At 39.4% G+C, this 72,089-nt stretch overlaps 1 protein-coding gene, 2 non-coding genes and 1 pseudogene across 3 annotated transcripts; 2 read left to right on the top strand and 2 right to left on the bottom strand.

Moving 5' to 3' along the window:
- Window positions 1–16,712: 16,712 nt before the first annotated feature.
- Window positions 16,713–16,820, bottom strand: LOC148570956 (small nucleolar RNA R71). The gene has a single exon (XR_015907936.1). It is a non-coding gene; the product is annotated as a small nucleolar RNA R71 (small nucleolar RNA).
- A 10,961-nt stretch (window positions 16,821–27,781) lies between these two features.
- LOC148570955 (uncharacterized) lies at window positions 27,782–48,453 on the top strand (annotated as a pseudogene).
- A 2,706-nt stretch (window positions 48,454–51,159) lies between these two features.
- On the bottom strand, window positions 51,160–51,669 carry LOC107633210 (uncharacterized). Its single transcript, XM_016336851.1, has one exon. It carries the CDS (start codon window positions 51,667–51,669, stop codon window positions 51,160–51,162), a length of 510 nt encoding a protein of 169 aa, XP_016192337.1.
- Window positions 51,670–52,883: 1,214 nt separating this feature from the next.
- On the top strand, window positions 52,884–52,990 carry LOC148570954 (small nucleolar RNA R71). The gene has a single exon (XR_015908290.1). It is a non-coding gene; the product is annotated as a small nucleolar RNA R71 (small nucleolar RNA).
- The last annotated feature ends 19,099 nt before the right edge of the window (window positions 52,991–72,089 follow it).

The following is a 72,089-nucleotide window of genomic DNA, read 5'->3' as shown; positions in this document are numbered from 1 at the left end:
TAAGACAAGATCAGGCTTCTCCTTGATGTTTTCCTTCACTAATTCTTTATCCACTCCTTCGACTTCAAGGGTTTCTACTACCTTCATCTGTAGGGCTTCCTCTAGCTTCTTATGAAGTATGGATTCGCAAAGATGATTCCTTCTTTCTTGTTTCATATCAATAGCATAATTGGGATCATCTTGCTTTTAGGTTGACGGATGTGGGTGCTCTTCCATGGAGGGTGGTGATGGGATGGAAAGATCATTATGTGGTTGAAAAGGAAGTGTACTAGAGCTTGAGGGTTGAATATTGGAGGTAGAGGGCTGATTCATGCGGGATATAAGATTTTGGAGTGTAGAGGTGAGACCAATGATGTTAGAGATGAGTGTGTTGTTATCCAATGGAGGTTGGGCTGGATAGGAGGGTTCATTTGTTGGGAGAGAGGGCTCATAATACAGAGGTAGTTTTGGGTGTGGTTCATATGGTGGTTGGTGTGGTGGATAAGGGGCTTGTTGGTATGGTGGTTCAAAGGTATGTTGGGGAGGTGGTTCATAAGCATATGGTGGGGCTTGTTGGTAACTGCAATTTATCATCTTGGTACGCTCCCTGGAATGGCTCTTGACCATAGTAATTTGGTGGAGGTTGATTGTCATGAAGAGGTCCACCATAACTATTGTCTTGGTATGCATCACAGAATGGTTGTTGGTTATAGCGCATTGGAGGGGTTGTTGCCAAGAGGGTTGATCAAATCCTTGTGGCTCCTCCCATCTTTGATTCTTCCAACCTTGATGCCTATTTTCATTATAGTTTCAATTCCTTACAACAACATTGGAACCAAACTTAAAACCAGAGGGGTGAGAATTCATAGTAGCTAATAAAAACTAAAAACAAAAACAAATAAACAAGCAAAGGAAAATAAAATAAAATAAAATAAATAAGAGAAAATGTTTAAAAAAGATTTGATTTTCAAATTAGAAAAGATAAGATAAGTTAGGTAAGAGAAGATCAGTTTTTAAATTAAAAGGTTTTGAAATTTAAATTTTTGAATTTGAAAATTAAAATTTTGAATTTTAAATTTTGAAATTGGAATTTTGAAATTTGAATTTTTGAAATTTAAAATTTGAATTTTAAATTTTTGAAATTTGAATTTTGAAAAAGTCAACAATATAAGATAAAGATTTGAAAAAGATTTAAATTTTGAAAAGGTTTGATTTTTAAAAATTTAAATCAAAATTTTGAAATATGAACTATGAATTTTGGAATTTAAATATTGAAATTTGAAATTTGATTTTGAAATAAGATAAGATAAGATTTTGAAAAAGATATGATTTTTGAAAAAAAGATTTGAATTTTGAAATTTAAAACTGAGATAAGATAAGATAAAAAATTTTAAAATAAAAATCTGAAATTTTTTTTCGAAAAAAAATAATTTAAAAGTAAATATTAACAATAACCAATAATAAGGCACACGTTTGCAATTCCTCGGCAACGGCGCCATCTTGATGATTAGATTTCTGCTAATTTAGAAAGTTTATAAAAATATAATCGCGTTGGTAGTATAGTTTCTAAACCACCAGAGAATCCTTTCGTACAAAAGATTGGTTGTCACAAGTAACAAAACCCAAATAAATTTATAACCGATGTATTTAAACCTCGGGTCGTCTTCTCAAAGAATTGCAGGGAGGTATGATTTATTATTGGTTATGTAAAATAGTATATTTTTGGGTTTTTGAAATAAATTAAAAGTAATCTAAATGACAAGAAAAATAAATTAATAATTATAAAATCTCTTGGCAAGGTATAAGAAATTGAGGTCCTATCCTAGTTATCCTTATCAGGTGTGATGAGAATTGGATTCTGCTCCCACTTAAATTAACCCTTGCTAAACAAAGGAGAGTCAAGTGGACTAATTAATTTGATCCTCAAATCCTAGTCAACTCTTATGGAAAGACTATAGTTATTGGAGTACAAATTAACCAGCAGAGAATTCCAATTTCAATCAACAGCTGAGTTTGATAACTCAAGTGTTGCTAATTACTTAACCAAAGCCAAAAGGGGAAAATAAATCTAAATTGAATTGAAACCATCATAATTAAAACAATCATTAATCTAAAATACCTCAAATAATATTAAATAGAATATTCAAATCTATCATGAAAAAGTTCATAAGCCAATTCGGAAAGATAAATAATAATTAAAGTGATGAAATAAATAAAAGTAGAAAATAAGTTAAAGGAACATTGAACCTGTGATTGAAGAGATCATAGCTTAAAGATAATAGAAATCCTAGATCCTAGTCCTAAGAGAGAGGAGAGAACCTCTCTCTCTAAAACTACATCTAATCCTAAAATTGTGTATATTAAAGCTTGATTCATGAATGAATAGATTTCCCTGCTTTGCAGCCTCTAATCTGTGTTTTCTGGGCCGAAAATTGGGCCAGAAATAGCCCAGAAATCGCTGGGGGCGAAATCTGCCATGCTGATTTTCGTCACTGCGATGCGTCCGCGTGGAGCACGTGTTTGCGTCGCCTAGCTGTATGCTTACTATGAGAAATTATATATCAAATCGAAGCCCCAGACGTTAGCTTTCCAACGCAACTGAAACCGCATCATTTGAATCTCTGTAGCTCAAGTTATGATTAATTTAGGGTGAGAGGGTTAGGCTGACAGCTTTGCAGTTCCTTCAACTTCTTGCATTCCTTCCACTTTTGCATGCTTCTTTTCCATCCTCTAAGCCATTCCTACCCTATAAACTCTGAAATCACTTAACACACATATCAAGGAATCTAATGGTAATAAGGGAGGATTAATATTAGCAAATATAAGGCCAAAGAAGCATGTTTTCAATCATAGCACAAAGTCAGGAAGGAAAATGTAAAACCATGCAATTAGTATGAATAAGTGGGTAAAGAGTTGATAAAAACTACTCAATTGAGCACAAGATAAACGATGAAATAGTGGTTTATCAATTACCCGAAGCAGTATTAAGATGGCACACATGGGAGCAACCTTATTCCGAACTGCCCAGGATTTTCCGGTTCATGCGACAAAGGCTTTTATAGAGGAAGCCAAGTCGGAATTCGACAGGATCAAGGGGTTGAAGGAGGAACTTGAGGTGAATGTGGCAAAGATGGAAAAGGAGTTGGAAGGTGAGAAGACTCGGGCTACTGCCACGGTGGCTTCTGCAAATCTGGCTGAGGAGATGGCGTAGCAGCATAAAGATAGCTATGTCCGTACTTATGGTGAGATGATAGAGCTCAGGGAGAGGTTGGAATCTGCTCAAGCTGATTATGCCGAGCTCCAAGGCCATCTCGTGGGCAGTGTGACTTCTGCCTATGAGAGTTTGAAGGATCAGGTCCGAGTTCTTGCTCCTGATCTCGACCTGTCTCTCTTCAGTTTGGACAATATTGTGGAAAATGGGAAGATCGTCCCTGCCCCAGATGAAGATGATGATGATGTAGATCCACCTCCTGTGCCATCCACTAAAGCTTCTGTTGCGCCGACTTCCCCAACTCCTGCACCGAGGTCGGCCGTCCCGAGTCTGATCCTGATGTTCAGATTTTGACTCGACCGGATGGAACAGTTGATGCTGTCCCTCTTGAGACTCGTCCTCCTTCACCCCGAGATGCCGCCACTAGGGAGTCTTTGAATCTTTTGTAGTTTCTGTTTTTGCTTTTGTATCTCATGGCCAGACTTTGTGGGTCTTTGAAATTCTGGATTTTTTGTAATTAGTAGTTCTTTTGACTTTGACGTTTTAGTTGCTTTTGTTAGCAACTTTCTTTAGAAAAACAAATGCTTTTGAACTCTTGAGGTCGACTCTCGAGTGGCCTTCTGAGTCTTTATTATAGTAGCTTTGTTTCTTGTTGACGTGTTTGTTTGTAATCTTTTAGAACTTCCAGGAATCTTTAAGAGTGTTGGTGCTTTTGCTGTCCGACCTCTTTTTTGATTGCCTTTGTGTTTGTTTATTTCATGCTTTGGTCGAAGTGACCTTTTGAGGCTAGCCTTGTTCGACTATTCTTTTTAGTATTCTCATAGAACACTTGTGAATTGATTTGGGTGAGGTCGTGGCTTTCTTTGGGTTGAGCTGTGTCCCTTCCAGCGCACGCCTTCTGCTGGTCAACTTCTTTCGTTGAATCTTACGAGTTGTTTCTAGTAATCCAGTTTTAGTTGGACCTCTCCGGGTCTCTTTTTATGGATTTCCTTTTTATTAACTCTGTCGCTTTTGATAAGCTTGGGCCGACTTCTTCATGTCGGTCCTTTCTTAGTTATTTCTAGTAATCCACTTTTGATAAGGGCTGATCAGGCCTCTTTTCGTGGATTACTTTTTATAACTTTGTCGCTTTGATCAGTCGGGTCCGACTTCTTCATGTCGGTTCGTTCCAAGTTATTTCTAGCAATCCATTTTTTCTCAGACCTTGTCAGGCCTCTTTCTATGGATCACTTTTTTATTACTTTTTGTCGCTTTAGTCGATTGGTCCGACTTCTTCATGTCGGTCGGTCTCAAGTTATTTCTAGTAATCAATTTTTTAGTCAAGGCTCGCCAGGCCTCAGCTTATGGATTACTTTTTCTAACTTTGTCAATTTTGTCGTGATCGGGCGGTAAATTTGATCTTCACCTTGCCGACCTGTAGCTTCGTCTTTGATCGAGCAGTGAATTTGGTTTTTACTTTTTGCTGATCTTTGTCGAAATTCAGACGATGAATTCGATTTTCATCGTGGTCGGGCAGTGAATTTGTTTTCACCTTGCCGACCTGTAGAGAGTCTTTGTAGAAGAAATCTGAAAAGTTTTATTCAAATAGAAAGTGGACATACAGGAGAAATATATACATGTGGGATTTTACCCCCTTAAGTTAGGCAATTTTGCAGATCTTGGCTTGGTGCCTTGTCAAAAAACCTTTTCAGGAAAAAGAGTGAACCTTTGGCCAAAGATCCTTTATTAGTTCCTAACTATAATACCTTCTTAGGTTGCAGGCATGCCATGACCTTGGTAGCTCTCGCCTTTCGAGTTCGGACACCCTGTAGTAGCCTTTTCCCAATACCTCTGTGACTCGGTAGGGTCCTTTCCAGTTAGCCACCAGTTTTGCCTCTCCAGGTCGACTTGTTCTGATATCATTTTGGATTAGGATGAGGTTGATGTTGGTGAAACTTTGCTGTACTTCCTTTTGATTATACCTTGAGGCCATTCGACGTTTTAACGCCTCCTCCCTGATCCGAGCTCTTTCCCGTATTTCTGGAAGTAAGTCGAGTTCTTCCTGTTGAAGTTTGGGGTTGGCCTCTTCACTGTAGAAGATCATTCTGGGGGACCCTTCTTCGACTTCCAGTGGGATCATTGTCTCCATTCCGTAAGCTAGTCGGAAGGGTGATTCCCTCGTCGTGGAGTGTGGAGTTGTCTGATATGCCCATAAAACTTGTGGGAGTTCTTCAGCCCAGGCTCCCTTTGCATCCTGTAATCTCCATTTTAGCCCGGCTAATATGATTTTATTGGCGGCTTCTGCCTGTCCATTAGCCTGGGGGTGTTCTACGGAAGTGAATTGGTGCTTTATTTTCAAGTCGGCCACCAATTTTCTAAAGCCTGCGTCTGTGAATTGAGTGCCATTGTCTGTGGTAATAGAGTAAGGAACCCCAAACCTTGTGACAATGTTTCTATATAAGAATTTTTGACTTCTTTGAGCAGTGGCATTAGCTAAGGGCTCTGCCTCAATCCACTTTGTGAAATAGTCTACCCCTACGATGAGGAACTTGACTTGTCCTGATCCTTGAGGGAAGGGCCCAAGGAGGTCGAGTCTCCATTTTGCAATTGGCCAGGGTGAGGTTATGCTGATGAGTTCCTCTAATGGGGCGATGTGGAAGTTAGCATGTTTCTAACATGGTGGACATGTCTTTACGACTCTGTTGCTTCGTTTTGCAAAGTTGGCCAATAGAATCTGGCTTGCTCGGAGTACATTTTGGCGAGAGCTCGTGCTCCGAGATGGTTGCCACAGATGCCACTGTGTACTTCTTCTAAAACTTCCTTTGTGTTGGAAGTCGGCACACATTTTAATAGTGGTGTTGAAATCCCTCTCTTGTATAGAGTATTACTTATGATAGTGTAGTATTGTGCCTCCCATTTTAACCTCTTCGCCTCCTTCTTATCTGTAGAGAGTGTTTCTATTTTGAGGTAGTTAATTATGGGAGTCATCCATCCTTGATCCAGACCTGTTATGGCTAGGACCTTTTCTATTTCCTGGATGAAGCTTCTATTGTTGCCCCCTGGTTTGGTGCTGGCTAGTTTTGACAGTGCATCAGCCTGAGCATTCTGTTCCCGAGATATGTGGTGGTCCTCATATTCCCCGAGTTGTCCGAGCTGTTCCCTGGTTTTGTCCAAGTACTTTTTCATGGTGGGATCCTTGGCTTGGTAGCTCCCTGCTATTTGTGAGGTTACTACTTGTGAGTCGCTGAAGATGATAAACTTTTGAGCTCCAACCTCCTTAGCCAGCTTCAAACCAGCTAATAGTGCCTTATATTCGGCCTGATTGTTTGAAGCAGGGAACCCGAATTTGAGGGAAAGTTCGATTTGGGTTCCCTGATCGCTTTCTATTATCACGCCTACGCCACTTCCGGTTTTGTTTGAAGAGCCGTCTACGTATAGATTTCATTCTGTGGGAGTTCTTGGAGTGTCAGTGTACTCAGCAATGAAGTCGGCCAAATATTGGGACTTGATGGCCGTTCGAGTTTCGTATTGAAGATTGAACTCAGATAGCTCGACTGCCCATTGTAGAATTCTTCCCGCTAAGTCTGTCTTCTGGAGAATGCCTTTCATGGGCTGATTAGTCTGAACCTTGATGGTATGAGCTTGAAAGTAGGGGCGAAGTCATCGAAAAGTTAGTATGAGGGCATAGGCGAATTTCTCTATCTTTTGATAGTTCAGTTCTTCCCCTTGTAGAGCTTTGCTGACGAAGTAGATGGGTTGTTGCCCATTCCCGTCATCTCTGACTAGTTTTGAGGCTATTGCCCGATTTCCAACTGCGAGGTATAATAAAAGTGGTTCTCCTTCCCGTGGTCGAGTTAGAATAGGTGGTTCTCCCAGGAACCGTTTGAAATCCTGGAAAGCCTGCTCGCGCTCCGTTGTCCATTCAAACCTCTTTCCCTTCTTTAAAATGGCGTAGAAGGGGAGAGATCTTATGGCCGATCCGGCTAGAAATCTGGACAAGGCTGCCAGTCTTCCGTTGAGTTGTTGTACTTCTTTGACCCAGTTCGGACTTTTCATGTCGAGTATTGCCTGACATTTATCTGGGTTTGCCTCAATTCCTCTTTGTGTGAGCATGAAGCCCAATAACTTGCCAGCTTCTACTGCAAAGGTGTATTTTGCTGGATTGAGTCGCATATCGTGCTTTCTTATGGTGTCGAACACTTCGGTGATGTCGGATAGTAGCGACTCTTCACTCTGTGTTTTTACCAACATGTCATCTACGTATACCTCCATGAGTTTCCTGATATGGTCTGCGAAGACTTTGTTCATTAATCTTTGGTAAGTAGCTCCTGCATTTTTGAGTCCGAATGGCATGACAACATAACAATAATTTACTTTTGGAGTTAGGAATGAGGTTTTTTCTTATCTGGTGGATACATTGGGATTTGATTATATCCTGAATAAGCATCCATGAATGAGAGGTACTTGTATCCAGAGGAAGCATCCACTAGAGTGTCGATATTTGGGAGTGGATAGGGATCTTTTGGGCAAGCTTTATTGAGATCGGTGTAATCAGTGGACATCCGCCATTTCTCATTTGACTTTTTCACCAAGACAACATTGGCTACCCATAGGGGGGTACTTGACTTCTCTTATGAATCCTGCCTCCAGTAGAGCTTGTACATGTTCTTCCATAACTTGGGATCTTTCCGGTCCGAGCTTCCTACGCTTCTGCTGTACTGGCCGATATCCTGGGTATATTGCCAGTTTATGGCACATTAGCTTGGGGACTATGTCTGGCATGTCTGCAGCCTTCCATGCGAAGAGGTCGACATTATCCCTTAGGAACTGTATCAAGGGCTCCTTTACCTCTTTCTTTAGGGTTGCCCCAATATTTGTTGTTTTGTCCGGGGTGTCTCTGATCTAGACTTCTTCAATTTTGCCCTCAGGTTGTGAGCGAAGTTCTTCCCGACCTCGAACTCTGTCGAGTTCGATAGTGTGGATTTATTCCCCTTTGCCTCTGAGGTTCAGACTTTCATTGTAACAGCGTCGCGCCATTTTCTAATCTCCTTTTATCGTAGCAATCCCTTCTGGAGTTGGGAATTTCATGCATAGATGTGGAGTTAAAACTACTGCTGCGAGCTGATTCAATGTTGCCCGACCTATCAGGGCGTTGTAGGCCGAGCTTACGTTGACTACAATGTAGTCTATGTTGAGTGTCCTTGATCGGGTTCCTTTTCCGAAGGTTGTGTGTAGTGAGATGTATCCAAGTGGTTGGATTGGAGTGTCTCCTAGTCCAAACAAGCTATTCGGATATGCTCTAAGTTCTTTCTCCTGCAGGCCGAGTTTATCGACGGCAGGTTTAAACAAGATATCCGCCGAGCTTCCTTGGTCCACCAGTGTGCGGTGGAGGTTTGCATTGGACAATATGATAGTGATGATCATAGGATTGTCATGTCCCGGGATGATGCCTACCGCGTCTTCTTGGGTGAAAGTAATAGTAGGGAGGTCGGGTGATCCTTCTCCTTCCTTGACATGATATATTTCTTTGAGGTGCCTTTTGCGAGATGATTTTGAGATTCCCCCTCCTGCGAATCCTCCGTTTATCATGTGAACGTGTCTCTCTCGGGTGTGAGGTGGTCGTTCTCTTCGTCTGGCCTCTTCGTCCCTTCTTCTTTTTCGAGGCTCATCCGATTTGTTGGCTAAATACCGATCTAGTCATCCTTCTCTTACCAATTTCTCAATAACATTTTTCAAGTCGAAGCACTCATTGGTAGGATGTCCGTAGATTCGGTGATATTCACAGTATTCTGTCCGATTTTCTCTTCCTTTCTTGCTTTTGAGTGGACGAAGTGGTGGTATCTTTTCAGCATGGCATACTTCTCGATAAACATCCACAAGAGACACCCAGAGAGGGGTATAGTTAGGATTTTTTAGGCTTCTCGCCGTATTGATCTTCTTTTTTCTTAGATTCTTTATCCTTATCCCAGAAATAGTAGGAGAATCTGGATTTTGAGGTCTCTCCTAGCCGAGAGTTTTCCTCCATGTTGATGTACTTCACAGTTCGTTCCTGCACTTCATTCAGAGATGTTAGATGTTTCTTTGATATGGAGTGACTAAAAGGTCCTTCCCACAGGCCATTGATGAGACCCATAATGGCTGCTTCCGTTGGTAGGCTTTGTATGTCAAGGCATGGTTTGTTGAATCTTTCCATGTAGCTGCGAAGACTCTCCCGATCTCCTTGCTTGATTCCTAATAGGCTTGGAGTGTGTTTGGCTTTGTCCTTCTGGATGGTAAATCGGGCAAGAAATTTCTTGGCCAGGTCGTCGAAACTTGTGATGGATCTGGGGGGTAAAGTGTCGAACCACTTAATTGTTGTCTTTGTTAGTGTTGTTGGGAAGGCTTTGCATCGAATAGCATCTGAGGCATCGGTGAGATATATTCTGCTTCTAAAATTGCTGAGATGATGGCTTGGATCTGATGTGCCGTCGTACAGGGTCATATCGGGAGCTTTGAAGTCCTTTGGGACTTTGGCTTTCATGATCTCTTTGGTGAATGGGTCTTGATCCTTGTGGGTGCTATCTTCATGACTGGATCGGGTAGTCTTGGTTTTGATATCGATTTCAAGCTTTAGGAGCTTGTCCTCTAACTCTCGGCGTCGCCTAGTTTCCCTTCGTAGGTCCCTCTCAGCATCCCGTTGATGCTGGGCCTCTTTTTTGAGCTGTTTGAGACGATTTTGTTGAGCTTGAAGTGCCTCCATGATTTCTGTGCTTGCCGAATTCTTGTCTTTCTTAGGCTGAGAAGTATCGTTTGGTGTGATGTCCGCGTTCTTATGGGGCGTTCTGTTCTCTAAATCAGAATTGTGGTCGTTGTCAAGGTTGTCTGCCATGATGATGGGATGACTTCCAGGTTCCCCGGCAACGGTGCCAATGTTCCGAGGGTTACCTGAAACTGTAGGTCGATCTAGGACGAGATCTCTTGTACTGGTCGGAGCTGTTGTATCCGACTTGATGATGGTGCTCGGAACCGCCGTGTCCGACTTGTTGGGCTTAGTGGTGGTGCTGATCCTTCATCACCGGAGGGTGGTGGTACCTGCAAGGGACTCCGATGCTTAAGTTAGCAAGGGTATTAAGCAGGTTTTTAGTAGAATCAGAGTATGAGTTATACTTGGGTGCTCTAGTGTATTTATAGTAGTGTGGAGTGACCTTTGTTGGGGATAAGATAGTTATCTTATCTTATCTTTTGAGGGGAGTTATCTTATCTCTAAGGGAACTGCCGTTATCCTTCTAGGCTTGGGCTGCCTTTGGACTTGGGTCGTGTTCCTCTGTTTGGGCTCTTTTTGGGCTCTCCTAGTGTTTTGGCCGAACTCTTTGAGAAGAGGTCGGATAATCCTGACATGAAAAAGTCGGTCGACTTATCGTCAATCAGCCCGGGTCATACAACTCGACCCAGGGCATGAACAGTCACCAAAGAAAGGAAAGAAGAGCAAGAAAAAGGTTCCAAAGGGGTGGAGAAATAAAAAAAATTCCAACTGAAGAGTTCTCAGAGGGAAACAGAGTGAAACTAATCTACCAACAGTTGGAGGCATTTCCACAATCTGATGATTACTACACTGTCAATAAAATACTCTCATTAGAACATATAGAGATTGTTCATCAAAACACAGGAAAAAGGCTCACAGTGAGAGGGGACAAACTGAGGCACTATGATCATCAGCCACCCTAATAGAGAACCAATGTCAAGCTAGTGACAGTAAAAGAGCGCTCCATGGGAGGCAGCCCATGATTTAGTATTCTTGCTTTTATTTTAATGTCAATAATTAATGGTTTTTCTAGCATGAATTTGAGCTTTCATGAGTAGATTTGATGGTTGCACACAGCATTTTTAAAGCACATGACTGATTCCTAAGTTTGATGTGCCTAAAGGCACGCTAAAATGGCTTTTCAAGCATGATGATCATATAACCATCTGAGGATATATACTCATTCATTATCTTGGAGTATATAGCTAAAAATTAAGTTTGGTGTTCTACATGTGCCATAAGTTTAAAGAAAGTCAAATTTACTCTAAGGCTAAAATTCATGAAAAGACAAACCATGCCTTGCATCAATTTCTTTTAAATTTATGTTGTTAAAATAGAAAATAAAATGTTCTTTATGATGAATAAACTAACAATGACAGAAATTAAAATTGGATCTCACATGAACTATTTGATGTAAAACAAGTTTGGTATCCACCAAAGCTATGTTTACTTACATGTGGCATAGTTAGTGATTCATATATACGGAACATATAGCCAAAATTTTCAATTTTCTTTATCAAGTTATTAATTTTCACTTGCTCACCGCCACCTCTTTGAATTCAAATTTTGTTGTGTTGTTAAGGTGGATAACTATGAAGAAGAAAAGATTGAGGAAAATGACAAGACCATGCAGTACGGTTATTACAAGGGTGAATAGCATGTCACATGTGCTTGGAAATGGATCCTTGGGAAGCACAAATCTGCACAATGGTGGGGAAGGCTCATCACCTAGAAAACCGAACCCATGTGCCCAATGAAGAGGTGATCATTGTCCTTACTCACTGGTTCACTCGAAAACTGTCTCTCAACAATTTTCTACCGGCAAGTGCACCAAATTGTCGTCAAGTAAAAACTCACTGTAGATTGAGGTCGAATCCCACAGGGATTGGTTGGTTGATCAACTTTAATTGGAGAATTGTTCTAGTTGAGCGAAATCTGATTTGGTTGAGAATTGCAGAATGTAAATTTGGCGGGAAACTTAAATTGCAAGGAATTAATTAACTAAAATTAAAATGCAAGAAATTAAATTACAGAATCTTAAATTGCAAGAAATTAAATGAGAATGGGGAATTAGCAAGAAAGTAACGAACATAATGTAATGAGAATGGGTAAGATCAGAGTAGGAGATTCATTGGGTTTTGGGAGATATTGAACTCTCCGGATCAAATCATTTTCATCTCTTCCTCAATTAATGCATTCATTGACATTGCTTGGAAATTTTAGATGATTGGATCCTAATGTCTTGGCTCACCAATCTCTCTAAGAATGAACAATTGCCCAATGTCTTGATCTAATTGCTCATGGGAAGAGTTGAAGTTCAGTCACTGATTATACCACACAAATTCATAGATCAAAGTATTGGTAGGATTAAATATCACAATATCCATCCAACCCCTAATCTAATCCAATGTGAGAAAGAAATTCTAGCATGAATTCTTCATCCCTCTCTAAAGGATCCGAAGAATTCCAATTATGGATAGCTTCTTTGTCAAGATAACTATCCAATTGAATTAAGATCGAAAGCTTTATAAAAAAAATCACGAGAAAAGAAAGAAGAAGAAGATGAAAACTACTATTGATCCATTGAATTACAATAGAGCTCCCTAACCCAATGAAAGGGGTTTAGTTGTTCATAGCTGATGAGCGGATAATTTATACGCTTTTTGGCATTGTTTTTAGTATGTTTTTAGTAGAATCTAGTTACTTTCAGGGATGTTTTCATTATTTTTTATGTTAAATTCACATTTCTGGACTTTACTATGAGTTTGTGTATTTTTCTGTGATTTCAGGTATTTTCTGGCTGAAATTGAGGGACTTGAGCAAAAATCAGATTCAGAGGTTGAAGAAGGACTGCTGATGCTGTTGGATTCTGACCTCCCTGCACTCAAAATGGATTTTCTGGGGCTACAGAACTCAAAATGGCGCGCTTCCAATTGCATTGGAAAGTAGACATCCAGCGCTTTCCAGAAATATATAATAGTCTATACTTTGCTCAAGTTTAAATGACGCAAACTGGCGTTCAACGCCAGCTCTCTGCCCAATTCTGGCGTCCAGCGCCAGAAACAAGCTGCAAAGTGGAGTTCAACGCCGAAACTGGCACAAAAGCTGGCGTTCAACTCCAAGAAGGACCTCTACACGTGTAACCTTCAAGCTCAGCCCAAGCACACACCAAGTGGGCCCCGAAAGTGGATTTATGCATCAATTACTTACTTCTGAAAACCCTAGTAGCTAGTTTATTATAAATAGAACTTGTTATCATTGTATTCACAGTCTTGGTTACTCCGGTTCCCCTCTGGGGCCGAGACCAATGAACTCCATTATCACTTATGTATTTTCAATGGTAGAGTTTCTACACTCCATAGATTAAGGTGTGGAGCTCTGCTGTTCCTCAAAGATTAATGCAAAGTACTACTGTTTTCTATTCAATTCATCTTATTTCGCTTCTAAGATATTCATTCGCACTTCAATCTGAATGTGATGAACGTGACAATCATCATCATTCCCTATGAACGTGTGCCTGACAACCACTTCCGTTCTACATTAGATTGAATGAGTATCTCTTAGATCTCTTAATCGGAATCTTCGTGGTGTAAGCTAGAATAATGGCAGCATTCAAGAGAATCCGGAAAGTCTAAACCTTGTCTGTGGTATTTCAAGTAGGATTCAATGATTGAATGACTGTGACAAGCTTCAAACTTGCGATTGCTGGGCGTAGTGACAGACGCAAAAGGATAGTAAATCCTATTCCAGCATGATTGAGAACTGACAGATGAATAGCCGTGCCGTGATAGGGTGCGTTGACCATTTTCACTGAGAGGATAGGATGTAACCATTGACAAGGGTGATGCCTCCAGACGATTAGTCGTGCCGTGACAGGGCATTTGGATCATTTTCCCGTGAGAAGACCGAAAGTAGCCATTGACAATGGTGATGCATCACATAAAGCCAGCCATGGAAAGGAGTAAGACTGATTGGATGAAGATAGCAGGAAAGCAGAGGTTCAGAGGAACGAAAGCATCTCTATTCGCTTATCTGAAATTCTCACCAATGATTTACATAAGTATTTCTATCCCTATTTTATTAATTATTTTCGAAAACTCCATTACTATTTTATATTCGCCTGACTGAGATTTACAAGGTGACCATAGCTTGCTTCATACCAACAATCTCCGTGGGATTCGACCCTTACTCACGTAAGGTATTACTTGGACGACCCAGTGCACTTGCTGGTTAGTTGTGCGAAGTTGTGAACCATGGTATTGGCATCATATTTTTGGCGCCATCACCAGGGAAAGAAAGAGCAATGAATTTTACATAATCAAAGTGTAATCACAATTTCTGCGCACCAAGTTTTTGGCACCGTTGTCGGGGATTGTTTGAGTTTGGACAACTGACGGTTCATCTTGTTGCTCAGATTAGGTAATTTTCTTTTGTTTTCTTTTCAAAAATTTTTCAAAAATCTCTAAAAATTTTCTCCTATGTTTTCGAAAAAAAAAAATAAATATAGTAAAAATAATGTTTTCAAAAATAAATTATTCTATGGCTTCAAAACTTTCAAGAATGAATTCTAGAGTTTCATGGTAACATGTTGAATCCTATCTGGCTGAAAAGCCATACCCAAAGTCCTTTGGGATTGGTCTTCAACTAATCACCTCAATGGATGTAAATCCATTCTAAAGCTTGACTGGCTATTAAGCCATGTCTAACCCTCAGATTGGAGCTTTAGACTAAAGATACAAGATTCCTGGAATTCATATGAAAAATTTTGAATCCTTATTTTTTCTTTTTCAAAATGATTTTCGAAAATTTTAAAACAAAAATAAAAAAAATCATAAAATCATAAAAATCAAAAATATTTTGTGTTTCTTGTTTGAGTCTTGAGTCATGTTATAAGTTTGGTGTCAATTGCATGTGCATCTTGCATTTTTCGAAAATTCCCATGCATTCATAGTGTTCTTCATGATCTTCAAGTAGTTCTTGGTAAGTCTTCTTGTTTGATATTTGCATTTGCATGTTTTCTCTCTTTTCTTGTTTTTCATATGCATTCTTGAATTCTTAGTGTCTAAGCATTAAAGAATTCTAAGTTTGGTGTCTTGCATGTTTTCCTTACATTAAAAATTTTTCAAAAATATGTTCTTGGTGTTCATCTTGGCATTCAAAGTGTTCTTGGTGTTCATCTTGACATTCATAGCATTCTTGCATGCATTCATTGTTTTAATCTAAAAATTTCATGCATTGCATCATTTTTCTTGTTTCTCTCTCTCATCATTAAAAATTCAAAAATCAAAAAAATATCTTTCCCTTTTTCTCTCTTAAAATTTCGAAAATTAGATTTGACTTTTTCAAAAAATTTTAAAATCTAGCTGTTTTTATGAGTCAAATCAAATTTTCAATTTAAAAAAAAAAATCTTATCTTTTTCAAAATCTTTTTCAAAAATCAAATCCTTTTTTTCAATTTTTTTTTAGTTATTTTCGAAAATTTCAAAAATATTTTTCAAAAATCTTTTTCTTAATTTTACATCATATTTTCGAAAATAACACCATCAATTAATGTTTTGATTCAAAAATTTCAAGTTTGTTACTTACTTGTTAAGAAAAATCCAAACTTTAAGTTCTAGAATCATATCTTGTGATTTCTTGTGAATCAAGTCATTAATTGAGATTTTAAAAATCAAATCTTTTTCAAAAACTAATTTCTATCATATCTTTTCAGAAATATCTTCTTATCTTACCTTTTTCAAAAAAAAATTTGATTTCAAAATATCTTTTCTAACTTCCTAACTTCTTATCTTTTCAAAATTTGTTTCAACTAACTAACTAACTTTTTGTTTGTTTCTTATCTTTTTCAAAACTACCTAACTAACTCTCTCTCTCTCTCCAATTTTCGAAAATATCTCCCTCTTTTTCAAAATTTCTTTTTAATTAACTAATTATTTCAATTTTTAAATCTTAATTTTCAAAAAAACTACTAACTTTTTTCAAAAACTACTTTCAAAAATCACTAACTCTTTTTCAAAAATTATTTTCGAAATTTTCCCTCTCTCATCTTATTCTATTTATTTATTCATCTACTAACATCTCTCCCTCACCCACCAAAAATCCGAACCCTCTCTCTCTCTTTCTGAGTTCAGATTTTTCTCTTCTTCTTTTCTTCTACTAACAATAAGGAACCTCTTTACTGTGACATAGAGGATTCCTCTTCTTTTCTTTTTCTCTTCTCTTTCTTATGAGCAAGGACAGATAAAAAGGCATTCTTGTTGAAGCTGATCCAGAACCTAAAAGGACTCTGAAGAGAAAACTAAGAGAAGCTAAATTACAACAATCCAGAGACAACCTTATTGAAAATTTCGAACAAGTAAAGGAGATGGCAGCCGAACCCAACAACAATAATGCAAGGAGAATGCTTGGTGACTTTACTGCACCTAATTCCAATTTACATGGAAGAAGCATCTCCATTCCTACCATTGGAGCAAACAATTTTGAGCTGAAACCTCAGCTAGTTTCTCTGATGCAGTAGAACTGCAAGTTTCATGGACTTCCATCTGAAGATCCTTTCAGTTCTTAACTGAATTCTTGCAGATCTGTGATACTGTTAAGACTAATGGAGTAGATCCTGAAGTCTACAGGCTCATGCTTTTCCCTTTTGCTGTAAGAGACAGAGCTAGAGTGTGGTTGGACTCTCAACCCAAAGACAGCCTGAACTCTTGGGATAAGCTGGTCACGGCTTTCTTAGCCAAGTTCTTTCCTCTTCAAAAGCTGAGCAAGCTTAGAGTGGATGTTCAAACCTTCAAACAAAAAGATGGTGAATCCCTCTATGAAGCTTGGGAAAGATACAAACAGTTGACCAAAAAGTGTCCTTCTGACATGCTTTTAGAATGGACCATCCTAGATATATTCTATGATGGTTTATCTGAGTTATCAAAGATGTCATTGGATACTTCTGCAGGTGGATCCATTCACCTAAAGAAAACGCCTGCAGAAGCTCAAGAACTCATTGACATGGTTGCTAATAACCAGTTCATATACACTTCTGAGAGGAATCCTGTGAGTAATGGGACGCCTATGAAGAAGGGAGTTCTTGAAGTTGATACTCTGAATGCCATATTGGCTTAGAACAAAATATTGACTCAGCAAGTCAATATGATTTCTCAGAGTCTGAATGGAATGCAAGCTGCATCCGACAGTACTCAAGAGGCTTCTTATGCAGAAGAAGCTTATGATCCTGAAAACCCTGCAATAGCAGAGGTGAATTACGTAGGTGAACCTTATGGAAACACCTATAATCCATCATAGAGAAATCATCCAAGTCTCTCATGGAAGGATCAAAGGCCTCAACAAGGCTTTAATAATGGTGGAAGAAATAGGTTTAACAATAATAAACCTTTTCCATCATCCACTCAGCAACAGACAGAGAACTCTGAACAAAATACTTCTAATTTAGCAAACATAGTCTCTGATCTATCTAAGGCCACTGTAAGTTTCATGAATGAAACAAGGTCTTCCATTAGAAATTTCGAAGCACAAGTGGGCCAACTGAGTAAAAGGATCACTGAAATCCCTCCTAGTACTCTCCCAAGCAATACAAAAGTGAATCTAAAAGGAGAGTGCAAGGCCATTGACATAAGCACCATGGCCGAACCTGTAAGGGAAGGAGATGACGTGAATCCCAAGGGGGAAGACCCCTTGGAACGTCCAGTGATCAATAAGGAGTTTCCCTCTGAGGAACCAAAGGAATCTGAGACTCATCTAGAGACCATAGAGATTCCATTGAACCTCCTTATGCCATTCATGAGCTCTGATGAGTACTCCTCTTCTGAAGAGAATGAGGATGTTACTGAAGAGCAAACTGCCAAGTTTCTTGGTGCAATCATGAAGCTGAATGCCAAATTATTTGGTATTAAAACTTGGGAAGATGAACCTCCCTTGTTCACCAATGAACTAAGTGATCTTGATCAACTGACATTGCCTCAGAAGAGACAGGATCCTGGAAAGTTCATAATACCTTGTACCATAGGCACCATGATCTTTAAGGCTCTGTGTGACCTTGGTTCAGGAATAAACCTCATGCCCCTCTCTGTAATAGAGAAACAGGGAATCTATGGGGTGCAAGCTGCTAGAATCTCATTAGAGATGGCAGATAATTCAAGAAAACAGGCTTATGGACAAGTAGAGGACGTGCTAGTAAAGGTTGAAGGCCTTTACATCCCTACTGATTTCATAGTCCTGGATACTGGAAAGGAAGAGGATGAATCCATCATCCTAGGAAGATCTTTCCTAGCCACAGCAAGAGCTGTGATTGATATGGACAGAGGAGAATTAATCCTTCAATTGAATGAGGACAACCTTGTGTTTACAACTCAAGGATCTCTCTCTGCATCCATGGAGAGGAAGCATAAAAAGCTTCTCTCAAAGCAGAGTCAAACAAAGCCCCCACAGTCAAACTCTAAGTTTGGTGTTGGGAGGCCACAACCAAACTCTAAGTTTGGTGTTGAACTCCCATATCCAAACTCTAAGTTTGGTGTTGGAGAGTCTCAACAATGCTCTGAACATCTGTGAGGCTCCATGAGAGCCCACTGTCAAGCTATTGACATTAAAGAAGCGTTTATTGGGAGGCAACCCAATTTTTATTTATCTAACAATATTTTTCTTAGTTATATGTCTTTATAGGTTTATGATCATGAGGAGTCACAAAATAAATATAAAAATTGAAAATGGAATCAAAAACAGCAGAAGAAAAATCACACCCTGGAGGAAGCATCTGCTTGGTGTTCAACGCCAGAACAGAGCATGGTTCTGGTGCTGAACGCCCAAAATGGGCAGTATCTGGGCACTGAACGCCCAAAATTGGCATCATCTGGGCGCTGAACGCCAGAATTGCACCCTGGAGAGGAGCTGGCGCTGAACGCCCAGAACAAGCATGGTTCTGGCGTTCAACGCCAGAAATGGGCAACAAATGGGCGTTGAACGCCCAAAATGGGCACCAACCTGGCGCTGAACGCCCAGAGTTGTGTGCAAGGGCATTTTGCATGCCTAAATTGGTGCAGAGATGTAAATGCCTTGACACCTCAAGATCTGTGGACCTCACAGGATCATCTCAGGATCTGTGGACCCCACAGGATCCCCACCTTCCTTCCTCATAATCCTAGTTTTTTCCACATCTTCTTCTTCATCTATCCCTTCTTCTTTTTGGTGTGGTAAAACAATTATGTAAAGGATCTATAGCTCAGTGGTAGAACATGTGGCTGTAAATCAAGAGATCCCTGAGATACCTCAGGGGATGTACTTCCCTCTACATAGTTATTGGAAGCAACTGAGGATAGAAATACCAAAAATCACTAGGAATCAAGCCACAAAGGCAAGGAAGAGACATAGAAGAGCTCAAGAACATCATTGGTTCCTCAAGAAGGAAACGCCATCATCACTAAGGTGGACTCATTCCTTGTTCTCACTTTCTCTGTTTTTCGTTTTCTATGTTAAGTGCTTATCTGTGTTTGTGTCTTCATTACATGATCATTAGTAGTTAGTAACTATGTCTTAAAGTTATGAATGTCCTATGAATCCATCACCTCTCTTAAATAAAAATTGTTTTAATTCAAAAGAACAAGAAGTACATGAGTTTCGAATTTATCATTGAACTTAGTTTAATTATATTGATGTGGTGACAATGCTTCTTGTTTTCTGAATGAATGCTTGAACAATGCATATGTCTTTTGAAGTTGTTGTTTAAGAATGTTAAATATGTTGGCTCTTGAAAGAATGATGATAAGGAGACATATTATTTGATAATCTGAAAAATCATAAAAATGATTCTTGAAGCAAGAAAAAGCAGCAAAGAACAAAGCTTGTAGAGAAAAAAAAAATAGGCAAAAAAAAAATTAGAAAGAAAAAGAAAAAGCAAGCAGAAAAAGCCAAAAGCTCTTAAAACCAAGAGGCAAGAGCAAAAAGCCAATAACCCTTAAAACCAAAAGGCAAGGGCAAATAAAAAGGATCCCAAGGCTTTGAGCATCAGTGGATAGGAGGGCCTAAAGGAATAAAATCCTGGCCTAAGCGGCTAAACCAAGCTGTCCCTAACCATGTGCTTGTGGCTTGTAGGTGTCAAGTGAAAACTTGAGACTGAGCGGTTAAAGTCAAGGTCTAAAGCAAAAAACGAGTGTGCTTAAGAACCCTGGACACCTCTAATTGGGGACTTTAGCAAAGCTGAGTCACAATCTGAAAAGGTTCACCTAATTATGTGTCTGTGGCATTTATGTATCCGGTGGTAATACTGGAAAACAAAGTGCTTAGGGCCACGGCCAAGACTCATAAAATAGCTGTGTTCAAGAATCATCATACTGAACTAGGAGAATCAATAACACTATCTGAACTCTGAGTTCCTATAGATGCCAATCATTCTGAACCTCAATGGATAAAGTGAGAGATGCCAAAACTATTTAAGAGGCAAAAAGTTATAAGTCCCGCTCATATGATTGAAGCTATGTTTCATTGATAGTTTGGAATTTATAGTATATTCTCTTCTTTTTATCCTATTTGATTTTCAGTTGCTTGGGGACAAGCAACAATTTAAGTTTGGTGTTGTGATGAGCGGATAATTTATACGCTTTTTGACATTGTTTTTAGTATGTTTTTAGTAGAATCTAGTTACTTTCATGGATGTTTTCATTAGTTTTTATGTTAAATTCACATTTCTGGACTTTACTATGACTTTGTGTGTTTTTCTGTGATTTCAGGTATTTTCTGGCTGAAATTGAGGGACTTGAGCAAAAATCAGATTCAGAGGTTGAAGAAGGACTGTTGATGCTGTTGGATTCTGACCTCCCTGCACTCAAAATGGATTTTCTGGAGCTACAGAACTCTAAATGGCGCGCTTTCAATTGCATTGGACAGTAGACATCCAGGGCTTTCCAGCAATATATAATAGTCTATACTTTGCCCAAGTTTAAATGACGCAAACTGGCGTTTAACGCCAGCTCTCTGCCTAATTCTGGCGTCCAGCGCCAGAAACAAGCTGCAAAGTGGAGTTCAACGCCCAAACTGGCACAAAAGCTGGCGTTCAACTCCAAGAAGGACCTCTACACGTGTAACCTTCAAGCTCAGCCCAAGCACACACCAAGTGGGCCCCGAAAGTGGATTTATGCATCAATTACTTACTTCTATAAACCCTAGTAGCTAGTTTATTATAAATAGAACTTGTTATCATTGTATTCACAGTCTTGGTTACTCCGGTTCCCCTCTAGGGTCGAGACCAATGAACTCCATTATCACTTATGTATTTTCAATGGTAGAGTTTCTACACTCCATAGATTAAGCTGTGGAGCTCTGCTGTTCCTCAAAGATTAATGCAAAGTACTACTGTTTTCTATTCAATTCATCTTATTTCGCTTCTAAGATATTCATTCGCACTTCAATCTGAATGTGATAAACGTGACAATCATCATCATTCCCTATGAACGTGTGCCTGACAACCACTTCCGTTCTACATTAGATTGAATGAGTATCTCTTAGATCTCTTAATCGGAATCTTCGTGGTGTAAGCTAGAATGATGGCAGCATTCAAGTCTAAACCTTGTCTGTGGTATTCTGAGTAGGATTCAATGATTGAATGACTGTGACGAGCTTTAAACTCGTGATTGCTGGGCGTAGTGACAGATGCAAAAGGATAGTAAATCCTATTCCAGCATGATTGAGAACCGACAGATGAATAGCCGTGCCGTGACAGGGTGCGTTGTCCATTTTCACTGAGAGGATAGGATGTAACCATTGACAAGGGTGATGCCTCCAGACGATTAGCCGTGCCATGACAGGGCATTTGGATCATTTTTCCGAGAGAAGACCAAAAGTAGCCATTGACAATGGTGATGCATCACATAAAGCTAGCCATGGAAAGGAGTAAGACTGATTGGATGAAGATAGCAGGAAAGCAGAGGTTCAGAGGAACGAAAGCATCTCTATTCGCTTATCTGAAATTCTCATCAATGATTTACATAAGTATTTCTATCCCTATTTTATTAATTATTTTCGAAAACTCCATTACTATTTTATATTCGCCTGACTGAGATTTACAAGGTGACCATAGCTTGCTTCATACCAACAATCTTCGTGGGATTCGACCCTTACTCACGTAAGGTATTACTTGGACAACCCAGTGCACTTGCTGGTTAGTTGTGCGAAGTTGTGAACCATGGTATTGGCATCATATTTTTGGCGCCATCACCAGGGAAAGAAAGAGCAATGAATTTTACATAATCAAAGTGTAATCACAATTTCTGCGCACCAATAGCTCTCAAAATGGAAAATGGAATTGAAAGATACATTGCGGAATTGCAAAATTGCAGAGAATTAAAATCAGCCAAAAATTAAAAGTCTGTAAAAGTCCCTCTATAACTTAAAGTCTAAGCTATTTATACACTTTCTTCCATTGATCTTCAATCTCTGAATTGGGCTTTTGGCCTTGATTGAATTGGGTTGAAGTTGCTCCAATTGGTTTCCCTTGCTGTTGAGAAGAGATCTGTTTGAATTACATAATTCTGCTGCTCACGTTGGAGTCCATGTTTGATGGCCAACGTTGACTCAAACGCGTCTCTGAAAAACCAGTTATGCTTGCTGTCATTGGCGTTTGACTCAACGTTGGAGTGCCAACGTTCTTCTACCCACGCGTACGCGTGCCTTACGCATTTGTGCCCTTGGGGTCCGAAAGTGCATCCAGGCGTGCGCGTATGCTACGCGAGCGCGTCGATGCAAAAATCTCATTTCCAGTTTTAAAAACATGTAGAAGAGTGTTGGCCTCAGCATTGGACTGGCAACGTTCCTTCCAACGTTAGCCTATTCACGCGTGCACATACTGTACGCGTGCGTGTACTGTACGCGTGCGCGTGGATTCTCAAAAGTTAAGCCCACGGGTACGCGCCATAGACGTGTTCGCGTCGTTGTGCTTTTCAAATCCAGAAGTTTGGGATCAAAATCGCATATGTTGGCCACCAACGTTTGACGTAGCATTTTGGGTCCAATGATACAAGAATTTATACCGGTTCGGAATTCCACAAAATATTTTCGTTGTTAGTATAGTCCAAACCGATAGTCAATCCTCGAATCAAATTTAGATTTGGTTTTGTCATGAGTACAAACCCCAATAAAAATTAACCGAAGTATTTAGATTTTGGGTCGTCTCACAAGGAATTATAATGAAGTGGTCAATTATTGGCTATGAAGGGACAAAGGGGTTTGATTGGTAAAAGGGCAAGAAATTAAATGGGCAAGAATTTAAATGACAAGAAGAGTAAATTAAGCAAGCAATTAAAGGAAGCAAGTAATAAAGATACACATTTATGGTAAAAATTGAGATCATAGGCTTTCATCCTAGTCACAAATAACAATAATTAACAAGAATTTATCTTATTTTGTCATCCCCAATGTTGGAAGAAGGTGTTAGTTATCTTCCATTAGAGAAAGTCAAACAAGACTAGTTAATCTCAAGTCAAAAATCCTAATCAACTTACTAATTGAATTAGCAAGAGATTAGAGTCATTGAAAATGATATTAACTACAACTCTAGATCACCAATCTAAATTGGGTATTAATGACTCAAGATTGCCCAATTACTCTTCCCAAGCCAAGAATGCTCAAAATCTACTCTAAAGCCCAACTAAGCATTTTGTCAAACACTTGGTGGGTACAAATGGAAAGCATGGTAAAAGTGCAAGAATAATAAATCTACCAACTACTAATTGCAAGAAAAGTAAATTCACAACTCAAATCAACAATTAAAAGAACATCAAACATAAACTTCATAAAAGAGATCCAAATCCATCAAGAGTTCATCATCTCAAAAGAGAGCAAAAAGGGAAATTAACAAGAGAGAGCAAGAGAGTTACATCACTAGAGCATAAATTTATAGAAGAAACAAGATGAAAGCAAAGAATTAAACATGGATCTATGATGCAATTAACCCTAGGAACCCTAATTCTAGAGAGAAGAGGGAGCTTCTTTCTCTAGAAACTAAACTACATGATGCTATTCTACAACTAAGTGCTCCCCTTTTGCTCAATCTTCAATTCTGCATCAAATACCATCAGAAACAAGTTAGATTTGGGCCTGGGCAGCTCAGAAATTACCCCAGCGTTTTGCCCTTAAGTGAGTCACGTGCGAGCATCGACGTGTACGCGTGGGTCATGCGTACGCGTCGCTTGGAAAAATCCCCATCCATGCGTACGCGTCATTGATGAGCAGATATTTTATGCGCTTTTTTGGGGGTATCTTCATATAGTTTTTAGTAGGATCTAGCTACTTTTCAGTATATTTTTATTAGTTTTTATGCAAAAATCATATTTCTGGACTTTTCTATGAATTTGTATGTTTTTCTGTGATTTCAGGTATTTTCTGGCTGAAATTGAGGGACCTAAGCAAAAATTTGATTCAGAGGCTGAGAAAGGACTGCAGATGCTGTTGGATTCTGACCTCCCTGTACTTGAAATGAATTTTCTGGAGCTACAGAAGCCCAATTGGTGCGCTCTCAATTTCGTTGGAAAGTAGACATCCTCGGCTTTCCAGAAATATATAATAGTCCATACTTTGCCCGAGTTGAGATCACGCAAACAGGCGTTTAACGCCAAGTCTCTACCCTATTCTGGTGTTAAATGCCAGAACTGGCATAAAAGTTGGAGTTAAATGCCCAAACTGGCATAAAAGCTGGAGTTAAATGCCAGGAACAGCCTATGCACGTGAAAGCTTCAATGCTCAGCCCAAACACACACCAAGTGGGCCCCGGAGTGGATTTCTGCCCTATCTATCTTAGTTTACTCATTTTCTGTAAACCTAGGTCAATAGTTTAGTATAAAAACAACTTTTAGAGATTTACTATGTACCTCATAACATTTTACATCAGAACTTGTATCTTCTACGGCATGAGTCTCTAAACCCCATGGTTGGGGGTGAGGAGCTCTGCTATGTCTTGATGGATTAATGCAATTATTACTGTTTTCTATACAATCACGCTTGTTTCTATTCTAAGATATTCACTCGCATTTCAACATGATGAATGTGATGATCCGTGACATTCATCACCATTCTCAACCTATGAACGCGTGCCTGACAACCACTTCCGTTCTACCTTAGATTGAGTGTGTATCTCTTGGGTTCCTGGTTCACGAGTTTGATTGCATCTCCTGACAACAGAGCATTCAAATCCGTGAGACCAGAGTCTTCGTGGTATAAGCTAGAATCAATTGGCAGCATTCTTGAGATTCAGAAAGTCTAAACCTTGTCTGTGGTATTCCGAGTAGGATCTGGGATGGGATGACTGTGACAAGCTTCAAACTCATGACTGTTGGGCGTAGTGACAGATGCAAAAGAATCAATGGATCCTATTCCAACACTAGTGAGAACCGACAGATGATTAGCCCTACGAAACCCGTAGCTGGACCATTTTCACTGAGAGGACGGATTGTAGCCATTGACAATGGTGATCCACCAACATACAGCTTGCCATGGAAGGAGCCTTGCGTGCATGAAGAAGAGGACAGTATGAAAGCAGAGATTCAAAAGACAGAGCATCTCCAAAACCTCAACCTGTTTTCCATTACTGCATAACAAGTATTATTTAATTCATGTTCTTTTACTCATTCCAATTAAAACTGAGAATTATTATTGATATCCTGACTAAGAGTTACAAGATAACCATAGCTTGCTTCAAGCCGACAATCTCCGTGGGATCAACCCTTACTCAGGTAAGGTATTACTTGGACGACCTAGTGCACTTGCTGGTTAGTTGTGCGGAATTGCAAAAGTGTGATTGTCATTTCGTGCACCAAGTTTTTGGCGCCGTTACCGGGGATTGTTCGAGTTTGGACAACTGACAGTTTATTTTGTTGCTTAGATTAGGAAAAATTTTTCTTTTTGGTTTAGAGTCTTCTATTATTGTTTTTGGTAAAAATTCTTAATATCCTTATTTTATTTTTCTTAATTATCTTCTAAAATTTTCAAAACCAATAACTTCATAATTTAGTCTTCTGTTTGGTGTCAATTGCATAATCTTATTTTTCTCTCATTTTTTTTGAATTATCAGTGCTCAGAATATAAAAATTTTTATGTTTGGTATCCTTTGTGTTTCTGTTTTCTTAAAATTTTTTTCAAAAGTTGCTCTTAGTGTTCATTTTGATATTCAAAGCTTCTCTGTTTGTCTTCCTTGTTTTGATCTAAAAATTCTAAGTTTGGTGTCACTTTACTGTTTTTCTCTTTCTTCATTAAATTCAAAAATATTTTCTGTCTTTATTTTAATTGATTTTCGAATTCTGCCTTTAAAAATTTAGATTTTTATTTTAAAGCTACTTATTTTATCTTATCTTAGTTTTGGAATTTCAAAATTCAAATCATATAAAATTCATATCCAAGGTTTTTCAAATTTTCTTAATTAATCAATTACTTTAGTTTTCGAAACTTTTATTTTATTTTCCATTTATTTTATTTTATTTTATTTTATTCGGTTGCTTTTAATTAAATATAAAAATAAAAATATATTTTATTTGCAATTCACATCAATTCCCTTTTCTCCATCATGGACCTAAGTGGAAATGAACACTCCAGAAGGACTCTGGGGTCATATGCTAACCCCATTACGGCTGCATATGGGAGTAGCATCTGTATACCTCCCATCAGAGCAAGCAATTTTGAGCTAAATCCTCAGCTCATTATCATGGTGCAGCAAAATTGCCAGTATTCCAATCTTCCACAGGAAGAACCTACTGAGTTTCTGGCACAATTTTTATAAATTGCTGACACATTACGTGATAAAGAAATGGATCAGGATGTCTACAGATTACTACTGTTTCCATTTGCTGTAAAAGATCAAGCTAAAAGGTGGTTAAATAACCAACCCACAGCAAGCATAAAAACATGAAAACAGTTATCAGACAAATTCCTGAATCAATATTTCCCTCCAAAAAGGATAACACAGCTAAGGCTGGACATCCAAGGCTTTAAACAAGAGGATGATGAATCCCTTTATAATTCCTGGGAGAGGTACAGAGGGATGCTAAGGAAATGCCCCTCTGAAATGTTTTCAGAGTGAGTGCAGTTAGACATCTTCTACTACGGGCTTACAGAAAAAGCTCAGATATCTCTAGACCACTCAGCTGGTGGATCTATACACATGAGAAAGACTATTGAAGAGGCTCAAGAGCTTATCGATACAGTTGCTAGAAATCAGCATCTATATATAAGTAGTGAGTCCTCCATGAAAGAAGAAGCTAAGGTAGTATTAACTGACTTTATTCCTCAGGAACAAGTTATTGAACTCAATTAGCAACTATCTTCTATAACAAGGCAGTTAGCAGAATTTAAGGAGATGCTACAAGAAACCAAAAATGCTAACAAGGATATGAAACCGCAATTGAATCAGACAAAACAAAAGTTATCAAAACAGATAACAGAAGAGTGCCAAGCAGTTCAATTAAGAAGTGGAAAAATATTGAATACCTCAACTCAAAGCAGCAGAAAGCCAAGAAAAGAATAGCTAACAGACGACGAGCAACCAGCTACCCAAAATCCCTCTGAGGATAGTAAGAGCCCAGAGAGGAATAACTCTGGCATTCAAACGCCAGAAAAGGGTGAAAAACTGGTGTTGAACACCCAATCTATGTCCAGTTCTGGCATTTCAAATGCCAGAAAGGGGAAGGAATCTGACGTTAAACGCCTATCCAGCCCCCAAGCCTGGCGTTCAAATGCCAATGAGGGATTAGACACCTGCAAGTGCTGATGGTAACCCCTCTAAGAAGGCTTCTCCAACCACCTCTGTAGCGAATAAACCTGCAGCAACTAAGGTTGAAGAGTACAAAGCCAAGATGCCTTATCCTCAGAAACTCCACCAAGCGGAACAGGATAAACAATTTGCCCATTTTGCAGACTATCTCAGGACTCTTGAAATCAAGATTCTGTTTACAGAGGCACTTGAGCAAATACCCTCTTATGCTAAGTTCATGAAAGAGATCTTAAGTCATAAGAAGGATTGAAGGGAAACTGAAAAAGTCTTCATCACTGAAGAGTGTAGTGCAGTCATTTTAAAGAGCTTACCAGAAAAGCTTAAGGATCCTGGGAGCTTTATGATACCATGCACATTAGAGGGTACTTGTACCAAGACAGCTCTATGTGATCTTGGGGCAAGTATCAACCTAATCCCTGCATCCACTATCAGAAAGCTTGGCTTGACTGAAGAGGTCAAACCAACTCGGATCTATCTTCAACTTGCTGATGGCTCCATTAAATACCCATCAGGCATAATTGAGGATATGATTGTCACAGTTGGGCCATTCGCCTTTCCCACTGACTTTGTAGTGCTGGAAATGGAGGAGCACAAGAGTGCAACTCTCATTCTAGGATGACCTTACCTAGCAACTGGACGAACCCTCATTGATGTTCAAAAAGGGGAAGTGACCTTGAGGGTCAATGAGGATGAGTTCAAGTTAACTGCTGTCAAAGCTATGCAGCATCCAGACACATCAAATGACTACATGAGTGTTGATATTATTGACTCCCTGGTAGAGGAGATCAACATGGCTGAGAGTCTCGAATCAGAGCTAGAAGACATCTTTAAAGATGTTCAGCCTGATCTGGAGGAATCAGAGGAAATAAAGAACTTCTGAAAATTCCTCAGGAAGAGGAGAGACCTCCTAAACCCGAGCTCAAACCACTACCACCATCCCTAAAATATGCATTTCTGGGAGACGGTGATACTTTTCCGGTGATCATAAGCTCCGCCTTAAATTCATAGGAAGAGAAAGCACTACTTCAAGTGCTAAGGACACACAAAACAGCTCTTGGGTGGTCCATAAGTGATCTTAAGGGCATCAGCCCAGCAAGATGTAAGCACAAGATCCTATTGGAGAATGATGCTAAGCCAGTGGTTCAACCACAGAGGCGGCTAGATCCAGCCATGAAGGAGGTGGTGCAGAAAGAGGTCACCAAGTTACCGGAGGCTGGGATTATTTATCCTACTTCTGATAGCCTCTGGGTGAGCCCTGTCAAAGTCGTCCCCAAGAAGGGAGGCATGATAGTGGTTCATAATGAAAAGAATGAACTGGTTTCTACAAGAACAGTTATAGGGTGGCGTATGTGTATTGACTACAGAAGGCTCAATACAGCCACCAGGAAGGATCACTTTCCTTTACCATTCATAGACCAGATGCTAGAGAGATTAGCAGGTCATGAATATTACTGCTTTTTGGATGGCTATTCAGGTTACAACCAAATTGTAGTAGATCCTCAGGACCAAGAGAAAATAGCATTCACATGTCCTTCTGGAGTGTTTGCCTACAGAAGGATGCCTTTTGGTCTGTGCAATGCACCTGCAACCTTTCAGAGGTGCATGCTCTCTATCTTCTCTGATATGGCAGAGAAATTTCTGGAAGTCTTCATGGATGACTTTTTAGTATTTGGAGACTCATTCAGCTCCTGCCTTGAATATTTAGCACTTATTCTGAAAAGATGCCAAGATACCAACCTAGTTTTAAACTGGAAAAAATGTCACTTTATGGTGACTAAAGGAATTGTTCTTGGGCATAAAATTTCAAACAAAGGAATAGAGGTAGATCAAGCTAAAGTGGAGGTAATTGAAAAATTACCACCACCTGCCAATGTTAAGGCAATCAGAAGCTTTCTGGGGCATGCAGGATTCTATAGGAGGTTTATAAAGGATTTTTCAAAAATTGCAAAACCTCTGAGCAATCTGCTCGCTGCTGACACGCCATTTGTGTTTGATACAGAGTGTCTGCAGGCGTTTGAAACTCTGAAAGCTAAGCTGGTCACAGCACCAGTTATTTCTGCACCAGACTGGACATTACCATTCGAACTAATGTGTGATGCTAGGGACCATGCCATTGGTGCAGTGCTAGGACAGAGGCTTAACAAGCTTCTGCATGTCATTTACTATGCCAGCCGTGTTTTAAATGACGCACAGAAGAATTACACAACCACAAAAAAGGAGCTGCTTGCAGTAGTTTATGCCATTGACAAGTTTAGATCCTATTTAGTAGGATCAAAAGTGATTGTGTACACTGACCATGCTGCTCTTAAATCACAAAGCAGGATTCAAAACCCAGGCTCATAAGATGGGTGTTGCTTCTGCAAGAGTTTGATATAGAAATAAGAGATAGAAAAGGGACAGAGAACCAAATGGCTGATCAATTGTCTCGGATAGAACCAGTAGAAGGGGCGTCCTCCCCCTCTATTAAGATCTCTAAAACCTTTCTGGATGAGCAATTATTTTCCATTCAGGAAACACCATGGTTTGCAGACATTGCAAACTATAAAGCTGTAAGATTCATACCCAAAGAGTACAGCAGGCAGCGAATAAAGAAATTGATCTCTGATGCAAAATACTACTTATGGGATGAACCATATCTCTTTAAGAGATGTGCAGATGGAATAATCCGTAGATGTGTGCCCAAGGAAGAGGCACAGAAGATCTTATGGCATTGCCATGGATCACAATATGGAGGCCATTTCGGAGGTGAGCGAACAGCCACCAAGGTTCTCCAATGTGGCTTCTACTGGCCTACTCTCTATAGAGACTCCCGAGAGTTTGTACGTAACTGTGACAGCTGCCAAAGAGCTGGTAATCTACCTCATGGTTACGCCATGTCTCAACAAGGGATCTTAGAGATTGAGCTGTTTGATATATGGGGTATTGACTTCATGGGGCCTTTCTCACCATCATACTCAAATACGTATATTCTGGTGGCAGTAGATTATGTATCTAAATGGGTAGAGGCAATTGTAACACCCACTGATGATACTAAGACAGTGCTGAAGTCCCTCCAGAAACATATCTTCAGTAGGTTTGGTGTCTCTAGAGTACTAATCAGTGATGGGGGCACTCATTTCTGCAATAAACAGCTTTACTCTGCTATGGTCCGATATGGAATTAGCCACAAAGTGGCAACTCCATATTATCCACAGACAAATGGGTAGGCTGAAGTCTCTAATAGAGAACTAAAAAGAATCCTAGAATGGACTGTAATTGCCCGTAGAAGGGATTGGGCAAAAAGCTTGGATGATGCTCTGTGGGCATACAGAACAGCATTCAAGACTCCTATAGGAACCTCTCTATACTAGCTTGTGTATGGCAAGGCCTGTCATCTGCCCGTGGAACTAGAGCATAAGGCCTACTGGGCAATCAGATTCCTAAACCTGGATGCTATGTTAGCTGGAGAGAAGAGATTACTCTAGTTAAATGAGCTAGAGGAATTCAGACTCAATGCTTTCAAAAATGCAAAAATTTACAAGGAGAAACAAAAAGGTGGCATGATAAGAAATTGTCATCCAGAGTCTTTGAACCAGAATAGAAGGTTCTGCTGTTTAACTCTAGGCTCAGATTGTTCCCCGGGAAACTAAAATTCCGGTGGAAGTGACCATATGTGATTACAAGTGTGTCACCATATGGCTATGTGAAGCTTCAAGATATTGATTCTAATAAGAGGTTCATTGTTAATGGACAGAGAGTCAAGCATTATCTTGAAGGCAATGTTGAGCAAGAATGCTCAAAGCTGAGACTAGATTAAAAGTTCAGTAAGGTCCAGCTAAAGACAATAAAGAAGCGCTTGCTGGGAGGCAACCCAGTCATTAGCAAGGTTTATTTGTTTTTCAAAATAATTATATGAGTTTGATATAAATTATCTTCAAGGTTAATTAACAATTGCAGGAGTTCACAGAGTTACAGAAGAATTCAGAGCATAAAGCAGAAAAAAGGAGCTCACTGGCACAAAAATGCCAGTAAAGGGTATTGTGGGCGTTAAACGCCAGAATGGGCACCATTCTGGGCATTTAACGCCAGTAAAGAAACCTTTCTGGCGTTAAACGGCAGAATGGGTACCATTCTGGGCGTTTAATGCTAGAATTGCAGCATCCTGGGCATTTAAAAAACGCCCAGTGATAAAGGCTTTCTAGCGTTTAACGCCAGCCAGGGTACCTGGCTGGGCGTTAATTGCCCAAAAGAAGCAGCAAATGGGCGTTAAACACCAGAATGGGTGCCATTCTGGGTGTTTAACGCCAGGAATATGGAGGGGAGGAGGTTTTGTTTCCAACTTAAATTTTTTCCAATTTTGCATGGTTCCATCCAAAATTTCTTGCCTAAACATGTTACAAATTATCATCTTTCAATTTCAATTTCAAAAAAATAAAACAAATTAAAAATAAATTTTTCTTTAATCCTAAAAATCTTTCTCAAATCTTCAATTTCTTTTCAAATCTTTTTCAAAACTCATCTATCTTTTTAATTTCTTCTCAAATCTTTTCAACTCATCATATTATCTTTTCAAATTCAGATTTATCTTTTTCAATTCTCTCATATCTTTTCAATTTTAAAATTTCATCTTTTTCATATCATATTTATCTTTTACAAATCATATCTTCTATCATATCTTTTTTAAAATTTTTGAACCCATTCCCTCCCTTATAAATTCACAATCGGCCTCCCCCTCACCTTCATAACTCGAATTTGACTCTCCTTCTATTCATCTCCTTTCCTTTCTTTTTCTTGACAACAAGCAAACCTCTAAGTTTGGTGTATTTTTCGTGATCACTGAGCTAAGATTCACTAAGATCATGGCTCCTAAGAAAAAATAAACCACTTCAAGAGGCAAGAAAGAGAACACTCCAAAACCACTTTGGAATCAAGAGAGGTTCTTAACCAAAGAACAGGCAGACCATTACCACAAAATAATGGGTCTAAGGTCAGTGATCCCGGAAGTTAAATTTGATCTAAAAGAAGACGAATATCTGGAGATCCAAGAGCAGATTCAAAACAGGGGCTGGGAAATTCTAGCTAATCCTGAGACAGAGGTGGGTAGAAACATGGTTCAGGAATTTTACTCAAATCTATGGCAAACAGATAAATAGAGAATGACTGGAACCGCCTTCTATACCTTTCGAACCATGGTCAGAGGGAAGATTATTTACTTCCACCTGGACAAAATAAGAGAGGTCTTCAAGCTGCCTCAACTACAAGATGATCCAGAATCCTTTAATAGGAGAATAGTGAGATTTGATAAGCGCTTGGACCAAGTTCTAGAGGACATATGCATCCCTGGAACCAAGTGGATAACCAACACAAAAGGTATCCCGAATCAACTCAAGAGAGGAAATGTCAAACCAATTGCTAGGGGCTGGCTGGACTTCATTGGGCGTTCTATACTGCCCACCAGCAACCGCTCTGAAGTCACTGTCAAAAGAGCAGTGATGATCCACTGCATTATGCTGGGAAATGAAGTGGAGATTCATCATCTGATTTCTTGTGAGCTTTACACAGTTGCAAATAAGAACTCCACTGACACCAAATTGGCTTACCCAAGCTTAATCTCTTTGCTATGTAAAGATACTGGGGTAAAGATGGGAGTGGATGAGTATATCTCAGTCGAGAACCCAATCACCAAAAAGTCAATGAAAGGACAACAAGTGCAAGATAACTCCATCAAAAGGAGGGCACAGGAGTTCCTCCCAGAAATCCCCCAGATTGACTACTGGACCCGCCTAGAAGCATCTGTCACCAAGTTGCAAGAAGCTATGGATCAACTGAAAGAAGAACAGCAAGTTTAAAATAGCATGCTCTGCAAACTCCTGAAGGAACAAGAGAAGCAAGGGCGTGAGCTACAGGAGCTGAAGCACCATAAGCTGTCTCTTGAAGGGCCAGACACCCCACAGATTGAAGGAGAATCCATCTCCTAAAATAAAGGTTGTTGAGTACTAATCTTAAGTCTGTGATAACTTTTTCTATTAGAGATCTACCTTAGGGGTCACATGAATAATAGTAATTAGTATCTTTATTTTTATTTTTATTTTTATTTAATTATCTCCATGTAAGCTATAATTTATTTTTCTCATCATCATCAAACATGAATAAAATAGCAGATTTTTTAGAATAAGGAGGCAGTTTTATTTTCGAGTTATTAATAAGAAAAATTCAAATATGTGGTGGCAATACTTTTTGTCTTCTGAATAAATGCTTGAACAGTGCATAATTTTTGATAATGAAGTTTATGAATGTTAAATTTGTTGGCTCTTGAAAGAATAATGAAAAAGGAGAAATGTTATTGATAATCTGAAAAATCATAAAATTGACTCTTGAAGCAAGAAAAAACAGTGAATACAAAGCTTGTGAAAAAAATGGCGAAAAATAAAAGAAAAAGAAAGAAAAAGCAAGTAGAAAAAGCCAATAGCCCTTTAAAGCAAAAGGCAAGGGTGAAAAGGATCCAAGACTTTGAGCATTAATGGATAGAAGGGCCTAAAGTAATAAAATCCTGGCCTAAGCGGCTAAACCAAGCTGTCCCGAACCATGTGCTTGTGGCGTGAAGGTGTCAAGTGAAAAACTTGAGATTGAGTGGTTAAAGTCGTGGTCCAAAGCAAAAAGAGTGTGCTTAAGAACTCTGGACACCTCTAACTGGGGAAAGGTTCACCCAGTTATGTGTCTGTGGCATTTATGTATCCGGTGGTAATACTGAAAAACAAAGTGCTTAGGGCCACGGCCAAGACTCATAAAGTAGTTGTATTCAAGAATCAACATACTAAACTAGGAGAATCAATAACACTATCTGAATTCTGAGTTCCTATAGATGCCAATCATTCTGAACTTCAAAGGATAAATTGAGGTGCCAAAACTGTTCAGAAGCAAAAAGCTACTAGTCTCGTTCATCTAATGAGAATTTGAGCTTCATATAAAACTCTGAGATGTTATTGCCTCTTGATTTTATTTCTATCTTCTTTTATTAATCTAGTTGCTTGAGGACAAGCAACATTTTAAGTTTGGTGTTGTGATGAGCGGATATTTTATATGCTTTTTGGGGGTATTTTCATATAGTTTTTAGTAGGATCTAGCTACTTTTTAGTATATTTTTATTAGTTTTTTATGCAAAAATCACATTTCTGGACTTTACTATGAGTTTATATATTTTTCTGGTTGAAATTGAGGGACCTGAGCAAAAATCTGATTCAGAGGCTGAAAAAGGACTGCAGATGCTATTGGATTCTGACCTCCCTGCACTCGAAATGGATTTTCTGGAGCTATTGAAGCCCAATTGGCGCGCTCTTAATTGCATTTGGAAAGTAGACATCCTGGGCTTTCCAGCAATATATAATAGTCCATAATTTGCCCGAGTTGAGATCACGCAAACTGGTGTTTAACGCCAAGTCTCTACCCTATTCTGGCGTTAAACGCCAGAACTGGTATAAAAGTTGGAGTTAGATGCCCAAACTGGCACAAAAGCTGGAGTTAAATGCCAGGAACAGCCTATGCACATGAAAGCTTCAATGCTCAGCCCAAACACACACCAAGTGGGCCCCGGAGTGGATTTCTACACTATCTATCTTAGTTTATTCATTTTCTGTAAACCTAGGTCACTAGTTTAGTATAAAAACTACTTTTAGAGATTTACTATGTACCTCATAAAATTTTACATCAGAACTTGTATCATCTATGGCATGAGTCTCTAAATCCCATGGTTGGGGGTGAGGAGCTCTGCTGTGTCTTGATGGATTAATGCAATTATTACTGTTTTCTATTCAATCACGCTTGTTTCTATTCTAAGATATTCACTCGCATTTCAACATGATGAATGTGATGATCCGTGACATTCATCACCATTCTCAACCTATGAACGCGTGTCTGACAACCACTTCCGTTCTACCTTAGATTGAGTGTGTATCTCTTGGGTTCTTGGTTCACGAGTTTGATTGCATCTCCTGACAACAGAGCATTCAAATCCGTGAGACTAGAGTCTTCGTGGTATAAGCTAGAATCAATTGGCAGCATTCTTGAGATCCGGAAAGGCTAAACCTTGTCTGTGGTATTCCGAGTAGGATCTGGGATGGGATGACTGTGACAAGCTTCAAACTCATGACTATTGGGCGTAGTGACAGACGCAAAAGGATCAATGGATCCTATTCCAACACTAGTGAGAACCGACAGATGATTAGCCCTACGAAACCCGTAGCTGGACCATTTTCACTGAAAGGACGGATGGTAGCCATTGAGATCGGTGATCCACTGATAAACCACTATTTTATGGTTTATCTTGTGCTCAATTGAGTGGTTTTTATCAACTCTTTACCCACTTATTCATACTAATCGCATGTTTTACGTTTTCCTTCCTGATTTTGTGCTATGATTGAAAACATGTTTCTTTGGCCTTTAAATTGCTAATTATTAATCCTCTCCTATTACCATTCGATACCTTGATATGTGTGTTAAGTACTTTCAGAGATTACAGGGCAGGAATGGCTTGGAGGATGGAAAGGAAGCATGCAAAAGTGGAAGGAATACAAGAAGTTAAAGGAACTGCAAAGCTATCCAACCTGACCTCTTCGCACTAAAACAGTCATAACTTGAGCTACAGAAATCCAAACGACGCGGTTCCAGTTGCGTTGGAAAGCTAACGTTCAGAGCTTCGATTTATAATATAATATACCATAGTTGCCCTGACGCTAGACAACACGAACGCGTGCTCCACACGGACGCATCGCAGTGACGAAAATCAGTGTGGCAGATTTCTTCTCCAGCGATTTCTGGGCTGTTTTCGACCCAGTTTTCGGCCCAGAAAACACAGATTAGAGGCTATAAAGTGGGGGAATCCATTCATTCATAATCATCAGCTCATAATTCACAATTTTAGGTTTTTAGATGTAGTTTTTAGAGAGAAAGGCTCTCTCCTCTCTCTTAGGTTTTAGGATTAGGATTCCTCTTAAAGGAATTAGGATTTCTTATTATTTCAATTTATTATTTCAAATTCTTCTCAGGTTCAATATTCCTTTTATCTTTCTATTTATTCTAATGCTTTTATTCGTATCTGACTCATGTTACCAATTTGGCTTATGAACTCTTTATGTTTAGATTGATTTTCTCTTATTAATGCAATTGAGGTATTTCAGATTTATGATTCTTATTTAGCTTTTTATATTCTTAGCTTAAATTGATTAACTGGAGATTTTTGAGTTATCAAACTCATCGTGATTGATAATTGTTATTTTTGCTAATTGAATTGAATTCCACTAACTCTAGTCCTTCCTTAGGAGTTGGCTAGGACTTGGGGATCTAACTAATTAGTCCACTTGACTTTCCCTTACTTTCGTAAAGGTTGACTAAGTGGGATTAAAACTCAACTTTCATCATCATCGATAAGGATAACTAGGATAGGACTTCCGAATTTTCATCCCTTGCCAAGAGTTTATTTTATAGTTATTTATTTATTTTTCTTGTCATTTAAATTACCTGTTCCTTACTTTCAAAACCCCCAATTTACAAGACTCATAACCAATAATAAGAACACCTCCCTGCAGTTCCTGAGAAGATGACCCGAGGTTTAAATACTTCGGTTATCAATTTTAAAGGGGTTTGTTACTTGTGATAACCAAAACTTTTGTATGAAAGGATTTTCTGTTGGTCTAGAAGCTGTACTTACAACGCGATTATATTTCTCAATTTATTTACCGATAGAAACACCGATCGTCAAAATGGCGCCATTGCCGGGGAATTGCAAATGTGTGCCTTATTATTGGTTATTGTAAATATTTGCTTTTTGCTTGTTTATTTGTTTTTATTTTTGTTTTTATTTTTGCTTTTTCATAAATTAAGAGGTTATTGGTTTTTATTTAGTTATTAAAAAATATTTTTAAAAATTTGTTCTTCGTGTTCATCTTGACCTTCAAGTTGTTCTTAGTTGTTCATCTTTAGAGTCATTTTATTGTTTTTCTCTTTCCTCATTTAATTTAAAAATATTTTTTCTCTTTATTTTAATTGAAATTTCGAAATTTGCATAAAAAAATATTCAGATTTTTTTTTTATTTTTATCTTATCTTATCTTAGTTTTAAATTTCAAAATTCAAATTTTTTTCAAAAATCATATCTTTTTCAAAATCTTATCTTATCTTATTTCAAAATCAAAATTCAAATTTCAATATTTAAATTCCAAAATTCAAATTTCAAAATTTAAATTTAAAATTTTAAAAAAATCAAACCTTTTCAAAATTTAAATCTTTTTCAAAACTTTATCTTATATTGTTGACTTTTACAAAATTCAAATTTCAAAATTTGAAATTCAAATTTCAAAATTTAAAATTCAAAATTTAAAATTTAAATTTCAATAACCTTTTAATTTAAATTTGTTTTTTGTTTTTAATTTTTATTTGCTATTATGAGTTCTCACCCCCATCGCTTTGAGTTTGGTCCCAATGCTGTTGCAAGGAATGGAAATTATTACAGGAACATGCATCAAGGTCAAAATAATCAGAGATGGAAGGAGCCACGAGGATCTGATCAACCCTTTCGGCAACATCACCTTCCAAGATACCATGGACAACGACCATCCTACAATGCATGCCAAGACAATAGATATGGTGGACCCCCTTGTAGTTACCAGCAAGCTCCATCATATGCCAATGAACCACCTCCTCAAAATAGCTTTGAACCACCATACTCACAAGCCCCTTTCCACCATTCACCTCCATATGACCCTAACCTGTATCCACCATACTAACCACCTTATGAGCCAAATGAACCATACACAGAACCACCCCCATTTCAACACAACTACTCTCATGAACCACCACCTCAATATACACCATCTCCTTATCATTATCAAGATGAACCACCTTCCTACCATGAACCCTTTCTCCAAAATAATAAACCCTCCTATCCACCCCAACCTCCATTGGATAACAACGCCCTTAGTGTTATTCTTCAAGGGCAAGAAGAGATGAATAAGAATGTGCTAAATTTCACGGTCGTCTTAGGTGAGTTAATAAATCGATTAGCTTCCCAATGTTCGGACACTCAAGAAACTCCCATGGCTTTATGTGGAGAATCTACTGAAGAACGCAGCATGAAGGAGAAGCTAGAAATTCCAGTGGACAATGAGCAGCATGTATTTGTATTGGAACAATTGGAGGAAGCCGTAATCATTGAAGAGGAAGAAGTGGTCGACGACTTAGGAGATGCGGAACGTCCATGGGAAAGCCCAGTCATAGAGCCCCCTTCTACGGAGATTGAATTTGATGTTGAGGAGGGTGTACAACCTCCAAGGCATATCATGGTTGAACCCTCTCCCATTGCACTAGACATGGAGATTAAAGAAGAAGAAGCACAACCTCCCATGCCCTTGGTGAACAATGAAGAAGAGATCAAATTGGGAGAAAGCTACCAAGAGGAAGAGGTTGAAATTGAAGAAGCTTACAAGGAGGTGGAAATTGTCAAGAAAGAACATAAGGGAGAGGAGTTTGATATCACTTTACCAAAGCTGCTGAAGACCTCTCCACCTAAGTTGCCATCATCCTTCACAACATTCAAGTGAGTAAAATTCATATCTCTTAGCTTTCTCATTCCACTTGAATATGGTTTACTTGAGACAGATGGTCAGCTTAGAGCTCTTTGTGGTGTTAAGAGTAAGAGGAAGATGGTTAGTGGTAAGAGTTGTCATGCAAAGTTCAATATGGTTTCCTGCTCCAAATTGAAGTACAAGGGTTGGTGAAAATCTCAATTGAATGGGTCTAGGAAGCTGTTTGGATGTCTCAGTGAGAATTTTAATTGCGTGCCACCCAGATGGAATCATGATGATCAACAAGAAGACGGGTGCAAAGGCAAGGTCTGGGACCCCGGAATTCAGTCTAGAAATCAACACTCTTGGGGCCTTGTCACTTGCTTTACCTTGCTTGAAGGCTTTCTGCGCCTAGTTTGGGATCCCGAAGGCCATTGGAATTACAAACATTGGTGGAGATTCCTGGATGAGTTCCAGCACAAGCCGCCATAACAAATGACTCCCCCAATGTCCAACTTAAGGACTTTAACTAAAAGTGCTTGGTGGGAGACAACACACCATTGTATGATCGCTCCTTTTCCAATTATAATTTTATTTAGTTTTGTTTGTTTTTGAGTTTTGTTTTACTTCATTGAACCTGGAATAATTCATAACATCTGCATATTGCATTCTGCATTTTGCATAATAAGAAAAAATGCACGCGACGCGTAAGTGTCGCTGACGCGTCCGCGTCACAAGTGCATTAGGAAGAAAAGAAAAGTGAACAGAGAGTCACGCGAGAGCGTGGCTGGAGGCGTGCCTTTGGCATAAATTGATCCACGCGACCGCATCGCTGACGCGTCCGCGTCATGTGGGAAAAATGCCTCCCATGCGTCCGCGTCACCTACGCGAACGCGTGGCCCTGCAAAATCGACGTAAAGAGGTGTATGGCAAAGAGTTATGATGGAGCTGGGCTGGAATGATGCTAGAAGCACCAGCCCTACCACACGAATGCGTGCCCCACGCGTCCGCGTCATTTTTAAAAGAAAGGCCATTCACGCGATCGCGTCACCCACGCGACCGCGTCACCCAAAAAATTGGAAAAAAGAGTTTCGAACAGAGAGTTGTGCGAACGCGAGGCTGCACTCGTGCCAATCGCACAAATCAGACCACGCGATTGCGTGACCCATGCGTCCGCGTCACCTGACCTTATCGCGCACCACGCGACCGCGTCACTCACGCGTCCGCGTCGCCTGTGCCGCACAACTTATCCAAATCAGCGCCAATCATCTTATATTTTCTTTTTTAATCCTAATTTCTTCTATCTTTTCTTCTTTCTTCTTCTTTTTCTTACTTTTTTCTTCTTCATTTCTTTAACTTCTCACCCTCTTCACTTCCATTCTATTTCATTTAATATATTTGCATACATTCATTCATAGCATTATTTTCATTGGTGTTAGAAATTTATTTGGGTCATTATTTTCTATATTTTTGTGGATTATTAAAGGAATTGTTTGACGATTATATATTACCTTTTAAAGGGTTGCATGCATGTTCAATTTAATACTTTCAATAGCTTATTTACCATGCTTGCTATGTGTTTGTGAAAAAGCCCGTATGGCATTGTGCACTATTTTTCGATTTCTTTCTATCTACTACTCTAAATGCTTGCTTTTCACAAAACCCTTTTTATATTTTATTACTTAAATATAATTGTTATTACAAACATGTTGTTAGTTTGAAAGACTTGGTAATCTAACTTGGACATTGAATGCTTGATCTATGCTACTCATGCCTTTGCCAGCATGCCAATAAACATCTTGCATTTATTTGTCAATACATGCACTTGCTATATTTCCATTGATGAACTTTTCCCATGTAGTCATGACCATGTGTTAACATCATTCTTCTTTATTGTGCATTGATTACCACATTTCCCGCTCTCTTCCTTGCTCTAACCCTTAGCTTTAAAAGTTACTTTCTTTTTCCCTTTTCAGGATGGCCACCAAGAAGGGTAAAGAGAAAGCTACTCCCAAACCACTGGCAAGGAAAGGAACAAAAAAGAGCCCCAGCTGAGGAACCACAACCCCCGTCCACTTGTACATCTTAGCATGCACCGAAGACGGTGCAACCTTTAAGTGTGGGGAGGTCAATACCGATCTCCATGGGTTAGTTATTCCCTTCTCAACACCAATGTCTTATTTTCTTCATTAGTTCATTGTTGCATTGCATAATAGATTGCATGTGTAGTTGATTGTTTGCATTTAAATACTACTTAGTTGAAAAATAATAAGTTTCTTTCTAGGACCCTATTTTTGAAAAAAAAATTTTTTCACTAATTTAAATAAAAAAAAATTAAAATTAAAAATTTTCTATGTGTTAAATTTGTTTGAAGTTGTATTTGGAACATGGTTTTTGAGCCAAAGAACACACAACCTGTAAGATTTTGAGATTAATTACATGGTTACATTAGTTAACCATAAATATTTTATTCTTGTGTGTTTTCTTCTCTATAATTGCAATCTTTACTTTGTTTCAGTCTATATATCCAATATTTAGTGTATTTACATGCTTGCATATGATTGAGGCCATTATTTGTTATTAGCTCACTTATCCCAAATAAGCCTACTTTTTACATCACCCTTGTTAGCCACCTTGAGCCTTTTATCCCCATTTATTCTGTTCTATAACCACATCACTAGCCTTAAGCAGAAAAATAATTAAATACCCCAATTGAATCTTTGGTTAGCTTAAGATTGAGATTGTGTAACAATTAAGTGTGGGAAAACTATGGGAACATGGGTTAATAAGGGAATGTGTTATGTTTTTCTACTTTGATAAAATATTAGGAATTTGGGAACCTACTCATGTGAGACTAGAAAAATTAAAAATCCATGTGCATTGATAAGTTATGTTTATTTTTCTAAAAAAAAAATCCAAAAAAAAAATATTTAATAAATAACTAAATAAAGAAGGGGACAAAATTACCCCAATGTTAAGTTAATGAAAAATCAATGCATAGGTGATAAAATTAAAGAGAAGTTGATACATGAGTATGATATGCAAAAATGGGAATTTTGGGTAGCTAGGCATGAATTTAAAATATAGAATGTGTGTATAGTTGAGAGCTTAGGTTAATTAAAGATTCATATTATAGCTCACTTGGCCATACATATATCCTCACCCTTACCTTAGCCCCATTACAACCCTGAAAAGACCTCATGATATTTGCATTGGTATACTAATTATTTGTTGATTGGTTAGATGAAGAACAAAGTTTAGAAAGCATGATTAGAGAAGAGTAGAGTGATTAACCCTAGACACTTGAGAGATTAGAGTGATATACACTACCAGTAAGGCTTCAATGCTTGATTCTATGTTCCCTACTTTCATGAGCTATCTTCTTACAAGTTTACTTGTCTTTTATTGTATAATTTGAATTAGTGAAATCTGATTTATGTTTGTCTTGAAGAGCTTATTTACTTTTAACCAAGTAGATAGAAACATATTAGCATGTAGTTGCATTCATATAGATAGGTTGCATTTCATACATTCTATCATTCCTCTTTACTTTTATAGCTTCTCTTGAGCTTAGCATGAGGACATGCTAATGTTTAAGTGTGGAGAGATTGATAAACCACTATTTTATGGTTTATCTTGTGCTCAATTGAGTGGTTTTTATCAACTCTTTACCTACTTATTCAAACTAATCGCATGTTTTACGTTTTCCTTCCTGATTTTGTGCTATGATTGAAACCATGTTTCTTTGGCCTTTAAATTGCTAATTATTAATCCTCTCCTATTACCATTCGATGCCTTGATATGTGTGTTAAGTATTTTCAAAGATTACAGGACAGGAATGGCTTGGAAGATGGAAAGGAAGCATGCAAAAGTGGAAGGAATACAAGAAGTTGAAGGAACTGCAAAGCTATCTAGCATGACCTCTATGCACTAAAACAGTCATAACTTGAGCTACAGAGGTCCGAACGACGTGGTTTCAGTTGTGTTGGAAAGCTAACGTCCGGGGCTTCGATTTGATATATAATATGCCACAGTTTCCCTGCTGCTAGGCGACACGAACGCGTGTTCTACATAGACGCGTCGCAGTGACAAAAATCAACGTGACAGATTTCTTCTCCAGCAATTTCTAGGTTGTTTTCGATCTAGTTTTCGGCCCAGAAAACACAGATTAGAGGCTATAAAGTGGGGGAATCCATTCATTCATAATCATCAGCTCATAATTCACAATTTTTGGTTTTTAGATGTAATTTTTAGAGAGAGAGGCTCTCTCCTCTCTCTTAGGTTTTAGGATTAGGATTCCTCTTAAAGGAATTAGGATTTCTTATTATTTCAACTTATTATTTCAACTTCTTCTCAGGTTCAATATTCCTTTTATATTTCTATTTATTCTAATGCTTTTATTCGTATCTGACTCTTGTTACCAATTTTGCTTATGAACTCTTTATGTTTAGATTGATTTTCTCTTATTAATGCAATTGAGGTATTTCAGATTTATGATTCTTATTTAGCTTTTTATATTCTTGGCTTAAATGGATTAACTGGAGATTCTTGAGTTATCAAACTCATCGTGATTGATAATTGTTATTTTTGCTAATTGAATTGAAGTCCACTAACTCTAGTCCTTCCTTAGGAGTTGGCTAGGACTTGGGGATCTAACTAATTAGTCCACTTGACTTTCCCTTGCTTTCGTAAAGGTTGACTAAGTGGAATTAAAACTCAATTCTCATCATCATCGATAAGGATAACTAGGATAGGACTTCCGAATTTTCATCCCTTGCCAAGAGTTTATTTTATAGTTATTTATTTATTTTTCTTGTCATTTAAATTACCTGTTCCTTACTTTCAAAACCCTCAATTTACAAGACTCATAACCAATAATAAGAACACCTCCATGTAGTTCCTTGAGAAGATGACCCGAGGTTTAAATGCTTCGGTTATCAATTTTAAAGGGGTTTGTTACTTGTGACAACCAAAACTTTTGTACGAAAGGATTTTCTGTTGGTCTAGAAGTTGTACTTACAACGCGATTATATTTCTCAATTTCTTACCGATAGAAAAACCGATCGTCATCCACCAACATACAGCTTGCCATGGAAGGAGCCTTGCGTGCGTGAAGAAGAGGACACTAGGAAAGCAGAGATTCAGAAGACAGAGCATCTCCAAAACCTCAACCTGTTTTCCATTATTGCATAACAAGTATTATTTAATTCATGTTCTTTTACTCATTCCAATTAAAACTGAGAATTATTGTTGATATCTTGACTAAGAGTTACAAGATAACCATAGCTTGCTTCAAGCCGACAATCTCCGTGGGATCGACCCTTACTCACGTAAGGTATTACTTGGACGACCCAGTGCACTTGCTGGTTAGTTGTGCGGAATTGCAAAAGTGTGATTGTCATTTCGTGCACCAGTCATGTACGCGTACGTGTCGCCATGCAACTTCACTTTCCACGCGTGTGCGTCTTCTGCGCGTGCGCGTGGGTTGATGTACTCCAAATCCTTGTTTTCTCATGCATTCTCCACTTTGTATGCTTTTCTCTTCACTTCTTCCATCCAATACTTGCCTTATGAACCTGTAATCACTCAACAAACACATCAAGGCATCGAATGAAATTAAAGTGAATTAAAATCGCCAATTTAAGGGCCTAAAAAGCATGTTTTTACACTTAAGCGCAAATTAAGGGAGAATTACAAAACCATGCTATTTGATTGAATAAATGTGGGAAAAGGTGATAAAATCCACCAAAATAAGAACAAGATAAACCACAAAATTGGGGTTTATTATCCAACGTTACCCATCCATGCGTGCACGTCAGCTACCCGTGCACGTGGATTGCCAGAATTTCCAATCCATGCGTACGCGTACAGCACGTGTGTGCGTCGCTACAGATTTTCAAAATCTCCAGAAATCTCATTTATTCACATCATTGGGGGTAACGTTAGATTGCCAACGTTCCCTCCAATGTGGGCTGATGAGCGGATAATTTATACGCTTTTTGGCATTGTTTTTAGTATGTTTTTAGTAGGATCTAGTTACTTTTAGGGATGTTTTCATTAGTTTTTATGTTAAATTCACATTTCTGGACTTTACTATGAGTTTGTGTGTTTTTCTGTGATTTCAGGTATTTTCTGGCTGAAACTGAGGGACTTGAGCAAAAATCAGATTCAGAGGTTGAAGAGGGACTGCTGATGTTGTTGGATTCTGACCTCCCTACACTCAAAATGGATTTTCTGGAGCTACAGAACTCAATATGGCGCGCTTTTAATTGCGTTGGAAATTAGACATCCAGGGCTTTCCAGTAATATATAATAGTCCATACTTTGCCCGAGTTTAGATGACACAAACTGGCGTTCAACGCCAGCTCTCTGCCCAATTCTGGCGTCCAGCGCCAGAAAAAAGTTGCAAAGTGGAGTTCAATGCCCAAAATGGCACAAAAGCTGGCGTTCAACTCCAAGAATGACCTCTCCACGTGTAGACTTCAAGCTCAGCCCAAGCACACACCAAGTGGGCCCCGGAAGTGGATTTATGCATCAATTACTTACTTCTGTAAACCCTAGTGACTAGTTTATTATAAATAGAACTTTTTATCATTGTGTTTTCAACGGTAGAGTTTCTGCACTCCATAAATTAAGGTGTGGAGCTCTGCTGTTCCTCAAAGATTAATGCAAAGTACTACTATTTTCTATTCAATTCATCTTATTTCGCTTCTAAGATATTCATTCGCACTTCAACCTGAATGTGATGAACGTGACAATCATCATCATTCCCTATGAACGCGTGCCTGACAACCACTTCCGTTCTACATTAGATTGAATGAGTATCTCTTAGATCTCTTAATCAGAATCTTCGTGGTATAAGCTAGATTGATGGCGGCATTCATGAGAGTCCGGAAAGTCTAAACCTTGTCCGTGGTATTCCGAGTAGGACTCTAGGATTGAATGACTTTGACGAACTCCAAACTCGCGAGTGCTGGGCGTAGTGACAGACGCAAAATGATAGTAAATTCTATTCCAGTATGATCGAGAACCTCCAAGATGATTAGCCATGCAGTGACAGCGCATCGGACCATTTTCACAGAGAGGAATAGGATGCAACCAACGATAAGGGTGATGCCTCCAGACGATTAGCCGTGCTGTGACAGAGCATTTGGACCATTTTCCCGAGAGGATTGAAAGTAGCCATTGGCACCGGTGACATCCTTACACAAAGATAGCCATAGAAAGGAGTAAGACGGATTGGATGAATACAGCAGGAAAGCAGAGGTTCAGAGGAATGAATGCATCTCCATATGCTTATCTGAAATTCTCACCAATGATTTACATAAGTATTTCTATCCTTATTTTAGTATTAATTTCGAAAACTCCATAACTATTTTATATCCGCCTGATTGAGATTTACAAGGTAACCATATCTTGCTTCATACCAACAATCTCCGTGGGATCGACCCTTACTCACGTAAGGTTTATTACTTGGACGACCCAGTGCACTTGCTGGTTAGTTATGCGAAGTCATGAAGATATGTTTAGACCATGGTTCTATGCATCCGTTTTTGGTGCCATCGCCAGGGAATCAATTTCGAACAATAATTCACAACCTGAGTAACAATTTCGCATACCATGGGCACCAGCAAATTATGCAGAATCTTGCTCTGCATCCTTCTCAACATTTGAGGCAACATTGGTGGTCCAACTTGGCCACCAATGTTGCTTCTCTTTCATCTTCTCCATGCTCCTTCTTCATCTTCTTCCCATGCTTTCCTTCACCTATCATCAACCAATACATGCATCAAAGCTTTGCTAAAGTCATGAGAATTAACATCATTCTTAGCACACAAGTAATTATAGCATAATTCTCATAAAATTGCATCAAATTACCCATGGTTAGATGAATCTAGGCATACATTAATTTCTAACCCAATTGCTTACTTATAGCTCAAGGAAGTGCATAAAACCTATTAAAAACAAAGAAAAAGGCTAGTAGAACTAGCCTAAGATGCCCTGGCATCACAACACCAAACTTAAATCTTGCTTGTCCCTAAGCAAGTACTGAATTATTGAGAAGAATGAATTAAACAGAAAGTGATGTTCATATCAGCAAGTCATTATTATTAGTTCATGGGGTTTTATGTAGAAAATGTTGCAGCTCACTTCTTATTGATTGTTAGGAATAGAATGTCTCCTTTAAGCATCAACTAACATACTATTATGACCTCTTATTTTTCACTCATCTTTGGTAATTGCTTTTCTTTATTTTCTTCTTCTATGAACTTATTTTTTGTTTCTAGCAGCTCAATGTCATATGTGTAGCGGCTTCTTAGCTTATTTCCACTCAACACATATTCACTACAGACACTTGGCTCACAATTCTTCTTAAGACATTGGTGCCCAGCACCTCTTTGGGTTACTAAATGCCTTGTAACTAGGTTGCTCTTGATAGTGGATTTTCGGTTGATAATCTCGGGTTAGTTAACCCAAGTTACTAAGTGTTAAAGCACTCTATAGAACCTAATCATCCAAGCAGATCCTAGTACAAGGACACCACAGGCATATGTCCTAAGGTCTAAGCTATTGGTGTCTAGCCTTATTCTTTGCTTTCTTCTGTTTTTGTTGCCACTTTTGGCTTTTCTTTTTCTTTCTTTTTATTTGTTTTTCTTTCATCCAAGGACTTTTATTTGCTAAGATTCATAGACAGCATGTTGGTTTACACTAAAAGAGGAACAGTCTACCCTTTTATTCATTATAAGTGAGCTACTACACAATCAGACATATATACCACCACTTACTATTATTTCACTTCCTTGCCAAAAAGGAACTATTCCACTTCTGTTCAACCATTTCTTTTATTCAAATTGAAAAAGGGCAGGGGACAAGACAAGCATTTAAACAAGTGAAAGTGAAAATACACACACCTAGGCTAGCACATTTATTGCAAAATTAAACACAACGGAATGCAAAATGACTTAAACTAAAAGTTGACTATTAACTAAAACAAGCATGTTCTTTCTTTATTGAATATGATAAACAAAGAGAAAGTCCACCTTTCATTTTTCATCCTGTTTATCTTTCTTCTTCTTCCCTCCTGCTTGCTTACTAGTTTCTCCCTTGCCTTTTCCTTTTAACTTTGTCCAGAATCTAGCTTTCTTCATTGTCTTTTCCACTCTGTCTTCAAGGCGTATTGCTTTGTTCTCAAAATTGTGCAGCTTGTTCTCTTTGCATGACCAGAGATCTTGACTCAAAATCTCTCTGCTGGCTCATCATTCTCAGCTGAAGCTCCTCTTGTCTAGCTTAAGCTCTCATGTATTGCGAATGGAATTCCTCTTGTTTCTCTTGAACTCTCATGTACTGTTCGGATAGATTTTCAATTGCTTCTTGCATCCGGGCCATGTCCATGTTGGTTTGTGGTTGAAATTGTTGCTCTTCTTCTTGTTCTTCTTCCTCCTGTGGTTCTTCTCTCCTTCGCCTCCTTTGTGGTCTTCGACTGTGTTGTGCCTCGGTGACATTCATCATCCTTTCGAGGGTCATAGGCATGCCTGGATGCAGCCATGTTGGGTTTGCATCCTCCAGTGGCACTCTAGCCTTCATGCATAACCGCATAATGGTGCTTTGGTAATGGAGCCAGGCTTCAGCAGAATTTTTCTCTGCAATATTTTGAATATCATTTGCAATAATCTCGTGAACTTTTATCTCTCCTCCCACCATTATACAGTGTAGCATGACAGCGATTTCTTATTAACTTCTGAGGTATTCACTGTGCCCAGAATTGATCTCTTTATAAGCTCATACCAACCTTTTGCTTCAGGGATGAGATCTCCTCTTTTCAAGAACTTGTGCTATCCTTGTTTGTCCCTCTCCCTGTCAGCATTAACCACACAGATATCACTAGAGATTTTATCATAATCTGGGTTCTCATTCACTCTTTCTTGGTACTCCGGCTCATCAAAATGTGTTGGCCTCAGTCCTAAGACCCTCATGATGGTCTTCAGACTAAAGTCTACTTCCACACCCCGTACATAACTCTTGTAAGTTGGAGCACTGGTCATATCAAGCCTTGCAGTGTTAGCATAAAACTCTCTTATGATGTTTGCATTAATCCTGGTGACTGGTGAGGTAAGATCTTCCCATTTTTTCTTTCTGATCTTGGCTTTTATTTCCAGACATCCATCGTCAGGTAGCTGGAAAGGAATTTCTGGATATATTTTTTTGTCATTCATCCACCCAAGTTGCATCTGGTGGAACCATGATTTGAACTTCCATCGATCATAGTCGTTTTCACTTTCCTAAGTAATAGGTTCCTTTCCTCTCCTTCTTTTGAAACTTGAAGAAGATGCCATATCTTCCTTGATGATTACCCGAATAGAGGTTGAAGGTTTATGAAGAGGGATGGCTAGTGTGATGCACTCTCAAGGAAAAGGTGGGTTGAAGGCTAGGTAGTGTTGTGGAAGCAAGTGAACAAGAATGATTTGCTGCACATAAACAAGGTTGTTGGGCTTTGGCTTTGGAGAACACAAGAGCTGAATTTTTTTAGAGTACAAGAAGTGTGAAAACTTTAGTTCCTATGTACGGTCCAAGTGAAGCCATTTATAGTAAGCTTTAAGGAAGAATGGATGGTTAGGATTCTTTGGGAAATGTTGTGAATGAAGGGTGTGCATGCAAGGTTGAATAAGGACAAAATTTGCCTCTCCATTGGTCATGCATTTTCGGTCTTCTAGGTACATCATCCCAAGATGTGCAGATTTTTATTCCCAAGAAGCGCCCTTCCAAGCCATGTGACCTACTTTCGTCCTCATGCTATCCTTACCATTCATTCCCTTATCTCCTTCATTAAATTGTTCTTCTGCATACCTATCCATCATAATAAGGCAAGGGAAGTTAATCAAACAAGTGGCGGTAAGAGAACAATTAATATTTAAAGCTAAAAATTTGACTAGCATTCCTTATGATTGTTCAACCAACTGTTACTCCTTTTGTGCTCTTATATAGTCTTGGAGGACACTAAACTTAGTGTTTGGTTATATGGCTCAAAGTGTTACTTCCTCCAAGTAATGTCATTTAGATCTCAATGGGATTAATGTCACCTTTAGTTAAACCATCATGAGAAACACTTTATTTTTCTATTTTTAAACATGAACTAAAAATTATAAACATGGTTGAAATTTCATGAATTTCAAGACTCAAAAGAACTTTAACTCTCATGACTTGTTCTTACAATATATAGAACACCAAACATAATATTTGGCTATATACTCCAAGAAACACATGTCAAAATAGCAATATGATCATCATTTTTGAAAGGCATCTTAGTGTGCCTGTAGGCACACCAAACTTAGAATTGGATGATATGCTTCACAATGTCATGGATAGTTGTCAAATTTGTCTATGAGAGCTTGAATTTATGTTAGAGCAACAATTATTATTCATACTGAAGCATTAAAATCAAGGAAACTAAATCATGGGCTGCCTCACATGGAGCACTTCTTTAGCGTCATTAGCTTGACGGTTGGTTTACTATTAGGGCAGATTGTAATGCCTCAAATCTTCTCCCCTCACAGTGAAGCTTTCTCCACTTGACTCCTTGATGATTTCCACATGTTCCAAGAAAATGACCTTTTTGACTGTGAACACTTGAGGTAACTGAGATGGAAGTGTTGGAAGCTGTGTTGAGATTGGTGGATGGTGGACGGATATCACCTTGTTTCTAGGGAAAAAACCTTATGTAAGAATTTTCTTATTTCTCCATCCTCTTGGCAATTTCTTCACAACTCTTTTCTCTTCTTCCAGTAGTGCTCCAGTGACTCTTGTGTTAGGAAATTCCTTGTTAGCTGCTCTTCCTAACTCTTGTGGCTTCAGTTCTTTCTAGAGTTCTCTTGGTTGTTGTATCTCTTGAAATTCTTGCTTGTTCACCAAGGATTGTTTCAGGATCTGATTCACTGTTGCTTTCTTTTATGCACATGTTGCTTTGGCTCTTTAGGTTCTGGCTTAGATTCAGATGTAGGTTTGAAAACATGGAAGGTGAGATGTTCATCATGTATTCTCAGGATTAACTTTTCTTGTTCCACATCTATTAGTGCTCTAGCAGTGGCTAGAAATGGTCTTCCCAGAATAATGGGATGGAGGTAACTTTCTTCCTTGTCCAAAACAACAAAGTCAGTGGGAAGGAAGTAGTTTTCCACTTTGACAAATACATTCTCGACTACTCCTTCCGCTTGCTTCTGAGTTTTATCAGCCAATTGGATGATTACATCTGTGGATCTCAGCTTATTTATTTGCAACTTCTTCATAAGAGACAGAGGCATCACATTCATGCTAGCTCCTAGATCACAAAATTCTCTATCAATTTTTGTCTCTCCTATGGTGCAGGGAATATGAAAGTTCCCCAGATCTTTTTTCTTCAGGAGTACGTCCTTCTTGATGAGGGCACTACATTCCTTGTTCATTAACACTGTTTATCCCCCTTTTAAGGTTCCTTTCTTGGTCATCAGCTCTTTCATGCACTTGATGTATGTAGGCATCTATTGGAGAGTTTTGATGAAGGAGATGTTGACACTGAGAGATGCAAACATATCTAGGAATCTTGAATATGACCTTTTTTTCTCACCTCCCCTGAGTCTGTGGGGAAATGGTGCCCTTGGCACATAAGGTTTTGGCATTTCCTTCCTTGTTGATTCTTTTTTCTGTACAGATCCAGTTCCTTGTTCCTTTTTCTCCAAGTTGCCCTGGAAACTTCTTTGGCTGTGCTCTGTTAGCTTGCTGGTATCTTCTTCCAGAATTTCTTCATTTGCAAGAGTAACTGCCTTACACTATTCTTATCTTACCTTCTTAATTTCCCCTCTTGGATTTTTCTCAGTGTTACTTGGGAAACTATTAGTGGACTTCAGAATCTGCTGTGAAAGATGTCCTACTTGAGATTCGAGATTCTTAATAACCTCTCCTCGGCTTTTTATACTCCCTCTTACTTTTCCCTTGAATTTTTTCATGTCTTCAGATTCCTTGCAAAGATTTGCAAGCATAGCTTGCTTTTTGGACATTCTGTCATCATCATGTGGTGATGGTTAGTTGAAATTAGGGTGTTGAAAGTAGTTATTGTGGTTTTGGTATGGTGGCTGTGAATAAGTATTTTGTGTGGTCTGGTATGGTCTTTGGTTGGAGTGTTGGTGAGTAGAGTTGTTATACTGGTTTGGGTTATGGGGTCTGTGGTCTTGGCCTTGATTTTGTTGGTTTCCCCACTCCTCCAACTAGGGTTATAGGTTTTAGAATATGGATCATGAGCTTGCCTAGATGAATTTCCAAGGTAATTAGCTTCCTTCCAGTTAACTCCTTCTTCTGTGTCCAATTCTCCTTGAGGTGATGATTGAATGTGGATGGCTGCAGCCTGATTCTTCTCCATCTGCTGGGTCAATTCAGCCAGTTGCTTGGTGATCATCTTATTCTGGGCCAGGATTGCATCCATATGGTTTAATTTCATGACTCTCCTGTTGTTGCTTCTGTCTGAGGCATAAAAATACGCATTGTTAGTCACTGTCTCTATAACATCAATGGCTTCTTCAATGGTCTTCTTCTTGTTAAGGGAACCTCCAGATGAGTGGTCTACAGCTTTCTTTGATTCATAATTTAGCCCTTCATAAAAGATATGAAGTTGCACCCACTCATTAAACATATCAGGGGGAATTTCCTTGTCAAATCTTTGAATCTCTCCCAGGCTTCATAAATAGTCTCACCATCCTGCTGTTTGAATGTCTGCACTTCAGTTCTCAGCCTGTTTACTTTTTGTGGAGGGTAGAACCTTGCTAAGAATCTATTCACTACATCCTCCTAGGTTGTCAAGCTTTCCTTGGGAAATGATTCTAACCATTTTGATGCTTTGTCCCTCAAATAAAATGGAAACAGTCTATAGGTGTCAGGATGAACACCATTAGATTTAACTGTATCACATATCCTTAGGAATGTAGTGAGGTGCTCATTAGGGTCCTCTTGGGAACTTCCTCTAAAAGAACAGTTGTTTTGCACTAGAGTTATGAGCTATGGCTTCAATTCAAAATTATTAGCATGGATAATTGGCTTTTGAATGCTGCTACCACAGTTTCCTGGGTTTGGATTGATGTATGATCCCAGAACTCTCCTCTCTTGTCCAGTAGGGTTGGGTGCACCTCCTCTGGCATGAATGTTCACCTCTCCTTCATGATGGTTTTCCATATCATCCTCCATGGTTATATCCAAATCTTCCTCCTCTTCTTCTGCACCAACATTCCTCTTTCTTCTTGCTTCCCTCCTTAATCTCAGGAAGGTTCTTTCCGGTCCACTGTCAAAAGAGGTTGAGGTTTCCTTTCTCTTACATGTCATACAATGAAAAAAGTACAAGAAATAGCAAATGTAGAGTTCACTAAAACAGAGTATAGTTAGCTTGGTTAGAGCAATTTATCAAATGATTAGTGGGTTAGCTTGCTAGAGAGCAAGAAAGTAAAGAAAAATAAAGAAAAACAACTAAAATTACAGAAAACAAAATTGACAACTGAAATTAAAATTCAATTTATCAAAAGAAAAGAAAAGTTCTCAATCTAGTTATCCTCCAATTTAGTAATTGTCAATACAAAACCAATCCCCGGCAACGACACCATAAACTTGATTCAGTCGAAAACTGTCTCTCAATTTCCTACCGGCAAGTGCACTGGATTGTCGTCAAGTAAAAACTCACTGTAGAGTGAGGTTGAATCCCACAGGGATTGGTTGGTTGATCAACTTTAATTGGAGAATTGTTCTAGTTGAGCGAAATCTAATTTGGTTGATAATTGCAGAATGTAAATTTGGCGGGAAACTTAAATTGCAAGGAATTAATTAACTGAAATTAAATTGGGAAAAATTAAATGACAAAATCTTAAATTGTAAGAAATTAAATGGGAATGGGGAATTAGCATGAAAGTAACGAACAGAATGTAATGAGAATGGGTAAGATCAGAGTAGGGGATTCATTGGGTTTTAGGAGATATTGAACTCTCCGGATCAAATCATTTTCATCTCTTCCTTAATCAATGTATTCATTTTTATTGCTTGGTAATCTTAGATGATTGGATCCCAATGTCTTGGCTCACCAATCTCTCTAAGCATGAACAATTTCCCAATGTCTTGATTTAATTGCTCATGGGAAGAGGTGAAGTTCGGTCACTTATTATACTACACAAATTCATAAATCAAAGTATTGGTAGGATTAAATGTCACAATATCCATCTAACCCCCAATCTAATCCAATGTGAGAAAGCAATTCTAGCATGAATTCTTCATCCCTCTCTCAAGGATCCGAAAAATTCCAATTATGGATAGCTTCTTTGTCAAGACAACTATCCAATTGAATTAAGATCGAAAGCTTTCTAACAAAAATCAAGAGAAAAGAAAGAAGAAGATGATGAAAACTACTATTGATCCATTGAATTACAATAGAGCTCCCTAACCCAATGAAATAGGTTTAGTTGTTCATAGCTCTCAATATGGAAAATGGAATTGAAAGATACATTGCGGAATTGAAAGAATTACAGAGAATTAGAATCAGCCGAAAAGTAAAAGTCTGTAAAAGTCCCTCTCTAACTTAAATTCTAAGCTATTTAAACACTTTCTTCCATTGATCTTCAATCTCTGAATTGGGCTTTTGGCCTTGATTGAATTGGGTTGAAGTTGCTTCAATTGGTTTCCCTTGTTGTTGAGAAGAGATCTGTTTGAATTACACAATTCTGCTGCCCACGTTGGAGTCCACGTTTGATGGCCAACGTTGACTCAAACGCGTCTCTGAAAAACCAGTTCTCCTTACGGTCATTGGCATTTGACTCAACGTTGGAGTTCCAATGTTCTTCTACCTGCGCGTACACGTGCCTTGCGCGTTTGCGCCCTTGGGGTCAAAAAATGCATCCATTTGCGCGTACGCTACGCGTGTGCATCGATGCGAAAATCCCATTTCCAGTTTTAAAAACATGTAGAAGAGCGTTGGCCTCAACGTTGGACTGGCAACGTTCCCTCCAACGTTAGCCTATCCATGCGTGCGCATGCTGTTGATGAACGGAAATATTCTTATGCCGATTAGAAACTAGTGATAAATCCGATCGTGAGTATAGTCTAACCAACATATGAATACCGCGTCAAACAATTCTAAAATCTATGACCGAGAGTATTAATCCTGGGTTGTTCTCCCTAGGAATTGCTTTAGAATGTGCATCATTGATTTGGAAAGCTTTTATAGTTTTGAGAGTTGGTGCAAGAATTCAAACTAGCAAAGCAATCAACAATTAATGGAAATAAAAGCATTGGCCAAGGGTAAGCATTGGAAGTTCCATCATTATAGTTTCCTTCAATTATCATAAGAGTTGATTATTGCTTCACTTAGTTAACCCCCTAACAATGGAGGAAAGTCATGTGAGAGTAACTAACTTGAGTCACAAGTGCTACTCTCACCCTCGGGAAGTCTAGCTTTAGTGCACTCCAAGCCAATTAGCAATTTTTAATTCATAATCTACAATTGATATCCACTATTCAAGTGTCTCCAATAACTCAACCCCTAAGCCAAGTGAGAGAAATCTACTCCATAGCTAAGGTTGTCATTATCACAAACAATTGGTAGCCATATATAGAAAACATGAGGCAATTGAGAGAAGAGAATCGAATTAAAGCTATCTATTCCAAACAATCATCAACAATCGCACAATTGAATGAAACCTCAATTCATTAATCCACATTCAAAGTAACAAAGTGAACCAAATCTAGATCTAAGAAATTGAACCAAAAGAATCATCAATTAAGAGTAGAAGAAGAGTAGATCTACACTTGTAGCAAAACAAAAAGTCAATTAGCAATAGATCTCACCAAGAATTCAAAGGAAACTTGCAATGGAGGATGAAAACCTAGAGAGAAGTTGGAGTTTCTCTCTCTAAAAAACAAAATGTAACTAACTTCCTAAAAAAATCTAGAATTATAACTCTCTCTCTAACACCCTTAAGCCTTGGTCTTCTTAAGCTTTTCCCTCCAAAATCTGCTCTAAAACAAGGCCTAGAAACCCCTTGAAATTGCACGTCCAAACTTTAATTCTTTGATTTGTTTCATGCTCCTTCCATTCATGCATGCTTCCTCCATTCCCCTTGGCCATTTTTGCCCTATAACTTCTGAAATCACTTAACAAACGGATCAAGGCATCTAATGGTAATAGAGGGGGATTACAATATCTCAATTTTGATGCAAAAGAAGTATATTCTCATCTATGAGGTAAAATCGGAAAGAGACACGAAATCATGCAGTTTTATATGAATAAGTGTGGAAGATCATTGATAAAACCCTTAGATTCTATGCATGATAAACCCTAAAAACAGGGTTTATCAACCTCCCCACACTTAAAGTATAGCATGTCTTCATGCTATGGGAAAGCAAAATATCAAAGGACTACAAGGGTGTAGGACTCATGTGATGCAATCTACCTACGTGAATGCAACTAGGGTGCATGCTACTATCTAGAAGACACATATGTATGTGCACATAGAGCAGAATGATGGCAATGTATGAACTCTTCCAATTCTAGTCATCAAAATGAAATATGCATAACTTGTATGAAGAATGCTCGTGAGAGCCGAGAACAAGAAATTGAGCTTCGAACCCTTCACCGAAAGTATTTGCGCTCTATTCGCTCGGTGTATAGGGTTGATCACTCAATCCTTCCCTACTTCATGCTTTTTCCAAAATTTGTTTTTCTTCTAACAATCAACATATATTCCATGCATGCATGCAAGTATCATGAGGTCTTTTCTTTAGGTTGTAATGGGGCTAGGGTCAAGGTAAGGGTGCATATTTAGTAAAGTGAGCTTAAAATTTGAATCTTTGATAAGCTTAAACTTCCCACCTGACCTATGACATCCTATACAACTTCAAAACTAACCTAAATACCCATTTTTCTCACTTTTTTTTCAACATACTCATGCATTTCCTTTTTTTGATCACAACACATATGCATTGATTCTTATTGACTTTACTTTGGGGCATTTTGTCCCCTTTTTATTTCTTTCTTTCTCTTTCTTTTTCTTTTTTTTCTATTTTTTTCTTTTCTTTTCCATATTTTTTTTTCTTTTTCTCATTTTTTTTATATACAAGATCATCAAAGCATAAGGTTTTACATTTATTACACATGAGCATGTACCCAATTCCCAATCTTTACAACAAAAATACAAAACTACCCTTTCATTCACCCAATGTCCCAAGACTTCCCACACTTAAATGACACACACACACACTAGCCTAAGCTAATCAAAGATCCAAATTAAGGACTTTTATTGTTTTCCGCTTAAAGGCTTGTAATGTGCTAAATTAAGAACAAAGTGGGTTAATCGTAGGCTCAAATTGGCTAACAATGGAGGATAAAAGGTAGGCTATTTGGGTAAGTGAGCTACATGAAATGATGGCCTCAATCATATAAAAGCATGAATACACAAAATAATGGACATAAAGAATCAAACAAATCAAAGATTACAATCGTAAGAAGAGAACAATTGCACACAAGAAGGGAAAATAAGTGGTTATAAGATGTAACCACACCATTAGGCTCAAAACTCACTTGCTTGTGGTCTTGGCTCAAATCCCATGTTCTAAAATACATTCTTCAAACAAGTTAAGCATCAAAAGATTTTCAAATTTCAAAATTGGTAGGTTTACCGTAAAATTCTAGTTAAAATTCTAGTTTTCTAGAATAGAAGTCATTGCTCTAACCAAGTGGATTTATTAAGAGATACTAATATGCAAAAGATGCCAAGAATGAAAGACCTAGTATGCAATCTATTCTAGTTAAGAAAAGAGGTTCAAGGAATTTATTCGCGTATCCATCCACTTCATCATTATCGCTTTCATCATTATTGGTACCGGTGGACGTGGAAATTTCCGGTTCTTCCATAGGCGGTGCTAGGCAACTTAGAAGCTTCTTGACAAAAGTGTATCGGCGTTGGTTACGCCGCTCATAACGGTCAAGCTTCTTGTGGAGTTCCTCTATACGTTGCATGGATGACTTTGGTGGTGAGGATGAGGAAAAGGGGATGTGCATGGGACGGATAAGTGTGGCTCTTCGGTGTCCGTCAGAGAGTAAAGATACCTCCCATTTTGGAACAACATCTCCGTCCATCGGAATCATGGTCCTTCTATCCTTGGTCTCTCAGGGAACACCGGCTGCGGCGACTAAGTCGGTCACTAGAACGGGAAAGGGTAGATTCCCATTAGCGTGAATGCGGCCCACAGATTGGCAGATGAGATGGGGAATATGCACCGGTCTCTCTGTGAGGACACACCAAACCAACAAGGCTAACTCGGCAGTGATAGATGAGCCATGGGTGCTTGGGAGCACGTAGTGGGCTAGAATTTGGGCCTATGCCTGAGCCTCTCTGGTGAGAAAACGTGCGTCGATGCCCTTGGGCCAGGGCCTCATCCTTCCTCGAATCTAGAATGATTCGGGTATGGCAATGACCTTAAGGATAGCATCCCAATCAAACGCATATTCGCACCGGGCTGACAAAATCTCCTGATAGGCATCAACCCCGTTCGCTAACGGTCCGGTCTTAAGCACATTTTGAATGGCCTCCTCCATGACGGGAACTTGCCTTCGGTGCACCAATACCGATGTGAGGGAAGGGGAATGGTAATTGGTGTAAAATTCAGCCACCCATGACAAGTTCGCCTCCCGTGGCTTCCTCAATAGGAATTTCCATTGCCACCGTTCGATGCGAGGCAAAATGAGCGGTAGGGTATGAGCCGGAGGGGCCAGAAGGGGCTCCGCATGATAGTTCCTTGGCTTGATCAAGGGATAGATAAGTTCACAATAGCGGTTGGGGAACTTGTTCGGATCCCTCGCCCGATTATCTTTTTCCGAAACATCAATGTTAGCAATGCTCCTGGTCTTGGTGAGGAGGGCCTTAGCTTGCGGGCCTTGGTGTGCTTTGCTAGTAGACCGTGATGGTTCCTTCTTGGGCGCCTTTCCATTGTCTCGTTTGAGCACCATCCTAGAAAAGAAGGAAAGGTGGTGAAATTACGCCTAAAGAGGCGCCAAGAAAGAATAATCATGCAAGTGATAAAGCACAAAAGAATAAGTGGCTTAGATACATGACAGCTGCAACATGTAACTAAGACAATATTGAAGATCATCGCTAGTGACTAGTATGTGATACATGAGTGGTATAGGCATACGAACATGAAGCATGAGAAGCGCACACTCATAACAATAACAACAAGAAGTAAGTAAAATATGGGATGAGCTTGTAGAAATGAAACAAGAATTGTAGTAAGTTCAATGTATACATGAACAAACAAGTGAATGAGAAGGGACACCAAAATAGAGAACACTTAGTCAAAATGAGTCCAAGAAGTCATATGGTTCTTTCATCAAACACTTGGTGTGCATCCCTTTATGACAAAAACTTAGAGAAGAGTGACAATGTAGCATCCCATAAAGCATCAACAATCATCATATCACACCACTAGATACAAAAGAAAGCAAGTAAATCAAACAAACTCATCAATGCAAGATTAAGCTCTACTTAGAACACCCATGAGAAAATAAAAGGAGAGAAAGAAATAAAATGCAATAAACAAAGAGAACATGACTGCAACTACTAAAAAAAATAAGAGCATGTAATTACGGGGATGGAAAAAGAGAAAGGGGAACTAAAAACAAAAAAAAAATTAGAAAGGAGGGGTACCTTAAAGGGGGAAGAAGGAGATAGGGTATGGAGGTGAGAGAAGGGTTAGTGAAAGAGAGGAGAGGGAAAAGAGGTGTGGGTCCACCGGAGGTGGTGGAGAAGAAGAGGTAGGGATGGTAGAAGAGGGTAGAGGTGAAGAAGGGGGGTGGTGTTAAGAAGAAGGAAAGAAAATGGAGGGAGAAAGGCACACTTTCATTCAATTGGTTCGCGAAACCGATGCGCGCGCGCCATGCATGCGTGCGCGCGCATGGGCAAAATCAGTAACGACGCGGACGCGCACGGTGCGTGTGTGCGTGAAGTAGCGAAATGTGAGTGTACGTGCGAGCGCCAGGTGCGCATGCACGTGCATATGTATTGTGCCCTCAACACAGGTTGGGCACAACTCTGGCCCAACTCTTGGAAAAAAGTACCAAAAAGTAAAATTTGTTGAGCGACGCGGACGCGCACGGTGCGCTGACGCGTTGATTGGCATTATGGTTGAGGTACGCGTACACGCCAGGTGCGCCTACGCGTGAGTTGAGCTGGGCCAGTAGCATGAAATTGGCCCAACCAGGGCACAACTCTCTGGACGATGGCCCAGGGCCGCAAAACGCAGTAGTGACGCGTACGCGGCTAGTGCACGCACGCGTGTTTTTTGCGTGAATTGACATGTTAGCGTATGCGGCTCGTGCGTGCACGCGTGATGTTGGTTATGCCCAGGGCCCAAAGCTGGCCCCGAATTTGTACAGCTCTCTGGTAAATGGCCCAGGAGTTGCGAAAGCCTAGGGGCGCATACGCACACAGTGCGCACATGCGTGCCCCCTTTTTTTGAATGAATAGAAAAAATGCCTAACTATCATGTATTCACTGGCCAAACAAGCCAAAGAAGTCAAAAATACCTAAAATCAATGCAAAATCTAAAGAGAGGTGTGCATCTACCACATAATCAAGTCATTCATGGAAAAATCAATGCAAGTCTTCATGAACAAGTTATCCGAGGTAGGCACAAGCAATGCTAATCAAGCAAAAGTGTAGCTAAAAAATTACAAAACAATGAAAGAATTCAAAAAAAAAAAAGAAAAAAAATGGTACACAAAGGAGGGAAAGGATATATCTCACCATGGTGGGGTGTCTCCCACCTAGCACTTTTGTTTAATGTCCTTAAGTTGGACTTTCACTTGTTCATTGCTCTTTGCCAAGAGGTGCGTCTTCCAAAAGGAATACCTCAACCTCTTTGTTGCTCTTCATTTGCTCACCATGATACAACTTGAGACAGTGCCCATTGACCTTGAAGATATCCAACCTTGAGGGATGGCACAAATGATAAACCCCATAGGGTTCCGCCTTCACTACTTGATACGGGCCTTTCCATTTTGACCTTAGTTTACCGGGAAACAATCTCAATCTAGAATTGAAATGAAGGACTAGATCACCGGCTTTAAAATCTTTGCCTCTTATGTTCCTATCATGCACGGCTTTCATTTTTTCCTTGTAAACTCTAGCGTTCTCATAAGCTTCAAGCCTCAAACATTCCAACTCCGCTAATTGTAGCTTTCTCTCAATTCCAGCTCCACCCAAACTTGGATTACACTATTTAATGGCCCAATACGCCTTGTGCTCTATTTCCACCGACAAATGGCAAGCTTTGCCATACACCAATCGAAAGGGGCTCATGCCAATTGGCGTTTTGTATGCAATTTCTTGGTATAAATCCATGGCAGATTGTAGGTAATTGAGTTCCAATCTCTTGGTAACTCAATTTCTCTCAACACAACCAATTGCCACTCTCGTGATCTAATTGCTCATGAGAAGAGATGAAGCTCATTAACTAATCCTTCAAGCCACACAATTCCCAGGATCTCAACCAAGGGTGGTTACATCTCACATACCAACCCAAAGTGTATTAATCAAGGAAATTATGAAAGGATGAACTCTAAACTGAATTATATGGCTCCTTTCTCAAGTTCACCACACAATTCATATAGATTCAACCCCTCTCTCGATGGTGATTGAATCTTTGAAGAACAAGAGTTTCCTCTTGGATGAACCACTTGAATTGAGAAAGAAAAGAAGAGTTATCAACCCATTCAAATAAACAGAGCTCCTCCCCCTAATGAAAATGGGGTTTAGTGAATCATAGCTCTAAATTCAACAAGTGCAAAAATGAAAATTAAACTAAGTGTAGGAAAGAATGAAGAAGAAGAAGAAGAAATTCTTAAAACTGAAATTCAAAGCTCCAAGAAAAACAAAATAGTTCACCGGTATGCTTCTTAAAATGCAGTAAAAAGTAAAGAGTAAAAGTGTAATGTGTAAAAGTAAAAGTGTGTCTAAAAGTCCCCCCTTCAGTACAAGACTCTTCTCTATTTATACTAAGCCTAAAGCTCTTTGAGAGATCCTTAATTGGGTTAGCAATTTGGGCTTCATCCTTGCTGAATTGGCTATCAACTCATTAGAGTAACGTTTGCTGGCCTTAGCAGAGAACAGAGAGAGCAGAGCTCATTTTCCTCAACTCTGGCCCATTGAGGGGTGTTACTGGTAAACACGCCAGTGTTGTAGCACGTTGGCAACGTGCTTGTGAGCTTGGTGGCTTGGTGTTGGGCGTTGTTAGCCCAAGTTGTTGCTAACAACTTGGCTTTTCTTCTTCTTGGTTCCACTTTTCATGCCTAATGTTGCCTATAATTTGAGCTTCAATCCTCTGCTTCAATATAGACTATCATATATCATTGGAAAGCTTAGAATATCTTCTTTCTAATTCATTTGGGCTCATCTCAATTGGATCTTCCTAGCTTAAGTTATGCTCCATTGAAGAAGGCAAGGTCAAGTTGCCTTGGTTGTGGTGTTTTTATCAAACACGCCAGTTCATTCCAAGTTGGCAACGTGCTAGTGCCCTTCCTTGGCCCAAATTCTCTGCCCCTTGGCGTTGTTAATGAACACGCCTTCTCCTTCTTGCCTTGGTAACGTGCTCGACCTTCTTTGGGCTCATTCATGCCTCCTTGAATTTCAACTTCATGTTCTTGTTTTTGGGTCTAACGATGACTCTGATTTGAGCTTCCATTTCATGCTCCACTATAGACTATTATATATGGTCGGAAAGCTCTGAATGTCAGCTTTCCAACGCAACTGGAAGCATGTCAATTGGATCTCTGTAGCTCAAGTTATGCTCGTTTGAAGGAGACAGGGTCAGGCTGCCAAAATCGCACACGTTTTTGGTGAACACGCCTTTGTTCTTCCAAGTTGCCAACGCCTTCAGATTCTGAAGCTCTAAATGAAGCCAGCTTTTGAAGCTTCAAACGAATTTCAAACCCATACTATTATATATCGTTGAAAAGCTCTGGATGTCTACTTTCAAATGCCATTGGAATCACCTCATTTGGAGTTTTGTAGCTCAAGATATACTCCATTGAAGGAGGTAAGGTCAGGCTGTCCAGCTCTCCAGCATTTTTGGCAAACACTCCTTTGTTCCTTCAAGTTGCCAACGTGTTAACTTATGCTTCCTAGCTCCAAGCATTGCTGCGTTGTTGATGAGCACGCCAATGCATTCCCAAGTTGGCAACGCCCTTGAGCTCTTCCTTGGCCCAGCATCCTTGCTTGCCTGCGTTGCCAAGGAACACGCCCCCTTTCTCCAAGTTGGCAACGCCCAAATTTACTCTCCAGGGCTGCCTTGCATTGTTGGGTGTTGTTGATGGACACTCTAGTTCATACCCAAGGCAACAACGTGCTCTAGCTCTTGGTTGGCCTAAAATCTTGCTCTTGGCGTTGTTGCTGGCGTTGCCTTCAAACACGCCCTTGTTACTACAGGTGGACAATGTGCTCGAGGCTAGAAGTTGCCCTCCAAGGTTTCTTGTTGCATTGCCAAGGAACACGCCATCAGAACTTGGCTTTGGCAACGTGCTTCACACCCTTCTTATCCATGCCTTCTTGCTGCTGGCGTTGTCACCAAACACGCCCTTGTTGGTGGCGTTGGCAACATGCTAGGAAGCTGTTTCCTTCCAAGTTTTGCTCCCTGGCGTTGCTATGGACCACGCTAGTAGTTTGGGGAGTTGGCAACGTGCCAACCCGCTCTTCTTGGCTTGCTTTGGATTGTTGGAGTTGTCCTCAAACACGCCATTGTAAATTCAAGTTGGTAACTTGCTTGGGGCTTCAAATTCACCTTCCAGGACTACTTGGCGCTATTGCCAAACACTCAAGTGATAATGCACGTTGGCAACTCCCAAGTCTCTTCCTCCTTGCCAAGCTTGCTATGTCCCCAATCTTTCTTGCTCCAATTCTTGCTGGCTTGACCTTCTTGCTTCATTACCTATCATTAACCAAAGAATTTGCTTTAAAGTTTTGCCATTCTATGCAACAATTTTCAAGAGATTCATTCATGCTAATTCATTTGTCAACTCCTTGAATTCTCTGCGCAAATATGGCCAAATTCCACCTAGTTCTTGGTTCATGAATGCATGGAGAGAAAACTCACACAAATGCTTGTTTATTTCAAAGAAAGTGAATAAAATTAAGCTAAAACTACTTAAACTAACTAGCTAATATAGCAAAGATGCAAATGCATCAGTAGGCCCATAATGCATCGGTGAGCTTGGCACTCCAATCTTTCCTATTGGGTTTCACAATCCTTTCCATGATGCGTTTAATCTCCCGATTGGAAACCTCGGCTTGGCCGTTTGTTTGTGGGTGGTAGACCGTGGCTACTTTATGCATGATGCTATACTTCTTCATGAGTCCTTCCATTCTTCTGTTGCAAAAGTGTGAACCTTGGTCGCTCACGATTGCTCGTGGCGACCCAAATCTACAAATGATATTATTTCTCACAAAAGAAAGGACTACGTTAGCATCATCCATCTGGGTGGGTATCGCTTCCACCCATTTGGATACATAATCAACGGCGAGTAGAATGTAGAGAAAACCATTAGAATTTGGGAATGGCCCCATGAAGTCAATTCCCTACACGTCAAAAATCTCACAAAATAGCATGGTTCGTTGGGGAATTTCATCCTTCTTAGAGATATTACCAAATCTAATGCATTGAGAACAAGATTTGCAAAAATGAGAAGAGTCCTTGAAAAGAGTTGGCCACCAAAAACCACAATCTAGGATTTTCCTTGCCGTTCTTTGAGGTCCAAAATGGCCTCCTCTTTCGGAGGAGTGGCAAGCTTCCAAGATTGAGTGGAATTCGGTTTGTGGAATGCACCTCCGAATTACTTGATCTGCCCCACATCTCCAAAGATATGGGTCATCCCACACATAGTATTTGGATTCACTTTTTAGCTTATCCCTTTGGTGTTTGGAGAGATTAGGAGGGAAGGAGCGAGATACTAAGTAATTGGCGATGGATGCATACAAAGGAATGGTTTCTGAGATTGCATGCAAGCCCTCAAAGGGAAAAGAGTCATTGATAGGAGTAGTATCGCCTTTTGTGTGTTCAAGGCGACTTAGGTGGTCCGCCACTAGGTTTTGCGTACCACTCCTATCCATGATTTCCAAGTCAAATTCTTGCAACAATAAAACCCATCTAATTAACCTCGGTTTGGATTCCGTCTTAGCCAACAAAAATTTTAATGCCACATGATCCGAGTACACTACCACCCTTAAACCGAGAAGATATGCTCGGAACTTGTCCAAGGCAAAAACAATGGCCAAAAGTTCTTTTTCGGTAGTAGTGTAGTTGGATTGGGCTCCATCCAATGTTTTTGATGCATAGGCTATGACATATGGATTCTTACCCTCGAGTTGTGCTAACGCGGCTCCCACGGCAAAATTTGAAGCATCACACATTATTTCAAATTGCCTACTCCAATCTGGCCCTCGCACAATGGGAGCTTGGGTCAATGCTACCTTGAGCTTGTCGAAAGCCTCCATGCATTCCTTGCTTAAATCAAACTCAATATCCTTTTGTAGCAACCTTGAAAGAGGCAATGCTACCCTGCTAAAATCCTTGATGAATCTCCGATAAAATCCTGCATGTCTAGAAAAGAGCGGACCTCCCTCTCGGAAAAGGGGTAAGGCAAACTAGATATGACATTAATTTTAGTCGGATCTACGAAGATACCATCTTTGGAAATAATATGTCCTAAAATAATGCCTTGTTTGACCATGAAATGACATTTCACAAAATTTAAGACAAGGTTGGTTTTAGTACATCTTTCCAAAACTTTTTCAAGACTATCCAAGCAATGATCAAAAGAATCACCATATACCGTGAAGTCATCCATGAATACCTCCATGCATTGCTCTAGAAAATTTGCAAAGATGCTCATTATGCACCTTTGGAAAGTTGCCGGTGCATTGCATAAGCCGAATGGCATACGCTTGTAGGCATAAGTTCCAAAAGGGCAAGTAAATGTTGTTTTTTCTTGGTCCTCTGGAGCAATGTGTATTTGGAAGTATCCCGAATAGCCATCTAGGAAGCAATAATGAGACTTATCGGATAATCGATCGAGCATTTGATCGATAAATGGAAGTGGAAAATGATCTTTTCTAGTGGCCGCATTCAACCTTCGGTAGTCTATGCATACTCGCAAAGAGTTTTGCACCCGTGTTGCTATGAGCTCCCCGCTTTCATTCTTAATTGTGGTTACCCCGGACTTCTTAGGTACAACTTGAACGGGACTCACCCATTCACTATCCAAAATAGGGTAGATGATGTCCGCCTCAAGTAGCCGTGTTACCTCTTTCTTGACAACCTCCAAAATAGTAGGATTTAATCACCTTTGAGGTTGTCTCATGGGTCTAGCTCCCTCTTCCAAAAAGATATGGTGCTCACACACTTGGGGACTTATCCCCACTAGATTCGCCAAACTCCACCCTATTGCCCTTTTGTTCTTCCTCAAAACGCGTAGCAACTTCTCTTCTTGTTGAGGATTGAGTTCCCTTGCTATAATTACCGGAAACTTGTGGGCTTCATCAAGGTATGAATACTTTAAGTGGGGTGGTAATGGCTTCAATTCTAGCTTTTGCTCTTGGCTTGCCGCTTGAACTTCTTCACTTGGAGCTTCACTATTTTCTTTAATCATATTTTTCTCTTCTAGCTTTGCACAATGTACTTCCGCCACAATGTTGTCAATTAAATCACATCGGAATACGGAATGGTTCTCCGGTGGGTGCCTCATTGCTTTTTCTAGACTAAAACTTACAATTCTTCCATTTATCTCGAATGAGTAAGTTTCCGAATGGGCATCCAACTTGAATCTAGAGGTCCCCAAAAATGGCCTCCCAAGTAGGATAGATGATGCCCTCTCGGATTCGCTTGGTGGCATCTCAATGATATGGAAATCAATTGGGAATATCAAACCCTTTATGTTGACCAACACATCTTCCACAATACCCGACACGGTTATTATGCTCTTGTCCGCCAAGACAAACCTAGCCGCCGACCGCTTCAACGGTGGGAGCTTCAATAGATGATAAATGGAAAGAGGCATAATACTAACGCATGCACCAAGGTCGCATATACAATCAATGAATTGGACTCCATTAATGACACAAGAAACTAAGCAAGGACCCAGATCAACACACTTTTCCGGAATGGATCCCATCAAAGCCAAAATGGAACTACCCAATGGAATGGTTTCCAACTCATGAATTCTATCTTCGTTCATACACAAGTCCTTAAGAAATTTCGCATATTTAGGCACTTGGTGGATAGCATCAAAGAGGGGGATAGTTACCTCCACTTTTTTGAACATCTTTACCATTGTTGGGTCAAGCTCCACACGTTTCTTAGCCTTTCTTGCCAATGTAGGAAATGGAATTGGGTGAGCCACTTCCTCTAAAATTTGCTCCTTTCTAGGGACTTCACTCCTTGGTTGTGGTTCTTCATCTTCAACTATTACATGTGACTCCTCCTCCTCTTCAATTTCTTCTATCTCAACTCCATCTTCTTCTTGAGCAACTTTCATTGGGTTAGGTGCCGTTGACTCTCTTTCCTTCAATTGCGTTCCGGACCTCAAGGTTACGGCGTTGATGCCACCTTTGGGGTTGAGCAAAGGTTGAGAGGGTATGGCACTAGAGGTTGAGGCATGAGGAGTGGGAATAGAAGGTGGCTCCTTGCGAGCAATGAGAGCTTGGAGAGTAGAAGTGAGGCCATCAAGACTTGAGTTGAGGGTATTTTAGAGTTCTTTTTGTCCTTGGAGTATGGATTGGAGTGTGTCATCTTGATTTGGAGATGTGGAAGGGTAGGTAATTTGTGGTGCTTGGGGTTGATTGGGTGGAAGTGGTTGTCTATGAGGTGGTATATAGGTTTGATAGTTCCTTCCTTGATTTGGTTGTTGGTTTGGAGGGTTTTGTGAATAACGGTTTTGTGAAGTGTTGTTGTTCCATCTTTGGTTGCCTCCGTTGTCCCTTCCTCCTTGTTGATAATTGTCCCGCCAACTTTGATTGGAGCTATCCCTCCATCCTTGATTGGAATTGTTACTCCCTTGGCTATAGTTGCCTCCTTGTTGGGGGTACCCTTGGTTATAATTGCTCCCTTGGTTATGGTATCCTTGATTAGAGCGTTCATAGTAGGGGCGATCATAAAAGTTGTGGGTAGCCGCTAGAGTGTTATCTTCTTGGAGACTTGGACATTCGTCCGTGTAGTGGGAGTAGCATGAGCAAATGCCACACACTCTTTGAGGGACTGATTGTTGACATTGTTGGTTTTGAGGAGAAGGTTGTTGTTGAGATGGAGGTGGTTGTTGATTCACTTGGAGTTGCTTTAGAAGGCTTATCATCTCACACAAAGTCTTGGTAACGGTGGCGGTCTCACCACTAGAAGAAACTTCATTTACAGCCTTTGGACAGTTGAATCTTCGTCTAGCATGTTGAGTGGACTCGGCCAAGTCGGTAATGAGTTGCCATGCCTCCTCCGTCGTCCGATACTTTGACAAAGAACCGTTACTTGAAGCATCCAATAAATTCTTATCTTGCTCCCTCATGCCTTGGCACACATAGCTAAGCAAGACTTGAGTGTCAATCATATGGTTGGGACATGAATCAAGAAGTTTGCGAAACCATTCCCAATATTCACACAAAGTTTCCATCTCGCCTTGTACAATACATGAGATCTCCTTCCTTAACTTGTCCGTCATTTCCACGGGCATGAACTTATCAAGGAATTCTCTCCTAAGCAAATCCTAATCGGACACAACATCACTAGGCAAGGTATAGAACCACTCCTTGGCTCTTCCCTCAAGAGAGAAGGGAAAGGCAAACAACCATATAGCCACTTCATCGGATCCTTCCCGCCTAGTAGTCGAGCATACACCATAAAAACCTTGAGGTGTCTAATCGGATCTTGTGCGGGAAGTCCATGGAATTTTGGTAAGAGATTGATGAGAGCGGTCTTGAGTTCAAAGTTTGCATTCAAGTTGGGTGATGTGCATAAACTTGATATGCTACGATTTAGGAAATTGCACGATCGGCAAAATTCCTTCCGGCAAGTGCACCGGTTATCGTCAAGTAAAAACTCACAATAGAGTGAGGTCGAATCCCACAAGGATTGGTTGAGTGAGCAATTCGGATTAGAAGTATGTTCTAGTTGAGCGGAATCAAGATTTAGATGAGAATTGCGGAATGTAAAATTGCATGAATTAAAGAGCGAGAAGCTAAATTGCTGAAATTAAAAGGGATGGGGGTGATTGCATGAATTTAATTGCAGAATGTAAAGAGAAAGTGGAAATCGGAGATGGGGAATTCATTGGGTTTTAGGAGATATTGAGATCTCCGAATCAAAACATGTTTATCTCTTCCTCAACCAATGCGTTCATTGAATTTTGCTTGGCAATCTTATATGATTGGATCCCAATCCCTTGGCTCACCAATTCTCTCTAAAAACAAACAAATTCCCAATCCCTTGGTTTAAATGTTTGTAAGAAGAGATGATGCTCGATCACTGATTATACCACACAGTTTCATGAACCACAATTTGGTAGGATTACATGTCACAATATCCATCCAAATCCCAATCCAATTCACTGTGAGAAAGCTTCTCTAGCATGAATCCTCCATTCCTTTCCCAAGGTTCCGAAGGATTCCAATTATGGATAGTTTCTTTCCCAAGACAACTAACCAATGGAATTAGATCGAGAAGCTTTCTAACAAAATTCAAGAGAAAAGATTGAAGAAGAAGAATAAACTATTATTGATTCATTGAATTACAATAGAGCTCCCTAACCCAATGAAAGGGGTTTAGTGAGTCATAGCTCTGAATTCAATTACAAAACTCAAGAAAATGATCCAAAGTTCCCCGATGCCCCCTCAGGGGCTGGATTCCCCTTTCATCCAGTCCGTTTCAAATGCAGGAACTAAGGCCTTTAAATAGGCTCCCTAAATTACAAAATGAAAATGAAATTCAAAGCAAATTACAATCAAATGAAAATAAACTATTCTAGATGATTCTTGTGGCCTTGATTTGGTGTTGTTGATGGGCCTTGCTTGCTTGAAGGGTAGAGTGACATAATTGATCCAAAAAGGATAATGATCCATTAAACTACACTCAAACGTTGCACCCCCCTTTCTTGAGTCGTCACTTTGTTCTCTTGTCAACCTTGCCAATTTGATGCCAAATATAGACTATTATACCTCGTTGGAAAGCTATGGATGTCAGCTTTCTAACGCAACTGGAAGCACCTCAATTGGATTTCTACAACTCGAGTTATACTCCATGGAAGGTGAAGAGGTCAGCTGGCCTGATTGCATGTTGGTACTATGCTCTTCTATGCACATTACGGGGCTGTTTTCTCCCTCAATTTTTAGTATCCACCATGCATGCCATATATGCTTGGAAAGCTCTAGATGTCTTCTTTCCAATGCATTTTGAATCACCTCATTTGGAGTTTTGAAGCTCAAGTTATTTATGTTTGAAGAAGGTATGGTCAAGCTGTTCCATATAACACGTTTAAGCTCCAGTTTAAGCTTAAACTGGAGCTTAAACGCTGGCACTCCCTGGAGGCACAAGCTCGAGCACGTTTAAGCTTCAGTTTAAGGTTAAACTGAAGCTTAAACGTGGAAATGAGAAAGCAACCCTGGAGGAGAAAAATAGTCGAACACGTTTAAGCTCCAGTTTAAGGTTAAACTGGAGCTTAAACGTGGAATGCTCCTGGTGCCTTTCTTACTTCTGGTGTTTAACCTCCAGTTTAAGGTTAAACTGGAGGTTAAACGTGGAAATGCTCCCCTGGTGAGATTCTCACTTCTGGCGTTTAACCTCCAGTTTAAGGTTAAACTGGAGGTTAAACTTCAATTCCAGCATTATATGGCTTGGTAGTTTAAGTTCCAGTTTAAGCTTAAACTGGAACTTAAACTCCACATGTGATATTTAAGCTTCCTTTATTGATTTTGTTGCTTCCTTGCCTAGCCTCTTCTTCCCTGAAATCATCCAAACAACTGCATCAAAGTCTTGCAAAATTTCATGAGAAATCTTTCATTCATAGCATTCAAGGAATATAACTAAAAACTCATGGAATTTGCATCAAAATCTTCATGTTTGAATGATTTAAGACAAGAATGACTATTTGGCCCAAATGATTACTTAAGGCTCAAGAAAATGCATAAAACAACTAAAAATAACAGAAAAATGCTAGTGAAACTAGCCTAAGATGCCTTGGCATCATTGGGATGAAGCACATGTAGAGGTTGGAGAACAAAATCCAGTGCACCCGCTTCCTTGAAAGTAACTCTTCTTGGAGCAGCCATGTTGTCAAAACCTAGATCAAAAGAAAAACTATTAGTAGTATCAACGGAAGAATAATTGGTGCCTTCGTTGGATGACGATGATATGGTTGGTAAATTGGTAAGAACCTTTTCACCTTCCTCAAAGACCAACCGCCTCCGAGCTTGCCTAATATGAAGCAAAGTTCTTTCAATTTCCGAATCAAAGGGTGCTAAGCTCGGATTTGGTAGTGAACGCGTCACACAATGAAGGAGATAAGAAACTCATGACATCAATCGGCATATAAACAAAGACTAATCCTAACTAACAATCAAATAAGAAAACAATCAATTAGGAGAAAAATGAAAATATTCACATATCAAACATATTCACACTAACCAATAGAATGGCACACATAAGCAATTCCCTGGCAACGGCGCTGGTACACGAATTGTAAATCACACTTTTCATAATTCGTACCACTAACCAGCAAGTGCACTGGGTCGTCCCAAGTAATACCTTACGTGAGTAAGGGTCGATCCCACGGAGATTG

The sequence above is a fragment of the Arachis ipaensis genome, chromosome B3, assembly GCF_059453495.1.
Source record: "Arachis ipaensis isolate K30076 ecotype BB chromosome B3, ASM5945349v1, whole genome shotgun sequence".
Lineage (NCBI taxonomy): Eukaryota > Viridiplantae > Streptophyta > Magnoliopsida > Fabales > Fabaceae > Arachis > Arachis ipaensis.
The sequence above is the reverse complement of the archived record's forward strand: the minus strand, read 5'-3'. Positions and strand labels throughout refer to the sequence as shown.

Bases quoted from the DNA above. Each gene is read 5' to 3' on its own strand.
- LOC107633210 (XM_016336851.1), bottom strand. From the start codon at position 51,669: ATGAACAAGGAATGTAGTGCCCTCATCAAGAAGGACGTACTCCTGAAG.